Source organism: Rhinoraja longicauda, chromosome 8 (assembly GCF_053455715.1).
Source record: "Rhinoraja longicauda isolate Sanriku21f chromosome 8, sRhiLon1.1, whole genome shotgun sequence".
In the NCBI taxonomy this organism is placed as follows: Eukaryota; Metazoa; Chordata; class Chondrichthyes; order Rajiformes; family Arhynchobatidae; genus Rhinoraja; species Rhinoraja longicauda.
In genome coordinates, this window is record NC_135960.1 from 34,144,686 (window position 1) to 34,216,566 (window position 71,881).

Sequence of the window (71,881 nt, forward strand, 5' to 3'; positions counted from 1 at the left end):
TCAAAATAGGGATTTTACAACATAGAATGCCTTTCCAGTCACTGTATATGTGCCAGATCATTGGTGTTTTATCACCCAGCTGCACTTCCCTCTTTATTTTCAGTACAATCTGCAAATTGTTACTCTTTTAGTATTTATACTTTTCAAGTATTTATCAAATTCCCCTTTGGCAGTTAATGACACAGACTTTGTGGGAAAATACCAGCACTTCTCTGCATTAGACTTGGCACAGTGTGTAGAACCACTGCCTCGCAGCTCCAGAGATCCAGGTTCAATCCTGACCTCTGGCTGATTAGAATTCGCACATTCTCCCCGTGGATCTTCTCTGCTTACATTTTGTAGGGAAATTCTGGCTGTTCTAAATTGTCCTCATTGTATAGGTGGTAGAATAAAAATGGGTTAGTGCAGGGTTAGCTATTGATGGTAAATGCAGACTTGGCGAGCTGATGGTCCTGCTTCTGTGCTCTATCTCTCTATAATGCCATGTTCTGATTTCCCGTGTGGCCACAAGCTTCCTAAAGCTGCTGGTCAGGAGACCCCCACTTTATCCCATCACATGATTTCATCAAAACAACCTCATCACCAACAGCATCTTCATAGCAAACAAATGAATCTTCACTGTATCTCGGTACATGTGACAATAATAAGCAAATACCATTCAAATGAATGGAGAAAACCACCGACAGGAAATGAGTTAAGTTGTAGTTAATTTACAAATTTTGAATTGTTTTTATTTATTTAAATGTTTTAATTGTATTCAGTGGTTGAGACTTATTTAACAGTTTTGGGTTATTAAATTATTTAATTTAAAAAAATTGTCTGTATCTAATGTTTTGAATAGTTTTAACGCCTTTAGAATGTCTCTGAACAATGTTTTTGAGGAATGTGTAGTAAGGAACTGCAGATGTTGGTTTAAACCGAAGATAGACGTCAGAAAGAAAAGGTGGGTCTCGACCTGAAACGTCACCCATTCCTTCTCTCCAGAGATGCTGCCTGTCCCGCTGAGTTACTCCAGCTTTTTGTGTATATCTTCTTTTTTGAGGAAGGGTCAGGCAGGCTGGGTTTATATTCACTGAAGCACTGAGGGTGAGACAGGACTTATTTAAGACATACAATACCCTTGGATCCTGGCTAGAATGACATGGAAAAGATGCATCCTCATCGGGATGAATCACTGTTGAAAAGTAAAGGGTTTGAGGAAGATGAAACATTTTTTTTCTAAAAAGTCGGTGAAGACGAGTGTTCAAACAATTGTAAGGCAGATGTTGATAAATACTTGAATATGAATGAATAAGTCTATTGGCGAAGTATGCATATACAAGGAATGTGCCTTGGTGCTCTGCTCACAAATGACAACACGAACTTACAGTTAACAATTAAGAATAGAGCATAAACACATCAAAACAATAAGGATACACCATTACGGTCTAAACATGTGGTTGAAAATAAACCACGGCAAAGAAGAGACTACAGACTTCAAAGGGGTGTAACATTACTGAGGGCAAGCAGAATGTGTTTACTGTCAGTTCAACCTTGATCTTATTAAATGAGGGAACTTGCTTGAGAGGCCGAGGCCTGATATTGTTAAATCCTCAATCATTTTGCTGTGGGGGTGTGGCCTAGTCAGCTAGTGTTAAGAAGAAGTTTGATCTGCCTTTACCCATTCCGTGAGGTGAAATTTGAGCTGCTGAGTTTGGAGCTACTTTACCCAGCTTATCCTTCTGGAGATCTGCACAATTTCTTCTTATAGATTTGTGGTGAGTGCATTTCCCAAAATCTGTTCTACCAAAATTCTTTATTAATTGAATGAAATGAAGGGATAATTAAAGCAAGTTGGTTGGATCGATTGTCACTGCTTTCTTAGTGGTTACTGGTTCATTACATTCTCTGAGTAAGTCGAATGGTGAGGAATGTGGAATGGTTGTTATTCATACCAAAGCATAGATCAATATCACACAGAAAACAATTTCAGGATTTTAAATATAGTTTTTAAACTTGTCTCCTATCTAATGAAAACCTTGTTCCAATATTCATTGTATCAAAGTAATGTAATGTTAAACTGTATGCTTTTTCTGAACTCATATCCTTTTGAAGCAGTCTTTTTTCTTAAATAGTTTTAGACATTCTCTTCAAAGATAATAAATTAACTAGAAATACCACTCTTCTCTGTGTTTATGTATGGATTTTATTGTTCTGTTTCGGTAGATATAACAATTAAATACCCTTGACTCTTAATGTGCTAACTACTAAATTTTAATTGCTAACCGTTGCTGCTTTCAGGGTCATTTGTCTTCTTGCTCAAGCACCTTTTGTAGTTTCTTTCTCACGGCATATGCTGAGCAAAGTGAAAAACAGCTTGACAATGAACTCTGGTCCAAGATAGTTACCATGTTACTATAGCTTGTGAGATGTAACTTTGGTGCTCACAATCACGATGCCAGAGACAAAGTCGTTGAAACAAGAAATATTTATTACTTTTTAAAAAAATTTTTTTTTTAATCAAAATATACTTTATTCAAGTAATAAATATCATTTACAAAACATCTTTTTTAAACAAACCCATCCGACATTTCCGGAGGTTACATATTCAATACAGGCATTTACTTAGACATTTACATACATTTACATACATATCCCTTATTTGGAGGGGCGTCTCTCTCCACCACACCCTGCCCCCCATGTCCAGCAGCGGAAGGACCTTAGACTGTGGTCCTCCCCCACAGGGCCTTGGCGTTGGCTGCACCGAGCTTCAGAGCGTCCCTCAGCACGTACTCCTGCAGTCTGCAGTGGGCCAGTCGGCAACATTCCTTGACGGACAGCTCGCTCCGCTGGGAGGTCAACAAGGATCGGGCAGACCAAAGAGCGTCTTTCACCGAGTTGATGACCTTCCAGCAGCACTCGATGTCAGACTCGGAATGCGTCCCTGGGAACAGTCCGTAGAGCACAGAGTCCTCTGTGACGGAGCTGCTCGGAATGAATCGTGACAGGGACCCCTGCAGACCTCTCCAGACTCTCCTGGCAAATCCACACTCTTTGAAGAGGTGGGCCACCGTTTCCTCTCCGTAGCAGCCGTCCCGAGGGCAGCGTGCGCTGGTAGTGAGGTTCCGGCGGTGCAGGAAGGATCTGACTGGGAGGGCTCCCCTCACCGCCAGCCAAGCCAGGTCTGTGCTTGTTGGTGAGTACTGGCGATGAGGCATTTTGCCAGACAAGCTGGGCTGTCTGTTCTGGGAACCACGCCACAGGATCCATGGAGTCATTCCCCTGCAGTGCCTGCAGGACGTTCCGTGCTGACCACTGCCCGATGGACTTGTGGTCAAAGGTGTTGGTCCGGACGAACTTGTCCACAAACAACAGATGGTTCGGCAATGTCCAGCTGACTGGCACATTGCGTGGCATCTGCGCCAGGCCCATCCTTCGCAACACCGGGGACAGGTAGAACCTCAGCAGGTAGTGGCATTTGGTGCCCACGTGCCTTGGCTCTATGCTCCGCCTGATGCAGCCACACACGAAAGTGGCCATCAGAATGAGGGCGACGTTGGGCTTTTACCCCCGTTGTCTGCCGACTTGTGCATCGTGGCTCGTCGCACCCGGTCCATCGCCGACCCCCAGATGAAGCGGAAGACGGCCCGGGTGATCCCCGTGGCGTAGGAGGGAGGGACGGGCCACACTTGCGCCAAGTACAGCAGCCCCGAGAGCACCTCACACCTGATGACCAGGTTTTTCCCCGTGATGGAGAGGGAGCGCTGCTTCCACAGCTCCAGCCTCAGCCTTCCCGAACCAGATCCCCAGCACCTTCAGGAAGTCAGGCTTGATGGTGAAGGGGATGGAAGATCGGTCGGGCCAGTTGCCAAAGAGCATGGCCTCGCTCTTCCTGCGGTTTACCCTGGCCCCCGTGGCCAACTCAAACTGGTCGCAGACGCTGATCAGTCTGCGGACCGACCCTGGATCCGAGCAGAAGACGGCGACATCGTCCTTGTACAGGGAGGCCTTGACCTGAGTGCCCCCACTACCTGGCAGTGTCACTCCTCTTATGCTCGCATCCTTCCTGATGGATTCGGCAAAGGGTTCAATGCAACAGACGAACAAGACAGGGGAAAGAGGGCAACCCTGCCTGACTCCAGACTTGACGGGGAAGCTGTCTGATTCCCACCCATTAATTTGGACTGCACTACAGATATCGGAGTAGAGCAGTTGTATCCACTTCCTGATTCCCTCCCCAAAGCCCATTTTGGAGAGCACGTCCCTCATGTACGTGTGCGATATCCTGTCGAAGGCCTTCTCCTGGTCCAAGCTGACCAGGCAGGCATCCACCCATCTGTCCTGCACGTTGGCAATGGTATCTCTCAGCAGCACCAGGCTGTCTGAGATTTTCCTGCCAGGTACAGCACAGGTTTGGTCCGGGTGGATCACCTGTCCCAGAGCAGACTTGACCCGGTTGGCGATGGCCTTAGACAGGATCTTGTAGTCTACATTCAACAATGTGATGGGTCTCCAATTCCTTAAGTCATTCATCTCCCCCTTCTGCTTGTAGATCAGGGTGATGTTGCCCTTCCTCATAGAGTCTGACATGCTGCCGGCTAGAAGTATATCGTTGTACACTTCCAGCAGGTCCGGGCCCACCCAGTCCCACAGAGCCGAGTGCAACTCTGCCGGTAAGCCATCGCCTCCGGGAGTTTTACTCGAGTCAAAGGAACGGATGGAGCCAGTCAGCTCCTCCAGGGTCAGTGGTTGGTCCAGACTCTCCCGCTTGCTGTCGTCCAAGACTTCCGTGATGGAGGACAGGAAGTTCTGGGAGGCGGTGCTGTCTGTGGTCTTTACATCGTACAGATCCTTATAAAAGGATCTGCAGATCTTGAGCATGTCTGTCTGTGAGGATGTTACCGAGCCGTCCTCCTCCCTAAGGCTTTTGATCACAGAGCTCCCCCTGTGAACCTTATGGAAGAAGTAACGTGAGCACGTCTCATCCTGCTCAACATGGCGGACCCTGGACCGGAAGATGATCTTGGAGGATTCAGAGGTAAAGAGCCGAGCTTGCCGGCCCTTCAACTCTCTCAGTTCCTCCCTCACATCCACCCCTCTCCTCTGCAGAAGGAGTAGCTGCTGCAAATCTGTCTGGAGTTGACACAGTTCCCTCTTACCCTGTCTTGCTCTCTGAACACCTTTGGAGACGAAGAACTTCTTGATGTTCTCCTTTGTTGCCTCCCACCAGAGTGTCTGGGAGTCAAAGAGGGGCCTCACAGTTCTCCAACATGCGTAGTCCCTCTTTAGCTCCTTAACGTTCTCCGGGGTCAACAGCTCCACGTTTAGCTTCCACGTCCCTCTGCCTGCCTTCCGGTCCTCCTGTAGGTGACAGGTGGCCTGAAGGAGGCAGTGGTCAGAGAAGAACACCGGCGCGAGGTCGGTGTGTCTGACCGTGACGGCCCTCGATGTGAAGAGGAAGTCTATCCGGGACTGGGCTGAACCGTTCGGTCCTGACCAGGTGAACCGTGGCTGGACTCCGCCTGCAGGGTCACTGAAGGCGTCGCGCAGCTTTGCATCTTTGACCGTTTCCACCAGGAGTTTGGAGGTGCCGTCCAGTCTGTGGTTGGCACTGCCGGATCGTCCAGCTGCATCGATGATGCAGTTGAAGTCACCGGCCAGAACGAGCGGTCTAGACGTGGCCAGCAGCGGTGGGAGCTGCTGGAGGACGGCCACCCGCTCGCTCCACCTGGGTGAGGCATACACATTAATCAGCCGGAGCGGAGAACCACGGTACATTACATCCACCACCAAGAGACGACCCCCCACCACCTCCCTTACCTCAGTGATGGTGAAGCCCCCTCCCCGCAGCAAGATCCCCAGACCGGACGCACGACAATCATTTCCCCCCGACCATACCGACAGTCCGTAGGGCCACCATCGCGACCACCTCCGATAGCAGCGAAGGTGTGGCAGCCCGCACTCCTGTAAAAAAGTCACATCCGCCTTTACCTTGGCCAGGTACTGCAAGGCGGTTACACATCGCGCAGTGCTCTTCACACTGCGCACGTTTAAGGATGCCAGTTTCAGCTCCATTGTCCTTTAGTGTCCCAGGCGATCCTCCCGCATGCCAATCATCTGGCTGAGTTCCTGCACATTTTTGTCGCACAGGTAGTGGTACAGGTTGGTGGCTTCCTCAGCACAGGGTGTATTTTCTGGCGAGGCCACTGCGCTGCTCCCAGTTTCCTGGAGCTGGGGCCCATTGGCCACTGCACTGCTCCCGGTCTCCCAGAGCTGGGGCCCATTGGCCACTGCACTGCTCCCGGTCTCCCGGAGCTGGGGCCCATTGGCCATTGTGCCGCTCCCGGTCTCCCGGAGCAGGGGCCCATTGGCCGTTGTGCCGCTCACGGTCTCCCGGAGCAGGGGCCCATTGGCCGTTGTGCCGCTCACGGTCTCCTGGGGCTGGGGCCCATTGGCACTGCTCCCAGTCTCCTGGGGCTGGGGGGCAACAGACACGTTCTTTCTCTTACCTTCCTCCTCCCCCGTTTTCTTCCTCTGCCTCTGCCTCCGTTGCCGGCTCTTCCTGGTCGTCTCATCCTCCGATGCGGAGAGGCTGCTGGCCTCGTCTTGCTTGGCCTCGTCTGGACTTGCTTGCCCCCTCCGCCTTTTTCTCCGTGCGCACAGCCTTCAATGTTTTCCTCGATTTTACCAACTGCCATTCCTCCTCTTCCTGTTCCCCCTCTTCCATCGACTCACCCTCGTGGGCAGGGGCCTGGGGGGCTCTGTCCTGCGGTTGGGGGCTCCTGGTGGTCGCGTTGTCATCGCCCCTGCTCTCCTTTCCTTTTTGGGCTTTTGCCGTGGTAGGAGGCGTCTCGTCCACCCTGGGTGTGCTGGCAGCGGCCCCTCTTATTGCCTGTGCATAAGTGCTTGCTCTTTTAGGGCAGGCCCTGTAAAGGTGGCCTGCCTCCCCACACAGGTTGCAGCTCTTACTCTCTTTACAATCCCTTGTCTCGTGGCCTTCTAACTTGCAGTTTCTGCAGACGACTGTCCTGCATTCTGCCGCCACGTGCCCAGGTTTGTTGCATTTCCTGCACACCCTGGCTGCCCCACGTACGTCGTGTAGCCCCGGTTCCCTCCGATAGCGAACACCGAGGGAGGGTGGATGATGAATCCCTTCCCGTCCACCCTCAGCTTCACCTTCACTTGCCTCTTGCTCGTCCAGATCCCGAACAAGTCCTTTATGTCCACGCAGTTTCCGGCCCCTTCGACGTAGCGCGCAAGGAAGGGGAGGACATCCACGACGGGCACATGTGGGTTAAACATGTGCACCATGATCATTCGTTCCCTCTGGGTGGGGAGGGTGAAGAGCGGCTGCACCTTCAGGAGCGACAGCGGGGCTTCATCCCCCTTCTCACGGAAGTCCTGCAGCAACTTCTGCCATCCCGCCGGGTTCTGGAAGGTAACGTCGAAGTATCCGTTACCTGGGAAGTCCTGGAGGCAGAAGATGTCCCCGGCCTTGAATCCACAGGCCTCCAGCAGCACCTTCTTGATGAAGAGATCCCTTGAGAAAGGGTTCCCCTCCTTGAGGTCCTTCACCGATATTCCGGATACCCTGCCCTCCAGCTCCACTTGCTGCTGCCATCCCACCTGGATAAGGGTGTTAGGTTGGTTACCCAACCAGCATGGATCCACCCCTAAACCAGACACGTGCTCCTGACCTCCGCTCCTCGTCGATGATCCAATGCAAATACTGCTCTTGTACTGTTCTTATAAGAACATTAGATTGTGCCAGAACAGATACTACACTTGATCTTAGCCAAAAGGCCGAGAAATATTTATTACGAGTCTGCAGAGCCGGGTGCCTCTCCAAATCGAGACACATCGAGACAAAGACAGTGCCTTCTCTTTATACAATACAACTTCTTTGAATCTCCCTCCCCTTCGTTGGATCCCCCTCCCCTTCGGGCTCCTTCCAATCAGAGCGCTGAGGTGCACAATCTTCTGTACCGCCCAGGGTAACTCCCAGATCATACATTGTCTCGACCCGAAACGTCACCCATTCCTTCTCTCCCGAGATGCTGCCTGACCTGCTGAGTTACTCCAGCATTTTGTGAATTCCCAGATCATACATTGCAGGTAAATGGTAATTAGCAGTTTCAGGATCAGGGGCGTATTTGCAATGTTCATTTACCTCATTAAGCAAGCGCAGTAGCTATCCACATGACTCATTTTAACTCTTTCCTGCCTCGTTGACACCTTCTTAAGATTGTGGCTGGTTGTGTAGCTTATCTCTGTCCACAATCATTCTCTCAGTGTCTTAACAAAGGCAGTGTTAAACTTTTATCATCCTGTCTCCGGGTTTAATCGTCCTGTCTCTCACAAACCCTCATTCCTTCAGGTATTAATCATCGTGTCTCTGGTGGTTTAATCATTCTGTTTCTCACAGTATGTTACTCTCATTGATTGCACTTTTGATTCACTTTCTTTCTGATGTTGCAGATTATTGTGATACACTTTCCAAAGAACACGGTAAGTTTAAATGAAGCTGGTGAATGCGGCCCTGGTGAGTTGAAAGGGAGTGCTACATGCTGGGCCAATGATGAGCTATTGAGGTTTCTGAACACTCAGATAGCTGACAGTGGACTGTTTGGATTATTTCAGGACCATTTTACATTTAGGGACATCCGTCTGGTCAATAATAATAATAATAATATTCATTTATTGTCATTGCAACGAGTACAACGAAATTAAAAAATAGCCAATCCTGACGGTGCGTACAAACATATATGCAATAAATGCAAAAACAAATAAATACATAAATACAATTATATTAAGTACAAGATTTTTTAACGGTGTTGCCTAGTGCAAAGGTAGTGTTCAGTTCTCGTATGGCCCTGGGGTAAAAACTGTTCTTAAGTCTGTTTGTTCGGGATTTGATCGACCTGAAACGTCGACCAGAGGGCAGATGAACAAACAGACGGTGGCCGGGGTGGGATGGATCTTTTATTATTTTGCCTGCTCTACTGAGGCAGCGTAGGCTGAACAGGTGCTCCAGGGAGGGCAGTGAGCAGCCGATGATCTTCTGGGCCGTCGTGATGACCCTCTGAAGGGCCTTCCTGTCCTTTTCTGAGCAGCTGGCATACCATGTGGTGTACAGTATGCCAGCACACTCTCGATGGAGCAGCGATAGAAGGACAACATGAGCTTCTCCTGCAGGTTGGTTTTCCTGAGGATCCTCAGGAAGTGGAGTCTCTGCTGTGCCTTCTTTACTGTGGTGATGGTGTTGGTAGACCAGGTAAGATCCTCTGCGATGTGCGTACCCAGGAACCTGAAAGCGGGTACCCTTTCCACACAGACCCCATTGATGTAGAGTGGGTCGTAATCTACACTGGTTTTTCTAAAGTCAATTATAAGTTCCTTTGTTTTGGAGGAGTTCAGGACCAGATTGTTCACTGAACACCATGCTGCCAGCCTTTGGATTTCATCCCTATAGGCTGTCTCATCTCCTCCTGAGATGAGTCCAACCACAGTCGTGTCATCCGCGAACTTGATGATGGTGTTGGTGGGATGGGTGGGGGCGCAGTCGTGAGTGTAGAGGGAGTAAAGGATGGGGCTCAACACACAGCCCTGTGGTGAGCCGGTGCTCAGTGTAATGGTGGAGGAGAGGTGAGGGCCTATTTTGACGGTCTGGGGGCGGTTGGTCAGGAAGTCCTTGATCCATTGGCAGATGGTTTGGGAAAATCCAAGGCCGGAAAGTTTGGTGACCAGTCTGCTCGGGATGACCGTGTTAAAGGCAGAGCTGATGGTGTATCCTTATGTTTTGATGTGTTTATGCTTTATTCTTAATTGTTAACTGTATGTTTGTGTTGTCATTTGTGAGTGGAGCACCAAGGCACATTCCTTGTATATGCACATACTTGGCCAATAAACTTATTCCTTCATTCATTCATAAATAGACCGTTTATGAGGAAGGTTGAGAGGAGGCCTGATAGAAGTATATGAAATTATTAGAGACATAGATAGGGTAGGCAGTCAGAAGGGTTTGCCCGGGATGAAAATATCAAGTACTAGGAAAGTTTGGTGACCAGTCTGCTCGGGATGACCGTGTTAAAGGCAGAGCTGAAGTCGAGGAAGAGCATCCTCACATAGCTCCCCTGGTGTTCAAGGTGGGTCAGTGCAGTGTGAAGAGCAGTGTCGATGGCATCCCCTGTAGACCTATTTGCTCTGTAGGCAAACTGGTGTGGGTCGAAGGTGGGTGGGAGGCTGGCTTTGATGTGCTGCAGGACCAGTCTCTCGAAGCACTTTGTGATGACCGGTGTGAGTGCTACCGGACGGTAGTCGTTAAGGCCGCTGATGACAGACTTTTTCGGCAGTGGGATGATTGTGGCGGACTTCAGGCAGGGAGGGATGGTGGATTTTAAAAGGGACAGGTTGAAGATTTTTGTGAAGACCTCAGATAATTGGTCTGCACATTCCCTTAGCACTCTGCCCGTCACACCATCGGGGCCTGCAGCTTTCCTGGGATTCACTGCTCTGAGCACGCGCTTAACATCATACTCCTGCACAGTGAAGGTGTTGCTGTCAGGTGCTGGAGAGGGTGTTATGTCTGCCACTGTAGCTTTCACCTCGAAACGAGCAAAGAAACAGTTAAGTTCCTCTGCCAGCGAGGCGTCGCCGTCGGCAGTCGTGCGGTTGCTGGTCTTGTAGTTGGTGATGTGCTGGATGCCTTGCCATACCCGCCGTGGGTCATTGTTGGTAAAGTGGTCCTCAATCTTCCTCTTGTAGGACGCTTTGGCATCCTTGATGCCTCTCTTCAGGTTGGTTCTAGCAGCACTGTATAGAGCTCTATCACTAGACCTGAAGGCGGTGTTACGGTCCTTGAGGAGAGACCTGACATCCTTTGTCATCCAGGGTTTCTGATTGGGATACAACCGGATGCGTTTGTCGACGGTGACATTGTCAACACAGTTTTGGATGTAGCAAAGTACAGTTGATGTGTACTCCTCCAAGTCCTGATCCTCAAAAATATCCCAGTTGGTCCTTTCGAAGCAATCCTGCAGCTGCGAGGAAGCTCCTTCAGGCCATGTCTTAACAGTCTTTATGGTGACTGGAGCTTTCCTCCTGAGTGGGGTGTATGCTGGAGTTAGGAATATGGACAGGTGATCTGACTGCCCCAGGTGTGGTAGTGGTGCTGACCTGAAACCCTTCTTGATATTTGAATAAACCTTGTCTAGTGTGTTTTTCCCCCTGGTAGCACATCTTATGTGTTGTTCAAGTTTCGGGAGAACTGACTTTAGGTCTACATGGTTAAAGTCCCCGGCTATGATGTGGGCTGCTTCTGGATATGTGCTCTGTTGTGAGTTTATTGCACCGAGCAGGTAGCCTAAAGCTGTGCTAGCGTTAGCATTCGGTGGGATGTAGACTGCTGTTACTATAACCCCTGTAAATTCGCGAGGAAGGTAAAAAGGCCTGCATTTAACTGTTAGGGACTCCAGATCAGGAGAACAATGGCTACCTATGATTTGGATGTTAGTGCACCAGTTGTTGTGCACGTAAATGCATAACCACCCCCCCTTGCTCTTACCGGAGTCGATGTTTCTGTCCCAACGAAACGCTGTACGCCCGGCTAGCTCAATGGCTCCGTCTGGGATAAGTGGATGAAGCCATGTCTCTGTTACTAAGAGAATGCAACAGTCCTCCACGAGTTTGTTTGCTGATATCTGTAGTTTTAGTTCGTCCATTTTGTTGATGATGGATCTGGCGTTGGTGAGAAACATGCTGGGTAGCGGTGGTTTGTGTGGCTGTCTCTTTAGCTTGGCAAGTATACTGGACCGGCATCCTCGCTTTTGCTTCCTGTTTCTCCTCCGCCTGCGACGCCTGTTCGCGCCGACAACTATCCACGGAGCGCCCGGTGTCCTGGCTATCTCTTCCGGTATATTTCGCGGGTGTGGAAATTCGCGCACAAGGTCCCGATTGCACTGGAATCCTATGATCAGAAGATCCTTTCGGTTGTAGGTAGGATTTGCCTGATTTGCCTGGTTTGCATGACTAAAATTGACTAACAGACATAACACAGATAACACACATAAAACGCACCGAAAGGGAGAGCTGTGAGTCGCTGCGTCCGTGCGCGCTGCCATCAACCTTGCATTCCTGATATGATTTCAAATCGGGGTCCGTGCAATGATGTAATTTCATGTGCTGCGTTGCAGGTGAACTTACTTATCCTGGGGTTGCCTGTCGTTAGGCACTCCTGGATCAAATTGTCTCTAAACTGCAGTACTGAACAGGGAGACCTACCAGATAAGTACAATGGATAAGTGCAGCTTTAACAGCACCCATGAAGCTTGGCACCATACAAAACATAGCAGTCCACTTGTTAGGCATCACATCCACATTCATTCACTCAATCCACCACTACCCAAGATCCAGGAGACAGAGGGCACAGAGCTTCTGGAGGAGAGAGGATCAAGGAGGCATCTCCCTCCAGCAACACCGCCAGAGTTGCCAGAAGAGACCCCTCTTCCTGAGGAAGATGACACCCAGTACCCGAGCCCAGAAACAGTGCTACAGTTCAGCAATGTACTAGATGTGAGGGCTCAGGACAAAGGACTGAACTCCAACATTACAATGGAGGTAAAACTGGCATCACTAAACATGCGCAGTGTAAAGAGCACTTTGTAATGTGTTAACACATTGCAGGTCCTTCCCAAGGTCAAGGCAGATGTGACTTTTATCCAAGTGCGTGGGCTACTCCACCTCTGTAGCTCTCGGAGATGGTTGCTACAGTTACCCCATGGACTGTCGGCATGGTCAGTGGGCAATGACTGCCTCACTTGCAGCTTGGGGATCCTGCTACGGGGGCTGGGTAGAGAGCGAACTTCTCCATCGTTGCAGTCAGGCAGATGGTTGGGGGGCATCTCCTCATGTGGATGTAATATACCGTAACTCCCAGCTTCAGACGACCAATGTGTAGATTTTTTTTTAGATTTTAGATTTGGAGATACAGCGCGGAAACAGGCCCTTCGGCCCACCGAGTCCGCGCCACCCAGCGATCCCCGCACATTAGCACTATCCTACACACACTACGGACAATTGTTACATTTATCCAGTCAATTAACCTACATACCTGTACGTCTTTGGAGTGTGGGAGGACACCGAAGATCTCGGAGAAAACCCATGCAGGTCACGGGGAGAACGTACAAACTCCCTACAGACGGCGCCCGTAGTCAGGATCGAACCTGAGTCTCCGGCGCTGCATTCGCTGTAAGGCAGCAACTCTACCGCTGCGCCACCCTGTCGCCGATTGTACGCCTCGCCCGTGCGGAGCGAGCAGATCTGCTGTCTTCCAGCAGATCCCACTGCTGCTGGCAATGTCCCAACTGGTCGCCCTGGCCAGGGACTTCAACTGCATCATTGATGTGGCTGGACGATCTGGCGGTGCCGACACCAGACTGGACAGCAGCTCAGGTCCTGGTAGAGACGGTCAAAGACGCAAAACCCAATGAGAACGAATAAACTCCATGCAGACAGCACCTCTATTGCTGCACCACTGTGCTGCCCTCAGTGAGGCCTCTATCACTGGAGGTCTTGGTGGACAATAATTGGGAGAGTCTGGACCAACTACTAACCGTGAAAGAGCTGACCACCTTCATCCACTGGCTGAGTTGTACGCTGCTCTGTAGGACAGGGTGTGCCCATGTGGGCTATGTTTCTGCCTGGCAGCATGACAGACTCCATGAGGAAGAGTATCATCACCCTCACATACAAGCGGTTAGGAATAATATCAGGAATTGGAGACCCATCTCACTGCTAAATATCGACTATAAGCACAGAAAGGAGATTGAGCACCTTGCAACTTGGTGCTAAGTCAACATGCTCTCCCTCAATGTCAGCAAGACAAAGGAGATTGTGATTGACTTTAGGAAGCAAAGCAGTACGCACACCCCAGTCTACACTGAAAGCTTTATGTTCCGAGGAATAAATATCACCAGCAATTTGTTCTGGACCAGTCACATTGAAGCTATGACCAAGAAAGCACACCAACACCTCTACTTACTGAGGAGGCTTAGGAGGTTCAGCATGCCCTAACAACCCACTCCAACTCCTATGAGTGCTCCGTCAAAAGCATTTTATCAGGATGCATCAAAGCCTGGTTTGGGAACAGCATAATCCAAAACTGCAAGAAATTGCAGAGAGGTGGATGTAGCCCAGACCATCATGCAAACCAACCTCCCTTCCATTGACTCCATCTACACCATGCTGCCTCGGCAAGGATACTCGCATAATCAAGGACCAGCCTCGCTCTGGTCACTCCCTCTTCTCCCCTCTTCCATCAGGCAAGAGGTGCAGAAGTTTGAAAATGCATACTTCCAGATTTAGGGACAGATTCTTCCCAGCTGTAATCAGTCAACTGAATGGTTCTCTCATCAGCTGGAGTGCGGTCCTGACCTCCTAACTACCTCATTGGAAACTTTGGAATGATCTTTAATCAGACTTTATCTTGCACTAAATGTTGTGCCCTTTATTCTTTATCTGTGCACTGTGGACGGCTTGATTGCAAACATGCATCATTTTGTTTTGACTGGATAGCAGGCAAACAAAAGCTTTTCACTCTAACTCGGTAAACATGACAATAATAAATTAAACAAAACTAAGATGCTGTGCAAGGCCATCTCCAACTGGATCTAGTCTGCTCTGGGACAGGTGAACTACCCGAACCAAACCAGTACTGTACTTGGCAGGAAAATCGCAGGCAGCCTGACACTGTTCAGGGATACCATTGTCTATGTGCAAGACAGAGGGGTGGACAGTTGTTTGAACAAGGAAAAGGCATTTGACAGAATATTGAACACATATTCTGGATGTGCTCTGCAAAATGGGCTTTAAGGAGGGAATCAGGAACTGGATCCAACTGCTCTACATTGATATCTGTAGTGTAGTCAAATCAATGGATAGGAATCACATAACTTCCCCATTAAGTCTGGAGTCAGACAGGGTGTCCCACTCTCCCCTGCCTTGCTTGTGTGCTGCATTGAACCCTTTGCTAAATCCATCAGGAGGGGCAAGAGCATAAGAGGGGTGACATTGCCAGGCAGTAGAGACACTCAGATCAAAACTGCCCTGTACATGGACAACAACGCTGTCTTCTGCTCAGATCCGCGGTCGGTTGGCAGATTGATCAGCATCTGCGAGCAGCCTGAGCTGGCATCAGGAGCCAACTGCAGGAAGAGTGAGGCCATGCTCTTTGGCAACTGACTCAACTGACCTTTCCTGCTTTCCATCCTCTTCACTATCAGGTCTGACTTCCTGAAGGTGCTGGGGATCTGGTTCGGAGGGGCTGAATCATGCAACAAGAATTGGTTGGAGTGAATTGCCAAGATCAGGCAAAAATTTGGTTTGTGGAAACAGCATTCCCTCTCAATAACCAGGAAACATTTGGTCATCAGGCATGAGGGGCTCTAGTGACTGCTGTACTTGGCACAGGTGTGGCCTGCCTCTTGCTCCTTTGCCTCAGTGATCATCCAGGCCGTCTTCCAGTTCATCTGAGGATCAAAGATGTTGTGCAAGTCGACAGACAACAGGAGCAAAGGTGTGCATAGCATCATCCTCACCCTTATAGTCACCTTTGTGTGTGGCTGCATCAGGCTGTGCTTTCAGCCAAAGCAATTGTGTACTGAATATCATTACCTGCTGAGGTTGTACCTGTCCCTGGTATTGCATAAGGATGGGCCTGATACCAATGCGACGCAATGTGTCAGTCAGCTGGACTTTGCCGCACCGCCTGTTCTTTGTGGATTCTTCTGGACCACGTCCATTGGGCAGTGGTCAGCACATAACATTCTGCAGGACAAGGACTTGCTGGATCTGGTGATGCAGCTCCCTAAGCAGATTGCCCAGCATGTCTGGGGAAATACCTCATCGCCAGAACTCACCAACAAGCATCAAGACCTCGCTCGCTTGGCTGGCAGTGAGAGGGGTCCTCCCAGTCAGATCCTTCCTCACCTCTGGCATCTTACTACCAATTCATGCTGCCATGGAAACAGCTGCTCTGGAGAGGAGATGGTTATCCACCTCTTTACAAAGTGTGGATTTGTGAAGAGGGTCTGGAGAAGGATGCAAAGGTCATTGTCATAGTTTATCCTGAACAACTTTACGGAGGACTCTGGTTTACGGACTGTTCCCAGGGACACATTCGGAGATGATACCAAGTGCTGCTGAAAGATCATTAACTCGATGAAAGGCGCTCTTTGGTCTGCTCGAACCTGTTTGCCTGTCACCGGCCGAGATGTCCATCAGGGATTCTCGCCCAACTGGCAGATTGCAAGTTTATGTGCTGAGGGAAGCTTCGTGCAGCCAATGCCAAGGCTCTGTGTGGGAGGACCATAGTCTAGGATCCTTCCGCTGTGGGATATTGAGGGGCAGAGTCCTTCAAACAAGGGAAGGGATATCACCCTGGGGGGGGGGGGGGGGGGGGGGGGGCTGCATGAGTGGCATGTATGCTTGGTTTAAGTATAATTATGAACACCACTGAATATGACATGAATGGATGTATAGTCGCTGAGAATGTCTGAATAGGTTTTGCACTGTTTTTGTTATGTAAATAATTTAAAACTATGAATAAAGTTTATTTTTGGAGAAAAAAAATTCTGTTGCCTTCAGCAAGGGGCAGGGGGCAGGCTATATTTTAAAATCTCTGGAGCCTTTGGCCACATGTCTTAATTAAACATTTACATTACAACAATCATTAACAATGGGGTGCTCTAATGTCATTAAAGACATTGTGCAAATTCAAAGGACTAGAAATTGCTTAACTTTATTTCTGTATTTTAAGTAGTTCTGTGGTCTGAAAATAACTGAGATTGCGGAGCGGATCAGTCCGACTGCTAACATGACTGTTTCAACCCATATGCACTGTTTGCACAAGCCACTTTCTCACTGGCACAAAGATTAATTTTGAAATTAATACAATTTCTGAGGAGGATTGTGCTGGTGTTGGACAGGGTCCAGAGGAGGTTTACGAGAATGGTACCAAAGATGATTGGGTTAATGTATGATGAGCTTTTGAAGGCTCTGGGTCTATACTCACTGGAGTTTATAAGGATGAGAGGGGACCTCATTGAAACTTACCCAAAAATGAAAGGCCTGGATAGAGTGGAGCAGATGTTTTCACTGGTGGGAGAGTCTAGGATCGAGGACACAGCCTCAGAATATAAGGACGGCTGTGAAGGCCAAGTCATTGGGTAGAAAATAGGATTGTAACAAGGTTTGTCGGGGGTTTCACTAGGGGTTTCACTAGGCGGTATTTAAATACCGAGGCCTCATCTGACTGTCACTGCTCTCTCCACAGTGGCTTTGAGTTGCTTCCCACGATGGCTCCGGTTTATCGTTGCATTGGCCAACTCGTGTGGTTCCTGGTTTGCTTGCAGTGGTCTTGGATCCCGGCCGAGACCGGCAAGCTGCTGGTTGTCCCTGTCGACGGGAGTCATTGGCTCAGCATGAAAACCATAGTGGAGGAGCTTCACGGAAGAGGACACCAGGTTGTTGTCGTTTACCCCGAAAAATCTTTGATGATTAAGACGTCCCGTCACTACACCAGCAAGACCTATTTCATTCCCTTCAGCCAAGATGACGTGGACCAGTATTACAGAAATCTAGTGCAGATGGCTTTTTACAACGGGACTTTTTATGAAAGAGTTAGGCTTAGCTTGGAACATACAAGTGATTTCAGGCAGTTTGTCCTGTCTCATTGCGAGTATTTACTGTTTAACACGGAGCTGATGGAGGAGTTGGCTGAAGAAAGATTCGATGCCCTGCTGACTGACCCTTTCTCCCCCTGTGGGTCGATCGTTGGTGAGTCCCTCACTCTCCCCATCGTCAACTTGCTGCGAGGAATCCCTTGTGGGTTGGAATATTCAGCCACCCAGTGTCCACGGCCGCTCTCGTTTGTGCCAAGAATGTTCACAGGGTACACCGATCGAATGACCTTTCTCCAACGAGCTGCAAACACGATGGCCACTTTCTTGGAACAGTTACTGTGTTATTTTCTGTATGCACCGTTTGAAGAGCTGGCCACAAGGTTCCTGAAGAAGGACGTGACTCTGGTCCAGCTACTGAGCCAGACCTCCATCTGGCTGCTGCGATACGACTTCATCATGGAGTACCCCAAACCACTGATGCCAAACATGGTCCTTGTTGGAGGCATCAACTGCAAGGAGAGGAAACCCCTGCCCCAGGTGGGAGCATCACTGATTACTTCCGGCATTCCTGTTTTTATGTCAGATTTTCAGCGAGCCTTCCTCAATCTCCCCCCCCCCCCCTCTCTCTCACTGCCCCACATTCTCCATGTCGCCGATAAATTGTCCTTCACTCTCTCACACACTCCTCTCTTCCACTCCCAATCCCACGCCCGTTACAATCCCCACAGTCTCTACCATTTATATGGATCTCACACTCAATGATACTTTATTGCCACACGTGCCTGGGTACAGTGAAATGCTTTCTTTTGCATACAACCCGGTAAAATCATATAGCAGATCTCACCTCGGCAGTACACAAGTGTCGCCACGTTTCGGGCACTGACAAAGTTACAAAAGTTAACCGAACTTAACCTAACTCGAAAAGTTAGGCTACCTTCAGCCTACCCGCCGCACATGGCAGCAGATGCCCCCCCCCCTGTCCCCCCCCTGCCGGGCCCCACTTCCTCTCAAAGTCATGTTTGACCAACTTATTGGTGTTTTTGAACAAACTAATGTGGATAAAGAGGAACAGCCACAACCTGCTACCACAATCTTTTCCTCTCTCTCACACCCCAGTAAGTATTTATCTTCATATTTTAGCGCCCTCTCACTCTCCCCTTACTTTATCCGTCGTGTTCCTCGTCAGTCTTCCTTGTGCTATCTTCCCCCCCCAACTCTCCCCATTTGTTCTCCCTAACACCCATTCCCATCACTGTCCCCCACATTACCTATCCCTTCAATTTTCCCCATGTGGTCTCATTGACCCATTATTCCTCCCTGGATTGATTGCCTCTCACTGTCATCCTCTTTTCTCCCCCTCAGAGGTGCACATTGCCCCCCCCCCCACAAATACTCAACCCCCTCCATGAATTATCCTGCAAATGTGACTATTTTCATCAAAACAGGAGGGAGTAAGAAACTATAGCCCAGTTATCTCAACATCTGTCATAGGGAGAATGTTAAACAATATATTTTAGTAGGACAGTTAGAAAAATTCAAGGTAATCAAACAAAGTCAAAAAGGTTTTGTGAAACCAATGTCATGTTTGTGAAAAAAGTAATGTGGATAAAGAGGACCAGGCGAATGTAGAGATACTGTACGTGTTTCATGAAGGCAATTAAATAAGCTGCATCCAAAGTTATTACAGAAAATAAAGGCTCACACAGGTGGGAAAATGTGGAGTTCTCCATTTAGACATGAAAGATATAAAGCGTACTATTTAAATGACAAGAGATCAGACCTCTGAGATACCTTTGCAAAAGGCATATGAGTACCGCAAGTAATTAGGAAAGCCAGCATTTTTTATTGCTGGGGGAATTAGACTCAGAGTCATCCAGCATAGAAACAGGTCTTTTAGCCCAACTCGTCCATGCCAACAAAGATATCCTATCTAAGCTAGATCCATTTGTCAGCATTTGGCCTACACTCCTCAACATATTTTCTATCCATATACTTGTCCAAGTGTTTTTTTAAATGTTGGTTTTCTAGTACCTGCCTCAACTACCTGTTCTGGCAGCTCAATCTCAAAGCACACCACCCTCTGAATAAAAACGTTTAAAAAAATTGCTCCTCGGGTTCCTATTAAATCTTTCCCCTCTTGCCTTAAACCTATGTCCTCTGTCTTACCACAAATGTTAGGCTCACTGGTCTACAGTTCCAGAGTTTCCTTGCAGTACTTCGTAAATAGAGGCACAACATTGTGATTCATATACTTAGACATAGAACATAGAAAACATAGAAAAATAAGTGCAGGAGTAGGCCATTTGGCCCTTTGAGTCAGCATATTCAATATGATCATGGCTGAACATCAAAAATCAGTACCCTTTTCCTGTTTTTTCCCAATATCCCTTGATTCCTTTTGCCCTAAGAGCTACAGTAAATCTAACTCTCTTTTGAAAACATCCACTGAATTGTCCTCCACTGCTTTCTGTGGCAGAGAATTTCACAGAATCACAACTCTCTGGGTGAAGAAGTTTTTCCTCATCTCAATCCTAAATGGCCTACCCCTTATTCTTAAACTGTGACCCCTGGTTCTGGACTCCCCCAATATCGGGAACATTTTTTCCTGCATCTAGCCTGTCCAACCCTTTAAGAATTTTATGTTTCTATAAGATTCCCTCTCATCCTTCAAAATTCCAGTGAATACAAGCCCAGTCGCCACATTCCTTCATCATGTCAGTCCCGCCATCACGGCAATTAATCTGGTGAACCTACGCTGCACTCTCTCAATAACAATAATGTCCTTCCTCAAATTAGGAGACCAAAATTGTACACAATACTCCAGGTGCAGTCTGCAGCCCTGTACAACTGCAGTAGGACCTCCTTGCTTCTATAGTTTAGTTTAAAGATACAGTGTGGAATCAAGACCTTTGACCCAGCGGATCCGCGCCAACCAGTGATCCCCGCTTTGAGTGTGGGAGGAAACCAAAGATCTCGGCGAAAACCCTCGCAGGTCACGAGGAGAACATACAAATTCCGGAAAGACAGCACCCGTAGTCTGGATCGAACCTGGGTCTCCCGGTGCTGCATTCGCTGTAAGGCAGCAACTAGACCGCTGCGCCACCATGCTGCCCCAGATCCTCTCACAGTGAAGGCCAACATGCCATTAGCTTTCTTCACTGCCTGCTGTACCTGCATGCTTACTTGGTGTCTTGAAGAGTTTGAGAGATCTTGTTCATGAGCTGGTATCAGAAAGGGTCGGGAGCTATGAACCAGCCAGCAGCTTACAGCCCAGTGGTGTGAATATTGATTTCTCTCACTTCAGGTAGCCCCGGCATTCCCTCTCTCTCTCTATCCCTCCCCCACCCAAGTCACACTAGCTTCTCATTTTCACCCCACAAACAGCTTACAATGCCCTGTTTCTTTTATCATCGTTACCTTTTTGCATCTCTTTCATTCATTGTTCTTTATCTCTCCACATCACCATCTATATCTCTCATTTCTCTTATCCCTAACCAGTCTGAAAAAGGGTCTCGACCCAAAACGTCACCCATTCTTTCTCTCCAAAGAAGCTGGCTGACCCACTGAGTTACTCCAGCTTTTTATGTCTATCTTAAAGTAAAAGAAAGTTTGGACTCTCCACTGAATGATTTAAATTCATTAATAAGAATCTTTATTCTAGAGAGCTCTGTTACTCATTACAGAGGCCCAATTTTATGGTACTTAGAGTCATACAGCGTGGAACGGACTATTCAACCAACTTGCCCACGCTGACTGACTTGTCCCATCTACACTCGTCCAACCTGCCTGCTTTTGGCCCATATTCCTCGTGAGCTGTCCTATACATGTACCTCTCTAAATGCTTCTTAAACATTGCGATAGTACCTGCAATGTTACAATACCTGGAGGTCTACTTGCTCCTAGACCTGTGAAGCATCAGTGGTTATGCCCCAGTAACGTTTATAGTGCTAACCATGATATACTAATATTTACATTCTAACAAGTGCTAAAGACATTGGTGTAACTAGGTGTTACACCAAACAGCAGAATGGCATAAGGATGCACATAATTTCAAGGGCATCTTCTATCCAGCAAGAGATTCCACACCAATGACTGCCTCACAATAGGCTATCGGGACATCAACCAAGTTTTCTGAATCACCATAATTACTTAATATAATTGAACCTGAGTGGCAAAGTGGCAGTCTCTTGTTGTTAAATTTTTAAAATAATTTCCATTTTATTCTTTCCAGGACTTAGAGGAATTTATGAACAGTTCTGGAGAACATGGTGCAGTGATCTTCTCCTTAGGATCCATGGTTGCTGACATGCCCATCTCAACTGCCAATATGATTGCAAAAGCAATTGGTCAACTTCCTCAGAAGGTGATTACAAATGGAGGCAGGCTTTTGTCTGGTTGATACGCACAACAAATTTACACAGCCAAGTACAAGAAAGTCGTGTAAACTCATTGAGCTTTGATAAAAACTTGATTCAACTCTTTCACTTCAGTCATGGTGACTATTGCTTTCTGAAGTCTAGACACAAGGAACGGACACTCTGTCTTAGGGTTAACTTGATTCCACAACTGTCTAGACTTGAGAAATGCAACAAAAAAAAGAAGAAAGGGATTGAGAAGAGGCCCAGAGAATCAGAGAATCAGAGCACAGGAGGGGATCAATGGGATTCTTTGGCCTGTGATTTGAAAGAATTATCGAGTTATCTCAGAGCTCCCACAATCTTGCTCTTTACTCATAGACTACAGCTCTGTTCTACTCTGACCAGAACATAATGTTAGGTTACCATGCGTTGCTGCCCTTCTAAGCTTGTTGTGTGGGGTCCACCTCCAGGCTGGTTTGTTCTCAGAAGGGTGTATGTCTGCGGTCCGTTATGCTTTTAGTTTCCTCCAAGTGAAGTGGTAATTTGCACCATGGGCCTAAAGCTCAGTGAGAGCTCCTGACTGTGGTTAACACTGCTCATTCCAGTCCTGAGTTCCTTGTTTCTACATTGGGAAAGTATTTTTGATGTGTGACAAGGACCAGACAATCCATTCTTGGTGATATTACTTGAGGGGTCAATAATATCGTGGATCACTGGGAGAATTCTTCTGCACTTCTTCAGAACAATAGCTGTGGGATCATTTCCATCCACCTGAGAATGGAATATCATTTTCACATCTCACCCAAATAATTGCATCAACAGTGCTGCACTCCCTATATACAGCATCAGAGGAGTAAGGCAAGGTTTTTTGCTTGTGCCACTGATGTTAAACTTTATCCCTGGACCCAGTGGGTCAGATGTTTGAGTTCCATCTACAGAGCCACACTGAAATCTCAGGGAAAGACAAGATGAAATTGACTGTTGCTAAGGAGGTTGAAGGGTGACCTTATAGAGGTACATAAAATCATGAGGAAATAGATCGGGTAGATAGTCACAATCTTTTTCTCAAAGTAGAGGTCTAAAACTAGAGGGCATAGATTTGTGAGAAGGGAAAGATTGAAAGAGAATATGAAGGGCAAGATGGTGTCGGTAGCACCTCGACCGCAAGGCGACCTATGCCAGGATTCTGTTTGTGGACTTTAGCTCTGCATTTAACACCATTGTGCCAGAGCTATTACACTCAACTCTCCCAGCTGACTGTGCCTGAACCCCCTCTGTCGGTGGATCATCAACTTCCTGACGGACAGGAAGCAGCATGTGAGGCTGGGAAAGCACATCTCGGACCCGCAGACCCTCAGCATAGGAGCACCGCAAGGCTGCGTACTCTCCCCTCTCCTTTACTCTCTCTACACCAACGACTGCACCTCCACAGACTCCTCTGTCAAGCTCCTCAAGTGTGCAGATGACACTACCCTGATTGGACTGATCCGGGATGGGGAGGAATCTGCTGACAGATGGGAAGTGACACAGCTGGCATCCTGGTGCCATCGCAACAACCTGGAGCTCAATGATCTCAAGACAGTGGAACTAATTGTAGACTTTCAAAGAGATCCCCCTCCCCTCCCCCCCACTCATCATCAACAACACCACAGTCACATCTGTGAAGTCATTTAAGTTCCTTGGAACCATCATCTCCAGGGACCTTAAATGGGGGCCACCATCGACTCCACAGTCAAAAAGGCCCAACAGAGGATGTACTTCCTGCGGCAACTGAGGAAACACAATCTGCCACAGGCAATGATGGTCCAATTCTATACTGCTATCATTGAGTCCGTCCTCACCTTCTCCATCATGGTCTGGTTTGGCTCAGCCACCAAGCACGACATCTGGAGGCTGCAACGGATTGTTCGCACAGCTGAGAAGGTTGTTGGCTGCAACCTTCTCCCCATTGATGAACTATACACTGCAAGGGTCAGGAAGCGAGCGGGCAAGATCATCTCTGACCCCTCTCACCCTGGCCACAGACTCTTTGAAGCACTTCCCTCTGGAAGGCGACTGGACTGTCAAAGCAGCCACAGCCAGACATAAAAACAGCTTTTTTTTCCACGAGTGATAGTTTTACTCAATAACCAAAGTCTGTAGTCTCTTTTGTGCTCTGGTTTATTTTCACCCACATGTTTAGACCGTAATGGTGTATCCTTATTGTTTTGATGTGTTTATGCTTTATTCTTAATTGTTAACTGTATGTTTGTGTTGTCATTTGTGAGCGGAGCACCAAGGCACATTCCTTGTATATGCATACTTGGCCAATAATCTTATTCAACAAGCTACCAGAGCAAGTGGTAGAGGCAGGTATAATGACAAAATTTAAAGGATGGACAGGTACGGATAGGAGAAGCCGAGACGATATTGGTCAAGCACAGGAAAATGAGGATAGCTTAGATCAGTATCTTGGTCACATGGATGAATTGGGCTGAAGGGCCTGTTTCCCTGCTGTGTGACCCTATGACCCTGCATCTGACCTTTGTCTCTTTTGTGACAGGTGTTGTGGAGACACAGTGGAGAAAGGCCCTCAACACTGGCACCCAACACCAAGCTGATGGACTGGCTGCCTCAGAACGATTTGCTGGGTAAGTGTGTAGTATTGATTGTAATGTCTTCCCTCACAGTTTGTTGGGTGTGAGAACAGGCAGTTACCCCAATAGATTTACAGGAGGAAAGTAGTCTCTGTTGAATATCCTTGTAGGTTTTAGTAATCTCAGATGTAAAATTCATAATTGACCAAACATCAATTGTCATTTTTAAAACTTTCTGAATCTCAACCACTTTTTGTGTGTCCCAGTGTTTCTTATCTTCATGTCTAACTTTGAAGTATACTTCATAGTCTTAAACTCCCCAAATAGTTTCTCATTATCTGCCTCCGCAAGTAAATCGTGTCATGGCCTTTACATTACATACCGTTTTCCTGGTCTTCTAATGCTGCAGATTCTGTAAGTTATTGATTCAAGTTTCACTGGATAACAAAGGGAGTAATTTTTCATTTTCCATTTATTTGCGATCTAGCGCATCCCAAAACACGAGCTTTCCTGACCCACGGAGGGACACATGGAATCTACGAAGCGATCTGCAGTGCTGTGCCGATGGTCATGTTGCCATTATTTGGAGATCAGGCAGAAAATATGCATAAAATGATGCATCGTGGAGCTGGAGTTGGTTTGCCTTTGAAAGATATTAATACCCAAGATCTTGTGGATGCATTAACAAGTGTTATCAATGATACCAGGTCAGTGTTATTCACATAATTGTGTCCTACATTAACTCTTCAAAGTCTTTGTGGCTGCCTAAAAATTGCAAAAGAGAGCAGAGCTTAAAGGAAGCATGACATCCCCTTTTTAAAGAGTCCCCATCATTAAAATATAAATGTAACTCATTTACATAACTTGGAAAGGATTTTACATAATTTTACAATATTTTACATAAATGAAAGCATGAATTAAGAAAACGATTTTTTCTTGATACTTTCATACCCAACTCAGATGTATGGCTTCCTCTTCCTCGTCAAAGCCTATTTCTGAGTGTGGGAGGTCAGTCCAGTTTGGGCCTCAGATGTGTATTGAACTAATTAAATTGTGCAATAGTGAATGTTCATATTAGAAACATAGAAAATAGGTGCAGGAGTAGGCCATTGGGCCCTTCGAGCCAGCACCACCATTCAACATGATCATGGCTGATCATCCAGAATCAGTACACTGTTCCTGCTTTCTCCCCATCTCCCTTGATGCCGTTAGCCCCAAGAGCTATCTATATCTAACTCTCTCTTGAATACATCCAGTCAATTGGCCTCCACTGTCTTCTGTGGCAGAGAATTCCACAGATTCACAACTCTCTGGCTGAAAAAGTTTTTCCTCATCTCAGTCCTAAATGGCCGACCCCTTATTCCTAAACTGTGGCCCCTGGTTCTGGACTCCCCCAACATGGGGAACATTTTTCCTGCATCGAGCCTGTCCAATCCCTTAAGAATTTTATATGTTTCTATGATCCCCCCTTCTCCTTCTAAATTACAGTGAATAGAACCCCAGTCGATCCATTCTTCCGTATTAACACTATGCAGTACCAAATATTGTAATGTAGACTGCATGAAACAAAAGAAATCCATGAATGTAATCAAATGAATACAAAATAATTGAAATGAAAAATTATTAACCAGCATATACTTAAAGGTTGCATATAAAAAAAACAAGATTGCAGGGGTGTGTGTGTGTGTGTGTGTGTGTGTGGGGGGGGGGGGGGGGGGGGGAGGGGGCTGCTTGACCCTCTGAGTTCCTCCAGCAGTTTGCCTTTTGCAAAGGCTTAAAGGCTTCTAACTCTAAAGCCTACAGTGATTGCAAGGTCGACACCTTTTAAACATATACTTTCAAACGGGGATTACTTGAGCAACTCCTCACATGCAAACCCATGCATTGTCTTACTCACACTTCTCATTCCAGAAATGCTTAACAAGCACTAAACAGCCTGCTCACATACCCTGAAATCAAAAAGAACTGAAAAGTTGTGTAGGAAAAAAACTGCAGATGCTGGTTAAAATCGAAGGTAGACACAAAATGCTGGAGTAACTCAGCGGGTCAGGCAGCATCCTGGGAGAGAAGGAATGGGTGACGTTTCGGTTCGAGACCCTTCTTCAGACTGAGCATCAGTCTGAAGAAGGGTCTCAACCCGAAACGTCACCCATTTCTTCTCTCCCGAGATGCTGCCTGAGGAACTGAAAAGTTACTAGATTTCATGCAACGTTTTAATACTCATGAACTTTTCCATATTTTAAATCAGTTCATAATGAAAATATAACTTGCTCCCAAGTTTTAAACAAGCTGAATAGGGATGGACTGGAATTGGCATCCTAATGTGGCAGAAAGACTTTGGGCTCTTAATTCAACATTCAATTATGCTGCATTTATAACAAAGACAACAGTGTGATGAGTGTGGCACATTATTATCGTAACACTAGTAAACCTATTAATATAGGAGACAGACCGACATTTCCCTACCATTTCTAGATCTCACTGTCTCCATCGCAAGAGACAGACTATTGACCAACATCTACTACAAACCAACTGACTCCCATAGCTATCTAGACTACACATCTTCCCACCCTGCTTCCTGTAAAGACTCTATCCCCTACTCCCAATTCACATCCCAGGATGAGGATTTCCATACCAGGGCATCGGAGATGTCCTCATTCTTTAGGAAACAGGGGTTCCACTCTTCCATTATAGATGAGGCTCTCACTATGGTCTTCTCAATATCCCGCAGCTCCACTCTTGCTCCTCTTCCCCCCATTCGTACCAAGGGCAGAGTCCCCCTTGTTCTCACTAGCCGTCGCATACAGCATATAATCCTCCAACATTTTTGCCACATGCAACGTGATCCCACTACTAATCACATCTTCCCACCTCCACCCCTTTCTGCTTCCTGCAGAGACCGTTCCATCCGTAACTCCCAGATCAACTTGTCCCTTCCCACCAAAACCACCCCCTCCCCAGGTACTTTCCCCTGCAACCGCAGGAGATGCAACACCTGTCCCTCTACCTCCCCCCTCGTCTCCATCCAAGGACCCTAACAGTCTTTTCAGGTGAGGCAGAGGTTCACCTGCACCTCCTCCAACCTCATCTACTGTATCTGCTGTTCCAAGTGTCAACTCCTGTACATTGGCGAGACCAAGCGCAGGCTCGGTGATCGTTTCGCTGAACACCTCCGCTCCACTGGTTAACCTACCTGATCTACTGGTTGCTCAGCACTTTAACTCCCCCTCCCATTCCCAATCTGATCTTTCTGTCCTGGGCCTCCTCCATTGTCAGAGATAGGCCCAGCACGAGTTGGAGGAACAGCACCTCCTATTTCACTTGGGTAGCTTACACCCCAGCGGTATGAACATTGACTTCTTTAACTTCAAATAGCGCTTGCTTTCCCTCTCTCTCTCCATCCCCTCCCCCTTCCCAGTTCTCCCACCAGTCTCACTGTCTCCGACTGCATTCTATCTCTGTCCCGCCCACCCCCCTGACATCAGTCTGAATAAGGGTCTCGACCCGAATCGTCCCCCATTCCTTCTCTCCAGAGATGTTGCCTGTCCCACTGAGTTATTCCAGCATTTAGTGTCTACCTTCAACCTATTAATACTGCTGTACTAGCTAGATAGATCCTATGGGGTCAGAGAAAGTTCATATCTGGTTTTAGCAACTCTTCAATGAGGACGACTATCTTAACTGTGCAACAACTGTATGTTTCAGATACAAGGAAGCCATGATGAGGTTATCTTCACTGCACAAGGATCGGCCGGTGGAGCCCCTGGCTCTCTCTGTCTATTGGGTGGAGTTTGTGATGAAGCACAGAGGAGCCAAACATTTGCAAACTGCCGCTCACCATCTGAACTGGGTGCAGTACCACTGCTTGGATGCAATCGGCATCCTTCTTACTGTGGCCCTGCTGCTGATCTACCTGATGTTTAAGTGCGGCTCAATCTGTCTACACAGAGTGAGGGGACATAGAAAGAACAAACTTGACTGAAGCACTTTGAGATGAGGCTTCCCAGGGCACCTGATTATCTGACCTTCCCTCCACAATCAACCCCAGAGTCCAACCCACAGTGACCATTGCTCTGAATACAACCTGTTGACAGTCTCCCCAACTTTACTCTTCCATCAGTGGCCTGGATTTCTCTCTCAAAACACCTCTGTCCTTCAAAGGTTTCAAAGGTCTATTGTCACGTGTACCAATTAAGGTACAGTGATATTTGTATTACCACACAGCCATCCTAAAAGAAAAGCAACAAGGCACACATCTACATAAAAATTAACATAAACAGCCTTGCCAACAGTCTGTCTGTCCTTCTTTTTTTAATTTTTAGTATGTGTTAAAAAGTATGTTTTTGTGTTCCTTGGTTTGTTTTATGTGGGGGGTGGGGGCAGGGGGGTTGGGGGAAACTATTTTTCAATCTCTTACCTCGAGGGAGATGCGTTTTTTTTTTCCGTACCGTATCTCTGAACCCACTGCGGCCTAACATCGTGGAGTTGGCGGCATTTCCTGGAGACCGACAGGCGCTCCAAGCCGCGGGAGTGTGTGGGACATCAACATCGCGGAGCTTGCGAGCCCTTTGCCAGGGATCAAAGCTCCAACTGCGGGGCCTGTGGACTTTAACATCGTGAAGCCAACTTGGGTGCTCCATGCCGCGGAGACAGTTTCAATCGCCTTGACAAGGGAGTTTCGATCACCCCGACGGAGGCTTCGATCGTCGGCTGACTGCGGATGGTTTGACTGCCCCGACCACGAGAGAACATGAGGAAGAAGATTGAACTTTATTGCCTTCCATTACAGTGAGGAATGTGGAATCCACTGTGATGGATGTTAATGTTGACTTTTATGTGGTTGTGGGTCGTTGCTTTTCACTTAGTATGGCTGAATGGTAACTCATATTTCACTGTACCTTAATTGGTACATGTGACAATAAACTGACCTTGAAACCACAGTGGATTTCCCACATTCCTCACTGTGATGGAAGGCAATAAAGTCTTGCCTTCTTCCCTCATTTTTTCTCGTGGCCGGGGCAGTTGAACCATCTGTTGGGTTCATCGAAGCTCCCACAACCGGCGGTCCAAGTCCCCTGTGTCAGGGCGATCGAAGCTCCCGCGTCGGGGCGATCAAAGCTCCCGTGTCGGGGCGGTCCAAGTCCCCTGTGTCGGTGTGATCAAAGCTCCCGTGTCGGGGCGGTCCAAGTCCCCTGTGTCGGGGCAATCGAGGCTCCCACGTCGGGGTGATCGAAGCTCCCGTGTCGGGTCGATCAAAGCTCCCGCGTCGGGGCGATCGAAGCTCCCGTGTCGGGGCGGCCGAAGCTCCTGCAGCCTGGTGCTCCCAAAGTCGGTCTCTAGCCAGGGACTGCGAGCTCCACAATGTTAAAGTCCGCAGGCTCCCGCGGTTGGCGCTCAGAGGTCGATCCCCGGCAAAAGGCAATGTTAAAGTCCGCAGGCTCCCACGGTTGGAGTTCCCGAAGTCGGCCTCCAGTAGAGGCCACCAACTCCACGATGTTAGGCCGCGGTGTGGACGGAGATACGATACGGAAAAAAATCGCATCTTCGTCGAGGTAAGAGATTTTAAAAAAGGAGCCTTTCCCTCCTCCTCTAAAGTTTCCTTAAAACCTCCCTCTTTCACCAATTTATGATGACTTTCCAAAATATCTACAAATGTACTTCAGCCTCGAATGTTGTTGGAAACTGCTGCTGTGAAGATCCTTTGGACATTTCACAATGATCAAGATACCATCTAGATGCAGGATGCTGCTGGAGTAGAGAACACCCAGATTATTGAAGGTAGATACAAAATGCTGGAGTATCTCAGTGGGACTGGCAGCATCTCTGGAGAGAAGGAATGGGTGACGTTTCAGGTCGAGACCCTTCAGACTGAAGAAGTGTGTCGCCAGAGATGCTGCCTGTCCTGCTGAGTTACTACCTTCAATTTAAACCAGCATCTGCATTTCATTCCTCCCCAGATTATTGAGGTCTGTTCACGCTGGAGGTTTTTATTTTAAAGTACAGAGAGCTGGTATCACAAAATCCCTCCATGGGGTGATTCACCTTCTGCTCTGGCACAATACCATCTTTCGTAAACCTACACCCGGATGAGTCAGCAATGTTCTCCATTTCCCAGCCCCAACATTTTAACCAACTCACTAGATTATCGATCAGAACCTTTTAGATCTTGGATTGTCGGATGCAGCTGAATGCTCATTCTGTTTCACCATGTGCTCCATTGTGTGATTTTAAATAACAGAGTAAATTTATGTGGAAGCCCATATAGTGAGAACAGTTTGGGGTGAATGTTTGGTGTGAATTTTTTGGTGTGAATTTTGTAACCTTTCAGAGACAGTGAGTCATTTAACCAGGCCACCTTAGGCTTGTCAGGTTTCCGAGTACAATTATGTGGATAGCTGCCTATTTATGAGCAAAGAAAATAACCTTTCAGTAGCTTTGTTAAAAGTGCTACTTTGAAAGATTATTATCTTTATCATAAATAGGCGGCTATCCATATACAATTTTGGTTTGTTTTTCCATCTGTCAAACCCACTGAAAATGGCACTAAAGAGTTTAATAATTTCAAAATGTAAACATGCAGACAAACATACGAATGAGCTAGAGTGCTAGGCCACTTAGCCCCTCTAATCTGCTCCAATATTCAGTAAGATCATGGGGATCTGATTATAACCTCAACCATAAATTCCCACCAGGTTCCAGTACACTCTGTTCCCCTGATACCTCTGCCATAAAAACATTCAAGGATTCTGCATCCACAGTCTGTTATGTAAGATAACCCCAGTGACTAATGACCCTTGTGCAGAAATATTTTTTGCCTTCTATCCATCCTAGATGGCCAACCCCTTATTTTTAAACAATAATTCCTGGTTCTACATAAGCACGCAAGTGGAAGCATCCTCTCCACACCCAACTTTTGAAGGCCCCTCAGTATTTTATGTGCTTCAATCGAATCACCACTCACTCTTCCCAATTCCAGTCGACATGAGCCTAACCTGTCCAGCTTTTCCGGTTGCCCCAACCCATCCATTCTAGGTATTAGTCTAGTAAAAAAGACACAATTGCTGGAATAGCTCAGCGGGTTAGGCAGCGTCTCTGGAGGACATGGATACCTGACTTTTCGAGTCAGGACCCTTCTTCAGACTGATTATGGTAGGGGGGGGAGAAAGCTGCAAAAAGTGGGGGTGGGACAAAGCCTGTCAAGTAGGTGGATATAGGTGAGGGGTGGTGGGTGTTGATCTGCAGATGGGCAGACAGACGCTAGAAATAAAAAGGAGACAAAAAGGTGTAAGATATGAGGAGTGAAATATGAAGCCATAGGAAGGGATATAGGTGGAAGAGGACAAAGGGAGGAGGAGAAGGGGGGAGTGATAGTGAGAGAAATCAGTATGCACCTGGGTGGGACATCAGGAAGAGCGGAGGAAAAGAAGGGAATGGGAATATTACCTAAAATTGAGAATCCGAATTGGAAGAACGGCACTTTTTCGCACATTGACTTGATCATTGAATTCTACAATTTCATGTAAAACCAACTTCTAATCTTCTCATCTACCCTGCTCCCCCCAATCCCTTGTGTGCACCTTCCTTTCCCCTGCCCTCCCTCTATCTGCTCGTTACACATCCTTCCCGACTCTAAGTCCCCCATTTTTCTTCCTTCCCCTTCGTTCATTTCTACCCACAATTCTTCCCTCTGATTCTACATTGCACTCCAACCTTCTCATCAAATTTCAACATTGGAACCCACTTATTTATCTCCAGCCTTGGTTACTGTCTCCACCCATCTCTCCCACACCTGACTCATCTGCAAATCAACCCCTCCTTTCCTGGATCCATCCATCACTTGCCAGCTCAGACCCCACCCCTTCCTCTCACCACTTTCCACCAGCTTGCTCCCCTCTATTCCATCACCTTGAACAAAGATCCCAACCTGAAACCTCAGGTAGACACAAAATGCTGGAGTAACCCAACGGAACAGGCAGCATCTCTGGAGAGAAGGAATGGGTGACGTTTTGGGTCGAGACCGTTCTTCAGACTGATGTCAGGGGAGCGGGCGGGACAGAGATAGAATGTAGTTGGAGACAATAGACAATAGGTGCAGGAGGAGGCCATTCAGCCCTTTGAGCCAGCACCGCCATTCAATGTGATCATGGCTGATCATTCACAATCAGTACCCCATTCCTGCCTTCTCCCCATACCTCCTGACTCCGCTATCCTTAAGAGCTCTATCTAGCTCTCTCTTGAATGCATTCAGAGAATGGGCCTCCACTGCCTTCTGAGGCAGAGAATTCCACAGATTCACAACTCTGACTGAAAAGGTTTTTCCTCATTTCAGTTCTAAATGGCCTACCCCTTATTCTTAAACTGTGGCCCCTTGTTCTGGACTCCCCCAACATTGGGAACATGTTTCCTGCCTCTAACGTGTCCAACCCCTTAATAATACGTTTCGATAAGATCTCTCATCCTTCTAAATTCCAGTGTATACAAGTCTAGTCGCTCCAGTCTTTCAACATATGACAGTCCCGCCATTCCGGGAATTAACCTAGTAAACCTACGCTGCACGCCCTCAATAGCAAGAATATCCTTCCTCAAATTTGGAGACCAAAACTGCACACAGTACTCCAGGTGCGGTCTCACTAGGGCCCTGTATAACTGCAGAAGGACCTCTTTACTCCTAATCTCAACTCCTCTTGTTATGAAGGCCAACATTCCATTGGCTTTCTTCACTGCCTGCTGTACCTGCATGCTTCCTTTCAGTGACTGATGCACTAGGACACCCAGATCTTGTTGTACGTCCCCTTTTCTTAACTTGACACCATTCAGATAATACTCTGCCTCCCTATTCTTACCACCAAAGTGGATAACCTCACATTTATCCACATTAAACTGCATCTGCCATGCATCCGCCCACTCACACAATCTATCCAAGTCACCCTGAAACCTCATAGCATCTTCCTCACAGTTCACACTACCACCCAGCTTTGTATCATCTGCAAATTTGCTAATGGTGCTTTTAATCCCTTCATCCAAGTCATTAATGTATATTGTAAATAGCTGCGGTTCCAGCACCGAGCCTTGCGGTACCCCACTAGTTACTGCCTGCCATTCTGAAAGGGACCCATTTATCCCCACTCTTTGCTTTCTGTCTGTCAACCAATTTTTGTATCCATGTCAGTACCCTACCTCCAATACCATGTGCTCTAATTTTGCCCACCAATCTCCTATGTGGAACCTTGTCAAAGGCTTTCTGAAAGTCAAGGTACACCACATCCACCGGCTCTCCCCTGTCAATTTTCCTAGTTACATCCTCAAAGAATTCCAGAAGATTAGTCAAGCATGATTTCCCCTTCGTAAATCCATACTGACTCGGAATGATCCTGTTACTACTATCCAAATGCTCCGCAATTTCGTCTTTTATAATTGACTCCAGCATCTTCCCCACCACTGATGTCAGGTCTATAATTTCCCGTTTTCTCTCTCCCTCCTTTCTTAAAAGGTGGGACAACATTAGCTACCCTCCAATCCAACGGAAATGATCCTGAATCTACAGAACATTGGAAAATGATCACCAATGCGTCCACAATTTCTAGCCCCACCTCCTTAAGTTCTCTGGGATGCAGACCATCAGGCCCTGGGGATTTATCAGCTTTCAGTCCCATCAGTCTACCCAACACCATTTCCTGCCTAATGTGTATTTCCTTCAGTTCCTCCGTCACCCTAGGATCTCTGGCCACTAGAACATCTGGGCGATTGCTTGTATCTTCCTTAGTGAAGACAGATCCAAAGTACCGGTTCAACTCGTCTGCCATTTCCTTGTTCCCCATAATAAATTCCCCCGCTTCTGTCTTCAAGGGACCCACATTTGCCTTGAATATTTTTTTCCTCTTTACATACCTAAAAACTCTTTTACTATCCTCCTTTATATTATTGGCTAGTTTACCCTCGTACCTCATCTTTTCTCCCACTTGGTGAGCTAGTGACCTTCTCCAGCACAGGCACAAATGACTGGTCTTCCTCCGCATCAGAGGATATCAAAGTATTGTAACTATGATTTTCATCCCTCAATAACTTCAAATATGTGTGGAGTTTCCCCGTGTGGAGTTTGCACGTTCTCTTTGTGACAATGTGGCTTTCGTCCAGGTGCTCCAATTTCTTCCTACATCCCAAAGATGTGTGGTTTGATAGGTTAATCAGTCACTGTAAATTGCTGCTATATGTACAGATAAGAATTTGAGAGGAAAGAATAAAATGGGTTAGTGAAGAATTAGAGTAAGTATGGAGGCTTGATGGTTGGCAGGACCATCTGAAGGACCTGCTTGTATGCTGTACCGTTCTATTTTTCCATCTGATTTGATGTGCTTTCAGCAATTTGAGTTTGTGAGTAGAAATAGGAGAGTGAAAGGTGAGGTTGGCCCGCACTGCACAGGATCATATATTATCATGTATTGTCTTTCTGCTAACTGGTTAGCACGCAACAAAACTGTACCTTGGTACATGTGACAATAAACTAAACTTAAACGGAGGAACACCGGCATAATATTGGGCTTCCAGAAGGCAAGTTCCAAGCAGATGCACTAAATAGCGGGTGAATAGTTACCATCCCTCCATTCCATTGCCAGCTTTCTGGTGGGCATCTATATTAGAAGAACAAGTCACTGTACTGCTGTGACTTTCTCAATGCTCCATGGTCCCTGCATCTAATCCAAGATCTCACTGTAGCAAGGACATGTGCGATGCTTGATGGGAGCAGAGTGTTAACTGTGTCAGGATGTGATGGGGCTTATGAGATTCATACTTGATGGGTTTGTTGATGGAGGCTCTCTTGCAGTATGTCAGGTTAGGGATGTGTTTGAGGGTAAAGGAGATGGCAATGTCTTCACGAGGGCAAGGTCGTTCACCTTCTTTCTGCACAGGTCTTTGAGCTTGATTCAAAATTTTGATTTACTCTACAGATGTATCCCCTTCCATTGAAGAAACAGAAGACATTGTCAAGTCAAGTCAAGTCAATTTTATTTGTATAGCACATTTAAAAGCAACCCACGTTGACCAAAGTGCTGCACATCTGATTAGGAAAAAAAAGAAACATACAGTGGCAGGCAGCCAAACACAACGGCGCGGCCATCTTGAACCCACCATCACCAACCCCACTCCCCACTCATCCAGCCCCACTGTAGATTGACCCCACTCCCCTCCAGCTTTTGCACATGCCTCTGGAGAGACCTTTACAAATTTGGAAGCTGCTCAGTCCCTGTTGTGATTGGACTTTCTCAACGGTGTTGTATTCTGTGATTTCCAGCACATCTACAACCCCAAAGCACCTCCCATTAGGCCTGGGTTTAATTACTGTTGCCTGGGGTGAATTATTGCTGGCCTGCAATAAACTGAGGAGTGCTAAACTCACCAAGAACGCGATTGCTCAGCTTGTCCAATCACAGCAACGAGATCTAAACACCAATTTCCTGTTAAATTTCCACCAGTACAAATAGCTCCAGTCTGCAAGCACCCCGTGAGTTTTGATCCCATATTCCAATATCTCTATTAAATGTTCTCACATTACTGATACTGAATAGAATCTTCAACAACCCACTACCGGAAATATCGGACCAGACTTTTCCTGAGCACTGATGGCACTGCCCTAGCAGCTGCGGCTCACCTACAGTCCGTTTGTCTTTTGTGTTTGTTGTTGTTTTTTGTCTTGATTGTAGTGTGTAGATGTGATGTAGTGTTTTTTGTGGTTGTGTACTGTGTGGGGGGGGGGGGGGGGACTGTAAAATTGTCTCTTCCGAACGGAGACCCGACCTTTTTTCTTGGTGGTGTCTCTGTTCCCGCTGTGGCCTACCATCGGCCAAACACCTGGAGCTGGCGGCCTCCAGCTGGGACCACCTGGGGCTCTGGTTCGCAGAGCCCTCGGACCGGACTTACCATCTGTGGAGCTGGCTGCCTTCGGAGGCTCCGGAAGCTTCGGCCGCGGGCCGCGTGGATATCGGATGCTCACAGCCCTCTGGGTGGGGGCCGACATCGGGAGCTCCGGCAGCGGCAGCGTCTTCGTCCGCCCCGGATCGCGGGGCTTGGGTCGGCCCGCTGCGGACCTTTCACCGTCCGGCACGGCCTGGAATGTGGCAACTTCAACAGCCTGACCGCGGGAGAAGACGGCAGGGGAAGAGAAAAGACATTCTGGCCTTCCATCACAATGAGAGCCACAGTGAGGACTGGAGGAGACTCGCTGTGATGGATGTTTTTTTTTGTTTTGTGTTGGTTTGTGATTGTGTGTGAAATTGTTTATTTTTATTGCTGGACTGTGGGTGACCTTTCATTTCACTGCACATCTCGTATGTGTATGTGACAAATAAACTTGACTTGACTTGACTTGGATTACATCTTTACTTCTAGAAAACACCTTCAAGGACCCGGTGAGCTTGTTCCAATTTGTTATTCAGTCATCTTGTAGGTCTACAGCAATGGAAGGGAAGATTCTGATTAAAATTAATTTAAGACCAATCACATACTTTCTTAATTATCGTACTTCCTGGAGATGTAGCATTGAACCAACCCAAATACCCGTGCATGGTGTGTAACAGGGCAGCAAAGTATGGTCAACAGGCAATAGAATATGAGGGATGTGACTCATGGTTTCACAGAAACTGTATGGGCATGAATGAACGCATTTATGACGTGCTTGTCGAGCATCCATCGTACTCATGGGTGTGCTGCAACTGTGGACTCCCCAATTTTGATTCTTCATTTTTTTAGCTATGCAAGCATTAATTTGGCAAACAGCTTTGAAAATCTCAACATATCTGCAGACTCTGACATCATACCTGGTCTTAGCTCAGCTTCACCTAGCCCTAGGACATCTAGTCCGATAGTAGACCGTGATCAGCACAAGTCTGAAAACAAAAATGGTGGTAATAGAAACTCCGGGGCCAAGTCAAAGCCTAAGAGGATGAAGTTTGGTCATAGTAAACAAAAAACTTTTAAAATTCTAAATCTCAATTGCCAGAGCATTAGAGCAAAGAAAGCAGGATTCCAGGCTCTTATAGACCAAGAAAACCCAGACATAATAATCGGTACAGAATCTTGGTTGAACAAAGACATTGACGCAGGTGAAAAATTTCCAACATTCCACGAGGTGTTTAGAAAAGAGAGGGAAGGGGACTCTCATGGGGGTGTATTCATCGCTATTAGGAACTTGTATATTGTTACTGAAGAAAAAGATCTTGATACAAACTGCGAGGTGCTGTGGGTTAGCATTCATATAAAGGGGCTAAAGCCTACATACATCGGGGCATTTTACCGCCCTCTATCATCAGGACAGGAATATTTAAGAGAACTTGAAGCTTTTTCATCCAAGATTCCAAAGTCTGCTTCTGTATGGTTACTGCGGGATTTTAATCTCCCTGATATAGACCGGTCCCGCAATTCTCTTCGTACTGGGCGAAGAAATACTGCATGTAGCAAGATTATGTTGGATTTGGCCAATGATTTCAACCTCACTCAAATGGTTGATAAGCCCACGAGAGGCAGAAATATACTTTACTTGTGTTTTGTCAGCCGTCCCTCCTTTGTAGAAAGTTGTGATGTGACATTAGGCATAAGCGACCATGATGCTGTTATTGTCCAAGCCAAGATGACAGCCAAAGCAGTTAGACCACCAAGGAAAAATTTCCTCTACAAAAAGGCAGATTTGTCTTCCATAGATGAACTCATATCAGAATTTAATGAGAAATTAGCAGAAGATTATGTGGCAGTAACAGACATAAACATGCTGTGGTTAGATTTTAAACAAGTTCGTGTCAGGGCCATGGACTGTTTTATTCCATGGGTACCGTGGGTAAATTCATCAATTAGGCATGCAATTAGGAAAAAACAAAGGCTTTATAACAGAGCAAGAAAATCTGGGTCAACTTCCGCATGGACAGATTTCAAGAAATGTTGGCGTTCAATTGACAGACATATCAGGAAAGCACATCAAGAATACATCCATGTTGTGATAGGGGAAAGTTTAAAATCAGAAGACACAAAGCCCTTCTGGAATTACATCAAGAAAATGAGCCAGGAAGTATTTGGAATCTCAAGCCTCACATCGATGGGGCGACCAGTATCTTTGGCAGCAGACAAGGCCGAAGTGTTAAATCAGCAGTTTTGTTCGGTTTTTACTGAAGAAAACCTAGATGAATTCCCATCATTGAACTCACAACAAACTCCAAAAATTGCAGATCTTAAGGTAACAAAGAACGGGGTGCAGAAATTATTGGAAGAAATAAAACCAAAGAAGGCATCAGGCCAGACCAGATACCAGTCAGAGTTTTAAAGAATTGTGCAGCAAGCTTAGCTCCAGTCTTTCAAAAGATTTTTCAGAAGTCTGTGGATAGTGGAGAACTCCCAGAAGATTGGCAGAATGCTAACATTGTCCCCATCTATAAAAAGGGAGATAGAATAAATCCTGCAAATTATCGCCTAGTTTCACTGACCTCCATACCATGCAAGATTCTCGAACACATAATCCATTGACATATTATGGACCATATTGACTTCCACAAAGAACTAACAAACCACCAACATGGCTTTAGACAGGGTTGATTATGTGAAACCCAACTGGCGGGACTCATCGATGATCTAGCCTGGTCACTCGATAACAAGGGTCAGACTGACCTGATTATATTAGACTTCCGTAAGGCTTTTGATAAGGTTCCCCACAAGCGGCTCCTGTACAAACTCAACCATGTAGGAATAGATGGCAACCTCTTAAAATGGATTGAGATCTTTTTGACAAGGAGACATCAGCGCGTTCTCTTGGAGGGAGAGATGTCTATTGAAACTCCTGTGACATCAGGTGTGCCACAGGGGACTGTCATGGGTCCATTGCTCTTCCTACTGTATATCAATGACATTCCACATGCAGTTTCATCCAGAGTTTGACTCTTTGCAGATGATGCCATAATTTATAGAGAGATTAAAACACCAGAAGATAGCTTGTCCTTACAGAAGGATCTGGATGCTCTCTGTGAGTGGGGAAAAACCTGGCAGATGTTATTCAATACAACCAAATGCCATACCATGCATGTCTCACAAAAGACTAAACCACTTTTATTGGAATACAACATGGGTAGCCATACATTGCTTGCTGTCGACCATTACCCATATCTAGGAGTTGAATTAAGCAAAGATTTAAGTTGGGTGACGGATATCAGTCAAGTGTCTAACAAAGCAAATAGAGCTGTCGGCCTTAAAATAAATTTTCACGCATGTAGTACATTTGTCAAAGAGAACGCCTACAAGTCCTTGGTCAGGCCTACATTGGAGTATTGTGGAGCCGTATGGGATCCTTTCAACAACAACAACAAGATCACCCTGGAGAAAGTACAACACCGAGCAGCCCGCTTTGAATGTAATGACTAAAAGCGCAAATCAAGCTTGAATAAAATGCCGACTTCTCTCGGATGAGATACCCTAGAGCTCCGCAGAATCAGGCTAAGACTTATTGCAATTTCCAAGGAGATTAACAAAATCACTCCATCAAATCTTCCGTCATCCCTGAGCATCAACTGTCATGAAACAAGACAAAATACCAAAATTCCCTTTACCCAAGGACGGTAAGGGAATGGAATATGTTACCACTCAACACACGTGCTGCTCTCGATGTTGTCATTTAAAAAGGGGATTGTGCAACTAGATCACAACTTGGTCAAAAAGGACCACTTCAAAATTTAATCACTACACTACTCACTCCGACCTGCGCAAGATATCCACTTATGAGGTGTTTGCACAGTAATCAACCAGAACCAGAACCAGTTCTTTGATCCAACATTCCCGAGAGTGGAAAACCTTATCTGAGAAGATATTATCTAGAGTAAATTATTGCAGGCAGTTAAACATTAATAATCCAGCTTTCACAGACACTGTCAACAATAGTGTCTGAAATGAAGCTTTACTGGGCGGTATTTAAATACCGAGGCCTCATCTGACTGTCACTGCTCTCTCCACAGTGGCTTTGAGTTGCTTCCCACGATGGCTCCGGTTTATCGTTGCATTGGCCAACTCGTGTGGTTCCTGGTTTGCTTGCAGTGGTCTTGGATCCCGATCGAGACCGGCAAGCTGCTGGTTGTCCCTGTCGACGGGAGTCATTGGCTCAGCATGAAAACCATAGTGGAGGAGCTTCACGGAAGAGGACACCAGGTTGTTGTCGTTTACCCCGAAAACTCTTTGACAATTAAGGCCTCCAGTAACTACACCAGCAAGACCTATTTCATTCCCTTCAGCCAAGATGATGTGGAGCAGATACACAGAGATATGATAGAGATAGCGTTTTACAATGGGACTGTTTTTGAACAAATTTGGAGGACCATGGAGCATATGAATGGGTACAGGCAGTTTGTCCTGTCTCATTGCGAGTATTTACTGTTTAACACTGAGCTGATGGAGGAACTGGCTGAAGAAAGATTCGATGCCCTGCTGACTGACCCTTTAAATGCCTGTGGCGCGATTGTTGGTAAGTCCCTCACTCTCCCCATCGTCAACTTGCTGCGAGGAATCCCTTGTGGGTTGGAATATTCAGCCACCCAGTGTCCACGGCCGCTCTCGTTTGTGCCAAGAATGTTCACAGGGTACACCGATCGAATGACCTTTCTCCAACGAGCTGGGAATATGCTGATTAGTTTTCTGGATCCATTACTATGTCAGTTTGTGTATTCGCCATTTGAAGAGCTGGCCACCAGGTTCCTGAAGAAGGACGTGACTCTGGTCCAGCTACTGAGCCGGTCTTCCATCTGGCTGCTGCGATACGACTTCATCCTGGAGTATCCTAGACCCCTGATGCCAAACATGGTCCTTGTTGGAGGCATCAACTGCAAGGAGAGGAAACCCCTGCCCCAGGTGGGAGCATCACTGATGTGAATACAATATGAGGGCACGTGTTTCAATGGCAAATGCAAGTACCTGGGCCATGCCATCCAAGTGGGCATATTGGTCTCGTCCTATTTGCCTTTGTGGCCCATATACCTTAAAACCCTTCCAATCCAAATATCTGTCCAAATGTGTTTTTAAAATTGTAATTATATCAGCTTCCATAGCTTCCTCTAGCTAGCTCATTCCAGATATGATCTACCCCTTGAGTGAAAATGTTGCCCTGAGAACCTTTTTACATCTCTCCCTTCTCACCTTAAACCTATGCCCACTTGTTTTTTTAATCCTTCTACCTTGCGAAAAGGGCTCTGAATGTTCACCTTATTCACAACCCTCATGATCTCGTATACTTCAATATGATAATCTCTCAGCCTCCTATGCTCCGATTTGTCCTGGCCCTTAGGCTCCTATAGCGCCTGCCAGAGGGCAGGAGAACAAACAATTCGTGTCCCGGGTGAGTGCTGTCCTTGATTATGACTCTGGCCCTGTTCAGACAGCGCGAGCTGGTGATGTTCTTCAGAGAGGGTAGTGGACAGCCGATGATTTTCTCTGCTGTCCTGATGACCTTTTGGAGGGCCTTCTGGTCTGCAGCCGAGCAGCCAGCATACCACACAGTGGTGCAGTATGCCAGTACGCTCTCGATGGTGGAGTGGTAGAAGGTCACCAGCAGATTCTCCTTCAGTCTGTTTTTCCGAAGTAATCTTAGGAAATGCAGTCTCTGCTGTGACTTTTTCACTACTGCCTTGGTATTTGCAGTCCAGGTGAGGTCCTGGGAGATCAGCCATGATTGAATGGCAGAGTAGACTTGATGGGCTGAATGGCATAATTCTGGTCCTAGAACTTATGAACTTATGAAAGACATTCCACTTGATTTCATCTGGTTCATTTACCTTAAATCCTTTCCTGTCCTCCATCCTCAATTAGCCAGAGTCCTTAAACATTAATCAAATTAAATGTTCAAGAAATAAATTAGGCTCCTCCTTTCTGGGGATTTTGCTCAAGTTCACGGTTGGGAGTGTGGAGCCCAGAGTGAGCAAGGAGTGAGCGTGTTATGAGTCGGATCCCCCTTCACTATATCTTACTTTCAATTTTTCTTTCCAGGACTTGGAAGAATTTATGAACAGTTCTGGAGAACATGGAGCTGTGATCTTCTCCTTAGGATCAATGGTTTCTGACATACCCATCTCTACTGCCAATCGGATTGCAGAAGCATTTGGTCAAATTCCTCAGAAGGTGATTACAAACGGAGGCAGATTTTTGTTTGGTCAACACTTGCACAACAAATTTACACAACCGACTACAGTATAATCACGCAAAGTCTATGATTATTGTAATTTCAGTCACTGAAAGGAAGCATGCAGGTACAGCAGGCAGTGAAGAAAGCCAATGGAATGTTGGCCTTCATAACAAGAAGAGTTGAGTATAGGAGCAAAGAGGTCCTTCTGCAGTTGTACAGGGCCCTAGTGAGACTGCACCTGGAGTACTGTGTGCAGTTTTGGTCTCCAAATTTGAGGAAGGATATTCTTGCTATTGAGGGCGTGCAGCGTAGGTTTACTAGGTTAATTCCCGGAATGGCGGGACAATCATATGTTGAAAGTGGAGCGGCTAGGCTTGTATACACTGGAATTTAGAAAGATGAGAGGAGATCTTATCGAAACGTATAAGATTATCAAGGAGTTGGACACGTTAGAGGCAGGAAACATGTTCCCAATGTTGGGGGAGTCCAGAACAAGGGGCCACAGTTTAAGAATAAGGGGTAGGCCATTTAGAACTGAGATGAGGAAAACTTTTTCAGTCAGAGAGTTGTGAATCTGTGGAATTCTCTGCCTTAGAAGACAGTGGAGGCCAATTCTCTGAATGCATTCAAGAGAGAGCTAGATAGAGCTCTTAAGGATAGCAGAGTCAGGGGGGTATGGGGAGAAGGCAGGAACGGGGTACTGATTGAGAATGATCAGCCATGATCACATTGAATGGCGGTGCTGGCTCGAAGGGCCGAATGGCCTCCTCCTGCACCTATTGTCTATTGTCTATTGTAATTTGATAGAAACTTGATTCAGCTCTCTTAATTCAGTCATTGTTACCATTGCTTTTGATCTCTGGACTCAAGGAATGGAGACTCTGTCTTGGAGTTAATTTCTTTAGGTAACTGCCTAAACTTGGGAGAAGTCAGAAAGAAATTTAACTTGAAGAGAGGGATTGAGAACAGACCCAGAGAGTCAGAGAATGTTCGAGCACAGGAGGAGGTCAATGGGATTTTCTGGTCTGTGACTGAGATTTACCTCAGTCCCATGGCCTGTTCTTTCCCCATAGATTACAGCCCTGTTTTACTCGGACCAGAACACAGAGTGAATTCTGTCTTGTGTTGCTGTCCTTTCAGGCTTGTTGTGTGGATTGCATCCCCAGGCTGGTTGTTCTCAGAGGGTGTATGTCCGTAGTTCTTTATGCTTTTAGTCCTCTCCACTGTGAGGCATACCTTGGGCGTAAAGACCTTTGATCAGAGCAGATCCTGATTAACTCTCCTCATTCCAGGACTGACTTTGGTTTGAGATCCAAGGTCCATATTTCATCTCGTGTTCATCCAAGAGACATCTCTTGGAAAACCAAACACTGTAGGAAATCCTAAGTAAAATCAGAAAATGCTGGCAATACTCCCAGGTTGATCAGCAGGAGAGAGAAACAGAATCAATGATGCATGTCAGCGAACTTAGGAGCATTTGGAACAGAGGGAAGGCATAACAAGGCATGTTTTTAAAATGTATTTTTGTATGTGACAATGATCAGACAGTTCTTCGTGATGTTACATGAGGGATGAATAACATCCTGGACTACTGGGAGAATTCCCCTGCACTTTTCTAAAGTGGTAGTTGTGGGACCATGCACATCCACCTGAGGATGGGATGTCACCTTGATATCTCATCCAAATAATTGCAGGTTCAAGTGCTGCACCACCTCAGTACTGGATCAGGGGAGGAAGACAAGATTTTCCACGTGTCTCTAGAGTTAAGCGTGATCCTGGGACCCAATGGGTCAAATGCTTGAGTTCCACCCACTGAACCACACTGAAACCTCGAGGAAAGGCAAAATAAGATTGATGGTGCGGAGAGGCTGAGGGGTGACCGTATCCTGAGGGGTGACTATATACTAAAACTCTCGTTTGTTTGTTTGTTCCTGAACTACAGCCAAAACAGCACACGGTAGAGCGACAATTTTAGGCCCACCTTACTCACCGTCGTCCCTTTGGTGCTAATGGTAGAAGTTTCATTGAAATCGGTGTTATATTTTTAATGTTACTCCCATTTTAAAGTTTAAATCTACCAGGGCGGGAAGGAGGGAAGGGGGAGGGGGGAGGATAAGAGGCGTTGAGGGGGATGGAGTGGGGGGGAAGGGAAGGGAGGGTGGGGAAAGGGGAGTGGAGGGGGGAATGGAGGGAGGGAGGGGAAAGGGGAGTGGAGGGAGGGGAGGAGGGAGGGGGGAGGGGGAGGAGGAGGGAGGGGAGGGGGGAGGAGGAGGGAGGGGAGGGGGGAGGAGGGGAGGGGGAGTGGGGAGAGGGGAGGGGGGAGTGGGGGAGGAGAAGGTGCTGCACCAATGCAGGAGAGGTTTGGGCCCAACGGGTCCACTTGGTCTAGTAGGTATATAAAATCTTGAGGAAATAGCTTGGGTAGATTTTTCTTGGGATGGAGGAATCTAAAACCAGACGAGCTAGATTTAAGATGAGAGGGAAAAGAGTTAAATGGAATCTGAGGGGCAAGAGAGTGTTGGATTTATGAAATGAGCTGCCAGGAGAGGTGGTAAAGCCAGGTACAATTATAATGTTTAAAAGACATTTGAACAGATAAGTGGGTGGGAAAGGTTTGGAGGGATGAAGGGCAAATCAGGCGACCATTGATAGGCAGTTTAGTCAAGGTGTATAGGTTGGGCTGAAGGGCATTTTTCCGTGCTATACAATCCAATGATGCTGCATTTGACCTTTGTCTCTTTTGTGACAGGTGTTGTGGAGACACAGTGGAGAAAGGCCGTCAACACTGGCACCCAACACCAAGCTGATGGACTGGCTGCCCCAGAATGATTTGCTGGGTAAGAGAGCAACATGGTTTGATAATGTCTCCCCCCACCCCTCCTCCCCCACCTCCCAAGTGATAGCCAAGTGTGAGAAGAGGCACCAGCCCCTACGAACTCACCGGAGAAACGTAAGCCTTCACTGAAATACCTGATACACCAAATTGAGATTTGCAGAGAAGCGTCCCTACCCAAAACATCACCTATCCATGATCTCCAGAGATGCTGCCTGACCCGTTGAGTTATTCCAGCACTTTGTGTCTATCTTTGCAGAGTTGTTGTTAAAGTGACTGTTTCCCTGTTTCCACATCAGTCTTAGCTGCCACTGAATGATGGGCAAGTTTCTTTGCTGGCTTTCCTGGAGCTCATGAAAGAGGTATATTTGATGAGGAGGTGCTCTGTAAAGAGCTTCTCCTCCATGGTCTGTCCATAACCAATGCATCCACTGCATCTTCAATAAACTTAATTGCAATGAATGATTCATGGAGTTACCCAGCACATGAACAGGGCCTTCCATCCGTTGTATCCATGCCGGTCATGAAGTATCTATTCATACTGATCCTATTTACCACCACTTGTTCCATAGCTGTTTACATCTTGACAATTCAAGTGCTTGTCTTGATACGTGTGTTTTGACAGTCTCTGCCTCCACCTCAGAAGGTTTTAGATTTCAGGCATCCTCTCAGTGAAGAGATTCTTCCTCAGATTCTCTCTGACCCTCTCAGCCCGTACCATAAACCTATACCGTACAGATTTAGACACCTCTGCTGTGGAGAAATGATGCTGGCTATTTAGCCTGTCTCTGCCTCTTGTCATTTTTTTTACAACTCTTTAATCTCTCCACTCAGCTTCCCCCATTTCAAGGAGAATAAACCATCCTAACCTATCTCTCTTCATGGCTAGACAATTCCATCCCAGGCAATGTCCTGGTGAATCACCTCTGCATCCTCTCCAGTGCGATCACATCATTCCTATAGTAAGGCAAACAGAACTGTTCACAATATTCCAGCTCTAGCCTATCTTATGCTTTTTAAAGGTGTACCGTGAGCTCCCTGCTCTTGTATTCTCTGCCCTGGCTAATGAAGGCAGGCATCCTATATGCCTTCTTCATCACCTGTGCTGCCACACTCCGGAATCCTTGGACATATACACCAACTCACAGTGTTTCTCAGTGCTCCTACTGTTCCTACCATTTATTGTGTATGTTTCCCCTCATTAGTCTTTCTAAAACGTATCACTTCACACTTATCAGATTAAACTCCATTTGCCACTATCTGCCTATTTTACCGTCCGTATCAGTATCATCCTGCAGCCTCTGATTATCCTCCTCGCTAGCAACAACAATGGTAGCAGCTGTGAGCTTCGTGCTTCCAGTTTGTTTCTGGGGGAGTAAAGCTGACCCATCTCTGAGCCAGATCAGAAGTGGAAGTGAGTTCGCAAGGAAGATGTAAAGTCTTGGTTCTCCCGTATCTTGTCCCCATATTATCATCACCCCACTTTTCGCGTATCCACCCCCCTTGCCAAACTTTGGGAACTGACATGGATGAGAGAGAACAGAAACTTTGCTTCCATGGAAATGAAGGTGTCAAGTAGGATGATGCCAGTGAAGGGAGAGATGTCAAACTTAATCCCCGCGAGCAAGCTCCCTCCCCCCCATTAATTTACTGCAACCCAGTGTGTCTCCTGCATTGTTGTTTCTTGTGGTCAGGATGGGGGAACACACATCCAGCTCCCTCACCCTGAACATAGGATCCCCCCAGAGCTGCGTCCTTAGTCCCCTACTGTACTCCCTGTACACACATGACTGTGGGGCCAGGTTCAGCTCAAACTCCATCATCAAGTTTGCTGATGACACTGTGGTGGTGGGCCGGATCGCCAACAACGATGAGAAGGCCTACAGGGAGGAGGTGGCTGATCTGGCACTCTGGTGTCAGGACAATAGCCTCCTCTTGAATATCACTAAAACGAAGGAGCTGATTGTGGACTTCAGAAGGGCTAAACATCCAAGGACCTACACGCCACTGGAGATAAATGGGTCTACTGTGGATAGGGTGAGCAGCTTTAAATACTTGGGAGTCCGCATCACAGAGGATCTGACGTGGGCAACGCACATCGCCGCACTGGTGGGTAAGGCAAAGCAGCGCCTTTACCACCTTAGACAACTGAGGAAATTCAGAGTGTCTCTGAGGATCCTTCATTGCTTCTACTCTGGGGCTGTAGAGAGCATCCTGTCCGGCAACATTACAGTCTGGTTTGGGAACAGCTCTGCCCAGGACAGGATGGCCCTGTAGAGAGTAGTGCGTTCGGCAGAACGCACCATGGGAACTACACTCGTCCCCCTGCAGGACCTATACATCAGGAGGTGCAGATCCAGAGCAAGCAAGATCATGAGGGACCCCTGCCACCCCAGTAACGGACTGTTCCAGATGCTACGGTCAGGCAAACGCCTCCGCTGTCACGCTGTAAAATCGGAGAGGATGAGACGGAGTTTCTTCCCACAGGCCATCAGGACTGTCAACTTTTATAACCCCAGAGACTAAATTTTTGTCTACACTATAGTAACTTATTAACTTTATTTATATGCTGTAACTGTAATTCTTTTTTGTGCACAATCCGCAGGCATTGCCACTTTCATTTCACTGCACATCGTGTATGTGTATGTGACAAATAAATTTGACTTGACTTGACTTGACTCAGTAGTAGCTGAATTAGCAGAGACAGGGTGGGGGAGCAATCGAAGTATTAAATAGTGAAGGCATATGAATAATAGAGGTGAAATGCTGAGAACCTGTGGATATTGTGCCCTCAAGTTCACTTACACTAGGCTGCATTATGTAAAGAAAAAACAACCGTCAACAAGGGTCTGGGGCCTGCCCTGTTGAAATTGCGATCATTAACCTCCTCCCTCCGCAACTTTGTAGAAAGCAAAATTGGAAATTGACAGCAAACATTCAAAATTTCTTGCAATAGGGAGCACTAATCCTAGGTGCCCTTTGTGTAAACATGGGCCCTCTGATCTTCTAACACAACTCATTGCTGAAAATGATCGATTCAAGGGTTATTGGTTAACAAATGGATTAATTTATTGTTTTCCATTGATTTGCGATCTAGCGCATCCCAAAACACGAGCTTTCCTGACCCACGGAGGGACACATGGAATCTATGAGGCGATCTGCAGTGCTGTGCCGATGGTCATGTTGCCATTATTTGGAGATCAGATGGACAACACACTGCGTATGATGCGTCATGGGGCAGGCATTATATTGAATTTGAAGGACATCACTTCCCAGGACCTCGTGGATGCATTAAACAAGGTTATCAATGATACCGGGTCAGTGATCTTCATGTAACTTGGAGACACATTAAAACTTCAAAGTCAAAGGATTTTAAAAAGAGCAAAAACAAATCTGATCAGGTTTTAGACCTCAGAGAGCTTTCTAACCAAGTGAGTACTTTGTGAAACATAGTTATGCTTTGTGTGCGGCAAATTCCCACAAACTGGAGTATCGGAGGGTGAGGTGTTACTTGCTAGAAGTACATAATATTATGTGAGGCGTAGATAGGGTAGATCAGCAGTTTTTTTCCAGGGTGGAAATGCCAAATACTAGAGGACATAGATTTAAGTTGAGAAGGGTTAAGTTTGGTGGAGATTTGAGGCAGGCTTTTATACGGAGGAAATTAGTAGGTGTCTCGAACACACTGCAAAGGGTGGCAGTGGAAACACACACAATAATAATATTTATGAGGCATATTGACCGTACACGTGGACAGGCAGAAAAGGAGGTATATAAGACCATGGAGAGAGATAGACCATGTGCAGTATAAATTGGCATCATGGTCGGCATAGTCATCACTAGTTCCTGCACTGAACTGTTCTATATTCTATGTTCTAAACTGCACAGTGATAAAGAACAGATAATCCACATCAGTAGTGCTGGTCGAGGGTTTGTCCAGGACATCAAGAAGAACTTTCTGACTCTTGACAATAGTGCCATGGGATCTTTAATAGACATCCTGGGATAGAGTGGCTGAATGTCTTCCGCAAAGATAGCAATCCCTCCAGTGCAGCCGTTTCTCGGTAGTGCATTGGAACATAAGCATAGGTTGCTAGAAAGAGACTTCAACTCATGACTCAAAGGGAAGAATGATACCTTCAAGGAATCATTGTATAAAGCAAAATCCATCTCAGAGGCAAGAGGGAGTCATTGCTTCCATATTGCAGCAGATTGACTAATCATCTCCATGATAAAATGTGATTATTTAGGTTACCGTGATTCATTCCAAACTTTCTACTGCACTGAATGATTGGTAGTCACAAAATGCTGGAGCAACTCAGCGGATCAGGCAGCATCTCTAGAGAAAAGGAATAGGTGATGTATCAGGTCCAGACCCTTCAGACCTTTCTGCCTCATCTCCAGAAAGAATGCACAAACATGAAAGGATTATCATGGAGACACAAGGAAATCCAGATGCTGGTTTACAAAAAAAGACACAAAATTCCAGAGTAATACTCAGCGGGTCAGGCAACATCTTTGGAGAAGATCCTATTAGATTGCTTCACCTCAGTGAGAAGCTTGTTAGGGGTGAGGCTCAACACTGTAATGAGAAAGGATGAAAGATTGTTTGATGAAAGAAGGTTTGCTTGACACTAGTTTGCACAGAATGATGTTCAGCTGATTAAGATGGCAGCTGTCAGGGCATAGATTTAAAGTGAGAGGAAGGAATTTTAAGGGGGATCTGAGGGATATTTTTTTACATAAATGGTTAACATCTGGAATTCAGTGCCTGGGGATGTGGTGAATCAGGTACAATCACTACATTTCAGAGGCATTTCGACAGACATTTAAATAGGCACAACAAAGAAGGATACTAAGACATATGTGATGGTCTTGGCATCTTTTTCAGCACAGACATTGTAGGGCAAGGATCCTGTTCTTGTGCTGTACTGTTCTATGTTCTATGACTTATTTCTAGGAAATACACCAGAAATGTTGAACTGGTGGAAGACACTGGAAGCGATGTAGGGATAGACTGGAATGGGTGCCATCTTGTGGCAGAAAATCATCAGTTTCCAAATTCCACTTTCACTAAGTAAAATAATTTTAAAAACAGACTGGTGTTGAAGTCATTAGTGCTGTTGCCTTACAGCTCCCTGGACATGGTTACAAGCCTGACCTTGGGTGCTGTCTCTGTGCTACCCATTTTTCAAATCAACATGTGGGTTAACACTAGTTGTTTGTATTTCCCCCTCATGTTCCAAAGATTAATTGACCACTTTAAATTACTCCTAATCTAGGCAAGTTGCAAAAGTATAAACAGGGAGTTTTATGGGCAAGTGAGAGAGGATGTTACACAGATCTAGAGAGCTCCAAGGGGGAATAGGATTGACTAGTTAGGAGCCAGTGTAAACCTGATGGGCCAAATGGCCTGCTTCTATGCCATAACAAGAAAGCTGAACAGGTCAAGCAGAGTGAGTTGCGGCAAAGTGTTTTCAACATGAATTATGATTTCTGCTCTTTTATCCACAGATGTTGCCTGGCCTGCTGAATGTTTTCTGCATATCCTGCTTATATTTCTCTTTCATTCCAGCATTTTTCAATGATTCAATCAAACTTTATTGTCACATGTACCTAGGTTTGGGTGAAATGTTTTGTTTTGCATACAATCCAGTTTTATAGCAGACCTCCTAGGCAGCACACAAGCGTCGCCATGTTTTGGCACTGACAAAGTTGCAAAGGTTCACCAAACAATCGAATCTACTGCCTGCCTGCAGGTGGCAGCAGGTCCTCCCTTTGTTCTCAGCGGCCCTCCTCTCTCTCCGACGGGAACACTCCCAGCTTACTGCCCAGCAGGTACCTATATCTACACCTGTGGCATCAGTGTGATGAGAGCAGCACATAAACTGCACAGTAACCCCAGCTTTAAATCTGGAAAGCATATCAATAATACTGCACCAGCTGGATAGATTGGATAGATCCAATATCCTATGTATTGGTTTCAATGAGGACGACTATCTTAACTGCAACAACTGTATGTTTCAGATACAAGGAAGCCATGACGAGGATATCTTCACTGCACAAGGATCGGCCAGTGAAGCCCCTGGCCCTCTCGGTCTATTGGGTGGAGTTTGTGATGAAGCACAGGGGAGCCAAACATTTGCAAACTGCCGCTCACCATCTGAACTGGGTGCAGTACCACTGCTTGGATGCCATCGGCATCCTTCTCGCTGTGGCCCTGCTGCTGATCTACCTGATGTTCAAGTGCTGCTCAATCTGTCTACACAGAGTGAGGGGACATAGAAAGAACAAACTTGACTGAAGCACTTTGAGATGAGGCTTCCCAGGGTACCTGATTATCTGACCTTCCTTCCACAATCATGCACCAGAGTCAACCCATGGACACCACTTGCTCTGAGTACAACCTCTTGACAGTCTCCACAACTTTCCTCTTCCATCCGTGGTTGTACCAGCATCTAAGTTCTGCTCTGGATTTTTCACTCAAAACACCTCTGCCACTCTCAGAGTTTCCTTGAAACCTCCCTCGTTCATCAATATTTGGAGATCTTCCCAAATATTTACTTTTGTACTTAACCCTAGAATGTTAGACCAAGACATAGGTGCAGAATTAGGCCATACAGCCCATCAAGTCCACTCCGCCATTCAATCATGGCTGATCTATTTTTCCCTTAAGATGCCATTCTCCTGTCTTCTCCTTGTAACCTTTGACATCCTTACTAATCCAGAGTCTATCAATTCAATGCCTGCTTTAAAAATACCCATGATTTGGCCTCTGCAGCCACTCTGAGGCAATGAATTCCACAGATTCACCACACTCTGGCTGAAGAGTTGCTTTTAGTTGTTTGTAACTGGTGCTGTGCAAATCCTTTGGATGTTTCACAATGTTCGATATACCATTTAAGTGCAAGATGTTACTCTAGTGAATTCCCCAGATTAATGAGGTCCGTTCACACTGGAGATTCTCATTTAAGGTACAGAGTGTTAGTATCAACATAATCCTACCATGGAGTCAGCAGGAAAGCGTATCACCTTCTGCTCCAGCACAATAACTTATCTTTCACAAACCTACACCTGGAGGAGTAAGCAATGTCCTCCATTTCCCAGCCCCAACATTTTAACCACCTCACCAGAATGTCAACTACTACCCTTTAAGTCTAGATAGATTAAGATTTATTATTCTATTATGACCAAGGCCTCTATTAGTTGGTATATACATAATTCCAAAATGGTTTCAATAACATAGTGAATCATCTCCTACTCCAATCCTATAACTGGACAACCAATTATATTTATCAGTTAAAAAAGAAAAAAATCAAAACTAATATATACATGGCAAAGATGGTGTGCCGTTTTGGCTGTAGTTCAGGAACAAAGAAACAAACAAGAGTTTTAGTATATAGATGTCCCAAAACTGAACGATGAAATTCTTACTTGCAGCAACACAACAGATATGTAAACATAGTATTCTGTAAACACCATAATAAACAACAATAAAAAGTTATCAGGCTCCAATGCCTTCTTCCTGATGGCAAGAGTGAAAGGGGAGTGTGGCCAGATTAATGTGAGTCTTTGATGATGTTAGCTTCCTGCTTGAGGCAGCGACTCCTGTAGATCCCTTTGAAGGTGGGGAGGTTTACACCCATGATGGACTGGGCAGTGTTCACCACTTTTTGAAATCTTTGTTCCTGGGTGTTTGAGTTGCCGAACCAAGCCGTAATGTGACCAGTCAACATATTCTCTACAGTACACCTGTAGAAGTTTAAGATAATAATCGATGACGAACCGAATCTCCTCAAATTTCTAAGGAAGTAGTGGCATTGATGGGCTTTCTTTATGATTGGGACCTGTTGGGACCAGGATAGATCTTCAGAGATATGCACGCTCAGGAATGTGATGTTTTTTATTCTTTCCACCTCCATCCTGTCGATGAACACAGGTTTATGGATCCTCGGCCTTCCTCTTCTACTGACGTTGAGAGCAAAGTTGTTGTTCTGGCACTATTCAGTCAGACCATTCAGTATACTCTGAATTGTCATCATCCACAATATGTTCAATAATGGTGGTGTTGTTGGCAAATTTAAAGATGGAGTTGGAACTGTGTCCAGCTACACAGTCATAGGTGCAGAGTGAGTTAAGCATGGGGGGTGAACACATAGACTTGAGGTGCTCCTATGCTGAAGGTTATCGAAGAGAAAGTGTTGCAGCTAATTTGTACTGATTGTGTTTTGTTAATGATCCAGTTGCAGAGGGATGCATGGACACCCAGTTCCCTGAGCTTGGTAACCGGTTTGGGAGGGGTATGGTGGTGTTGAACCCTGAGCATAGTCGATGAACAACAGCCAAATGTCACCATTTCAACTTAATTTTGAAATCTTGATTAAAAACTCATGGGATTGATTGAAATATTAAAGTTGAGATAGTAAATTAACATTTGCTATGATTTTTATTAGTTTGAAAATCTAGATGGTAGGTCCAATTTAATTTCAGGTCAACAGATGTCTCCCAGGATATTCTGACTGTGGATGTGGGGGGCAGTGTTAAACCAGCTGCTCTTTACCTACTGGTCAACTTTGTCCATTGTTGTTCTCTGCACTGGCTTTCGTCAACCTACTTCAGTAGTTCCTGATGGGTTGTGTGCAGATGTGTGGCCACATCCAGGATACAAACGGGGCTGAAACACCAATACCCACTCAAGTAGAAAACCAGCAACTCCCTGCAGCATCTGCGGCCCCACATAATTCATCTCTTGCTAACTTTGCCTAGCTAATCCATATGAAAATTTACAGCTTAAGAAAAGGCCATTTCACCCACCACGTCTGTGTTGGCCCTTCAAAAGAGCAGTCTGATTGACTTCATCCGACTTCATTGGCTCTGTTGCCCTGCAGAAAGTATGTGATACCTTTCAAAGGCAATGAAACAGTGGTTGCCATATAACCAAACTGAGCATTGGGGTATATACTGTAGGTGAATAAATGCTGCTTTAGGCATTGCTTAGAACACCTCCCATCACTGCTGATGATTGATAGTGGACATATTGAAGAAACATTAGCCTCCTTTGATTAATCCCGCTTATAATGGATTGACATACCTGGGCAATGTTCCATATTGTCACTAGATGGCAGTGGTGTGACTGTACTGGAGCACGTCGGACAGATGCACAGTCTTCACCAATGCAGCCAGGATGTTACTGATCCCTTTGCTGTATCCAGAGTGATTTGAATTGGCTGGAGCCTGGCTTCTCTGATGTGGGGATGAAGCTACTTTTGAGTTCAAAACCAGAAGGAACACAAGATGGATCATTTACTCAGAACTGAACAGGATTGTGAATGTCATGGAGCCATCGAGCATTGGAGCCACAGGACGATAGTAATACAGCACAGACACAGGCCCTTCGGCCACTATGTCCTGTTTCACCCACTTTCACTGATCCTACACTAATCCCATTTAATTTTCCCCACACTCCCATCAATATCCCCCAGACTGTACCACTCACCTGCACACACGAAGCAATTTAGGATATGGGAGGAAACTGGAGCATCTGTGGGAAATGGAACCCCACATTATCATATCATATCATATATCTACAGCCGGAAACAGGCCTTTTCGGCCCTCCAAGTCCGTGCCGCCCAGCGATCCCCGTACATTAACACTATCCTGCACCCACTAGGGACAATTTTTACATTTACCCAGCCAATTAACCTACATACCTGTACATCTTTGGAGTGTGGGAGGAAACCGAAGATCTCGGAGAAAACCCACGCAGGTCACGGGGAGAACGTACAAACTCCTTACAGTGCAGCACCCGTAGTCAGGATCGAACCTGAGTCTCCGGCGCTGCATTCGCTGTAAAGCAGCAACTCTACCGCTGCGCTACCGTGCCGTCATAGAGAGAATGTGCAAATTCCACCCAAGATGGGGATTGAACCCCTGTCTTTGGTGCTGTGAGGTAGCTGCTTTACCCGCTGCACCCCTGTGTCAGACTGAGCGTATGCTGGGCACCAGCACCAATGAGGATTGGACTGTGCTTGGATTCTTCTCCTCCTGGTTTACTCATCCACCATCATTCAGGATGAGATATGGCAGGAGGGCCGAGCTTCGGTCTGTCCTACTGGTTGTGAGATCATTTAGCTTCTTCTGCTGTGTCTGTGTTTTGCTGTTTAACGTACAACTTTCCCAGGTTGACAAATCACTTTTAGCTATGCTTGCTGATGTTCCCAATGAACCAGGATTGATCCTCTAGTTTGATCGTATTGGTAGAATCGGGGAAATGTTAGGCTCTGGACGTGAACTCTAAGGCAGCTCTTTGTGCCAGGCCAGCTTGCATTTGACACTTCACATTTGACACCTCACATCCTGAAGTCAGTGTCAAATCCACCACAAGCACAACATTGTCATTGCATGGCTGCCCCAGTCAAACTTTAGATTTATGATCAATTAAAATGTTGTCACCAATTTCAAGACTTCCATAAACCTGAACTACTGATAGTAAGGGCTCAATTTGCCAACTGGTCTAAACCAGGCATACACTTGTTCTTCCTGATTAGTGTCACAGTGTTTCTTTGCCCCAGTTCTGTTTAGCTCCAGAAGTCAAGTTTTAGTGGAAGAGGGATTGAGTACCTTCTATGTCTTTGCAGGCGTGAGCCGGCCATGGAGTGTAGAGTTGTTCTGTACTTCAGCTTGAAATTGGCTGAGGGATACTTGAATATCCATGCAACACTTGAGAGCTCCCTTCCTTACCCAGACTGACATGTGATCCCACTAACACCACATACAAGTCTTGTGAAAGGAATGCAGGTTGAAACTTGCATTCCATGGTCAGGCATGTATTGGATCTGTACAGATTAATTAATTTTAATATAGATCAAAATTTAACAATTATATAATTGTTTCGCCCACTAGTTTGATCTGCACCATTTTAGGAGGCAGTGATGTTCTATTGTATTTAGACAAGAACAGGAGTTGAAGTAAGGCAGCATTCCAATCTGTCAGCAAATTCATTTAACACTAAAAGTGACCGCATTGGTATGCAGAAGGAAAGGGCAGAGAGGAGTACAGTAAACCCCTCGTTTTTACGAACTTCTTTACAATGGATTTTGTTTATAGTGGATGGACCTACCATCCTTCAATGCCAGGCTGGGATGCCAACCGCAGCCTAGGCCCACACCGCCTTGCCAGCCGCTTTCAGGTTGAATTGCCAACACCACCACTGGTGTGCACTGTCTCCCCGGCTGCTTCCTGGCTGGGCTGATGATGCCACACCTGGCCTGCATCGCTCCTGGCTGAGAGCTTTGGACTTAATGTGTAGGAAAGAACTGCAGATGCTGGTCTAAATCGAAGATAGACACAAAATGCTGGAGTAAATCAGCGGGACAGGCAGCATCTCTGGAGAGAATGAATGGATGTCGTTCCGGGTCGAGATCCTTCTTCGGACTGAAGAAATGTCACCCATTCCTTCTCTCCAGAGATGCTTCCTACCCACTGAGTTACTCCAGCATTTTGTGTCTAGCATTTGATTTAAATTGAACTTTTGTGCAGTTCAAGGAAGTAACAGCACAACTTGGTAGACAGGTATAACTGGTGTTCGTCCCAACCACTGCTGGCTCCCGTACAATACTTTATCAATTAAAGTTTGGTTCAGGGGGATTCCATTCTCCTTAATATAGAAGTTTGAAACTCTGCATTTATTTTATTTTAAAATATGATCTGGTACGTGCTTCCCACTGAAAGGACAGAAAGAGCAGATTCCTGGGCAAGATTGAAAAGGGAACTAATAGTTACTTGTAAAGAGGATATTTTGGGAAAAGGACAGGGAAGTGGGACTTGAATCAGACAACAGGAAACCAAAGATAGGCACAAAGTGCTGTAGTATCTCAGTGGGTCAGGCAGCATTTCTGGAGAAAACAGATGTGTGACGTTTCTGGTCGGGATCCTTCTTCAAACTCTTTAAAAACGTGTGGGGTCGTCAGTGGTAGAAGCTCCAGTGGCCCTGCCACTGACTGACCGCAGAGGTGGTGGAGGTCGGGGAGGCGGTGGACCTTGGTGCTGCTTCACCTGGCACCGATGGCGTTCCATGTCATGGCCTCGTGGTGGTCATGTGGGCAGCCCGATTCAGCAGTGAGGCCCAGCCCTGCAGGTGTTTGAGTCGAGGAGTGTCGGTGGAGGGCCTGGTCTGGAGGTGAGCAAGTTTATGATCCTCCGTAGATTCCAGGCTGGAAATGAAGCGTTTATTGAAGGCATGGATCTAGTGTAGAATGTAGTAAAGTTGGGGTCCATTGCAGGTCTGGGTGAATGATGCGTGGAGCTGCGGGAGAGTCAGGACCTGCTGGTGCTAGTGCTTGGTGGCCAGTGTAGAGCGCAGGGTACGATTGTTGTGCCTGTGGAGCTCAACAAGGAAACCAGTTTGTGCAGCCCACTAAATTTGTCTGATCGTCAAGCACCCATGTGCACTACTTCCATTTTATTCTTCATAACGCCTCTACTTCCTGAAAAGGCTTAGGAAGTTTGGCATGTCTCCTACAACTCTCACCAACTTCTACAGATGCACCATTGAAAGCATTTTATCAGGATGCATCACAGCTTGGTTTGGGAACAGCTCCATCCAAGACCCCAAGAAACTGCAGTGAATTGTGGACGCAGCCCAAACCATCACACAAACAACCTCCGTTCTATTAACTCCATTTATACCACACGCTGCCTCGGCAAGGCCAGCAGCATAATCAAGGACAAGTCGCACCCTGGCCACTCCCTCTTCTCCCCTCTCCCATCGGCAAAAGGCATAGAACTGTGACAACGTACACCACTAGATTCAGGAACTGTTTCTTCCCAGCTGTTGTCAATTAACTGAATCATCCTATCACAACCATAGAGCAGTGCTGAACTACTATCTACGTCTTTGGTGACCTTCGGACTATCCTTGATCAGACTTTGCTAGCTTTACCTTACACTAAACGTTATTCCCTTATCATATTATCTATGCACTGTAAATGGATTTATTGTAATCATGTATTATCTCCCTGTTGACTGGTTAGCATGTAACAAAAGCTTTTCACTGTACCTCAGTACACGTGACAATAAACTAAACTGAAACTGAACTGAACTGAACTGATATTCTAGTGACCGCTCCCAGGTTCTACCACTCATTCAGGGTCAATTTACACAAACCAATTACCTTACTAAGTGAGGAGTTTGGAATGTGGGAAGAGTGATCTGGCCTTGTATTCATCGTATATTTCTGCTATACCGTTGCCATACATGATCTCAGTCTCCTGGGCCCTGAGTTGGAATTCTGCCCATAAACCTTTCCATGTTATCCTCCTCTTTCCATCCTTAAAATGTAAACCTTTTGATTAAGCTCTTGGTAACTTGGTGTTACATTTCATTACGTGAGTGGATATCAATTTCTGTCCAGTAACCACACCTTTGAAACTAGTTCTATCTCACCTTTCTTCTGAGAGTGGCGTTTCAATACTGGTTACATACTGCGATTAAATTAGTAGGTCGCTCACTCCAGAGAGAACATTCTTTGCATTGCTGATGCAGATCGGACAACAATGATTAGTCAGCACATTTCATCATTTTAATTGGGAATTGAGGAAACCAAAACGCTGAATATTCACAACCAACATGTACAAGTAGGACATTGATGGATAACCAATTACTGTAAGAAAGTAGAAAAGGGGAGGAGGAAGAAATACTGAGTCATTATATCTCCAAGTATTAAAATTGTGGGAGTGCTTTTATGGACTCACTCCTCCTTTTCCACCTGATATTTATGTGCTAATTACCTTTTACAAAATATTTAGAGGTTTTTATATCAGCTCTTGTTGCAATAATGTAGGGTTTAAAAAACAGAGGCAATTGGGTCGCTGCTCCTCCGTAAGCAACTGGATCCTCATCAGCAGACCTCAATCAGCATGACTTGGCAACAACACCTCCTTGCTGACCATCAGCACAGGGGCACTTCAGGGCAAAGTGCTTAGTCCCTCACTCTACTCTCTCTGCACCCATGTCTGTGTATCCAGACACAGCTCCAATACCACCTTTAACTTTGCAGATTATAATAATAATAATAATAATGCATTTTATTTATATAGCGCTTTTCATATACTCAAAGACGCTTTACCATTGTCTTTGCGTTGGGGTGAGATCAAGGGAGAGAGAGTGTTTTATTGTCATATGTCCCAGATAGAACAATGAAATTCTTACTTGAACAACAAGTCGGAGTACAGGAGGGAGATCAATAATCTGATTGAGTGCTCCCTTGACATCAGTCTGAAGAAGGGTCTCGACCCGAAACATCGCCCATTCCTTCTCTCCAGAGATGCTGCCTGACCCGCTGAGTTTCTCCAGCATTTTGTATCAATCTTACTCTCAACATTAGCAAGCTGAGGAACTGATTTTGTTTTCAGGAAGGGAAAGCAGAGAGATCATGCATCTGTCTTCGTCGGCAGGAGAGCTGTGCGAGAGTCAACAGCTTCAGGTTCCTCGGCATAACATCTATAACGACCAACCCTGGGCTCTTGATGCAATCACAAACAAAGCTCACGGCCTAATGCTCTATCAATTTTCTACGAGCATATAGCGAAGAACATATGACTGGTTGTTTCACATCCTGGTTCATAATGCTGAATATTCAAGAATGGAGGAGGCTGCTCAGTATATCACGGATGCGAGCCTCCTCAGCATTGAAGGGATCTACAGGAAATGCTACCTCAGGAAGACAGCCAAAATACCCTGTCCACACTCTCTTCTCACTGCCACCATTGGGAAGAAGCCATTGGAATCTGAGAACCGTTATCTCCAGGTTCAAGAACAGATTCGTCCCTCAACCACCCAGGCTTTGAACCACCCTGCACAATCCTAACCACAACCCTACCACAGCACTGAGCCACTGCAGACTTTGCACTGCGAAAATTGCTCTACATACTTTGTTTTTTACATGACCATTGTCTAGTTAACCTAGAATAACCTGATAATTTACTGGATTTTTTTTTTTTGCATCCAATGTACCTGTAAAATTACAGCAAGATGTGCTTAAGGTCCTAACATGTATGAAGAAAAACAAATTTCCCAGGCCTGATCAGATATATCTGAGGACAATGTGGGAAGCTACAAAGGAAATTGCAGGAGACCTCGCTGAGATTTATAAGTCATCATTAAATACAGGTGAGGTGCTGGAAGACTGGAGGAGGGCAAATGTTGTGCCTTTATTCAAGAAGGGCTGCAGGGAAAAGGCTGGAAATTAGAGGCTAATGAGTTTAACATCTGTGGTCAGAAAGTTACCGCAGAGTATTCTGAGGGGTAGGATATACACGCACTTAGATGGACAAGGGCTGATTAAGGTTTTGAACATGGTTTTGTACACGGGAGGTCGTGTCTCACAAATCTGATTTTTTTTGTTCAGATATGACCAAAACAGTCGATGAAGCCAGAGCTGTAGACGTTGTATACATGGATTTTAGTAAGGCATTTAACAAGGTTCCGCATGGTAGGCTGCTCTGGAAGGTTAGATCCCATGGGATTCAAGGACAGCTGAATGGATAGAAAATGTGCTTAATGGAAGGAAGCAGAGGGTGATGCTAGAAGGTTGCTTTTCAGACCGGAGGTCAGTGACCAGTGGTGAGCCTCAGGGTTCGGTTCGGTGCTGGGCCTATTGCTGTTTGTCATCCATATCAATGATTTGGATGAGAACGTACATAGCATGGTTAGCAAGTTTGCAGATGACACAAAAGTGGATGGTATTGGAGATAGTGAGGATGGGTGTCAAAAATTGCAGCAGGATCTTGATCGGTTGGGCAGGTGGGCTGAGGAATGGTTGATGGAATTTAATACAGAGAAATGTGAGGTGTTGCATTTTAGGAGCACTAACATGGGCAGAACCTACACAGTGAACGGTAGGGCTGGGGAGTGTTGTAGAGCAGAGAGATCTAGGAGCACAGGTACACAGTTCCTTGAAAGTGGCATCACAGGTAGATAGGATGGTCAAATAGGCTTTTGGCACATTTGCCTTCATCAGTCAGAGCATTGAGTAAAGAAGTTAGGAGGTCATGTAGCAGTTGCATGGTGGTCAGTGCATCGCATTTAGAGTATTGTGTTCAGTTTTGAACATCATGTTATAGGAAAAATGTTATAAATTTGGAAAGGGTGCTGTCGGAGCCATTTTGCAGTTATTAGTTCTTTTTGCTTAAGAAGATTGGCGAGGATGTTGCCAGGACTCATGGGCCTGAGCTATGGGGAGAGGTTGAGCAAGCTAGCACTCTATTCCTTGGAGTGCAGGAGGATGAGGGGTGATCTTATAGAGGTATATAAAATAATGAGAGGAATAGATTGGGTAGATGCACAGTCTCTTCCCCAGAGTAGGGTAATCGAGAACCAGAGGTTTAAGGTGAGGGGGGAAAGATTTAATAAGAACCTGAGGGGTAACTTTTTCACACAAAGGATGATAGGTGTATGGAATGAGCTGCCAGAGGATGTAGTTGAGGCAGATACAATCGCAACGTTTAAGAAACATTTAGATAGGTACATGGATAGGACACTGGTTTAGGGGGATATGGGCCAAACGCTAGTAGGTGGGATTAGTGTGGATGGGATATGTTGGGCATGTGTGCCCATGTTTGGACAAATTGGGCAGGAGCTTGTTTCCATGCTGTATGACTGTGACTCCAAGTAAGAATTTCATTGTTCCGGTTCATATCTGCTGCATATGATAAATGCTGCATTGACTTGACTTTGGCCGATTTATGCCTGATTTTTGCATATATATTGCTTAAGAGAGCAATTTGCTCAGATTTTGACATATTTGTGATATTTCCTGTTGTGTCAATGGGAAGATTGTATTAGAAACCATGTTGTCACTGTGAACTGCAGATATCTGAGATAGCTACATACACTTCTAACTTGTGGTACTTGTAATTGTAATAAATTGGCACGGTGGCGCAGCGGTAGAGTTGCTGCCTTACAGCGAATGCAGCGCCGTCGACTCAGGTTCGATCCTGACTACGGGCGCCGTCTGTACGGAGTTTGTACGTTCTCTCCGTGACCTGCGTGGGTTTTCTCCGAGATCTTCGGTTTCCTCCCACACTTCAAAGACGTACAGGTATGTAGGTTAATTGACTGGGTAAATGTAAAAATTGTCCCTAGTGTGTGTAGGATAGTGTTAATGTGCGGGGATCGCTGGGCGGCACGGACTTGGTGGCCGAAGGGCCTGTTTCCGCGCTGTATCTCTAAATCTAAAAATCTAAAATCAATGTCATTTCCTGAAAGCCAGCCTGTAAAAAGTTATTTTTGAAAGAAATATGCAATACCACATATTAAAAAAATGCCTTGCTTATTATCTTAGAGCCTTGTATTTGACTCTTGAGTGTCCTATTGTACCATTAGAGCAAGATTCAGAGTGAGGAGGGATAAGGAAACTGCATGGACCACCTGGGATAAAACTAGGCACCATATTCATACATGCCAATGTTATTGCCGACCTAGTCAAAGTCTTCACAAAATCAGAGGGCTGATTTATAAATTATAAGTTACAGATCTATAAATGAGGCTGTTGCATTTACTGGAGGAGCAACAGACTGATATAGTCCCACTCAGAGTCATACCTAATAGGTGGTGTACTGACGCCCCATCACAGTCCACGTGTATGTCTTTCCTATCAATAGAACAGACACACCAGAGGTGTTGTTACAGTGGAGTCCAGGCTGAAAGGAGTGGCCGTTGGTGTCCTCAATCTTGACTCCATACTCCATGAAGTCTTGGAAATCAGGTCGAACTCGGGCAAGGAAATCTCCTCTTGGCTACAAACCCACCATCTTCCCTCAGCCAATGAATCAGTGCTCCTCCACATTGGACAACACTTGGAGGCAGCGCTGAAAGTAGCTAGGACAGTGGATGTACTCTGGGAAATACGTAATGTAATATGGGTTAGCTTGGAGATAGTGTAAAAACAGGTGGTTGATGGTCAGTGTAGACTCAGCGAGTTGCAGCATCTGCTCCTATGCTATATCTCTCTATGATTCTGTGACTCAAAAAATGCAGGCCTTTCTTCATTTCCATCATGTATTGCAAAGGGCCCCATACAGTCATTAAGCGGAGCACAAATGTCGAACAGACAAAGTGAATGGAACCACTTCCATAAAGTTCATCCTCAAAATAATTATGAATAAAAGTAATAAATGTGATTGGATTGAATTAAACTGGAAGTTTCACAGTAAACAAGAGATCTAAAGAAGGGTCCCGACTCGAAACGTCACATATCCATTTTGTCCAGAGATGCTGTCTGATCTGCTGAATTACTCCAGCACTTTGTGTCCTTTTGTTTAAACCAGCAACTGCATTTCTTTGTTTCAACTGTCATTTCAACTGCCAATTAGTACTCCTGAGTCAAAATAGGTACCAATTGAGCACACAGCATAATTCCTGATAATCTGTCTATTAAAACAAATAATCAAACAATATTAAATGCACACTAATTCTGGAAAGATCTGATGCCATTACCCATTCCAAAACGGTAACATTTTTTGAAACTTTATTCTGTGAATTTTCCAGCATATAGCAATTTACAATTAAGCCAGGCAATGCATTTCTTTCATCAAAAAGGAATATTTACACGAAAAATTGACAAATATGCCTGTTACACTTTGGGAATAAATAACTTCCTTTATTTTTAAAATCTTCTAATGTAATAACAATAATGATTGGGAAAAATTAAACCATGCATTTCTTCACAAATTGTAACAGTAAGCTAGCGATTTGAAGAGTTTTCCGTTTGATCAGAAGGTCATTCTGTTCAAAGCTCAGCACTAAATTTGGAAGTTCATTCCTCAGAAAATATGAGGCATTCTTCTTCTCACAGGTTTCATTTTTAATTAAAATGATGCAGTTTGGTTAATTTCAAATAATTCTAAACAATCGGTAAACAGGGACTAACATGTGATGACACAGTTTCCACACCCAGAGTTGTAATCTGTAGCACTTCCCTTCCACAGCCACACGGGCTGGTACGTTGCAGAAGGTCAACTTGCCAGTGGATGGGTGGGGGTGAGGTTGGTAGTAGTGAGGGTGGGGGTGGTAATAGTGAGAGTGGGGTGGAGGTACTTGAGGTCTGTACAAACAAAACCCTGTTCTTGAAACTACTTGACAGCTGGTAAATCTGTGTCCTCGTTTTTACCAGCTGTAAAAGCTGCAAGGATTTTTATTTATTTTTAAAAACCATTCAAATTGGAAAGATTTTTAATGTTAAAAATAAAATAAGCTGAAACATTAAACTAAAATTAATCATTTAAAAAAATATATAACTTACCTTCTCTTTCACTTCCTAATTTGTGGCCCTATAATTCCCATTGAAATCCATGAGTTTTTGGATTCACTGATCAGGCTCTGGATCTATAGGGTAGATGGTGGCGAATCTCTGCCAGGGTCGGATCCACAAGCAGCAGCAGAGCGAACTGACGGATTCTGTCTCCAGAAGCTGTCAGCCTGTTTGATGCTCGTGCATAAAACACTGCAAGAGTCCTGGATATGGTGCTGCTTAAAAGGATAAAGGCCAGCTGACACATCTGACCCCAGATTCCTTTGGGATCTGAACAAATATTTTGGCACAGCTTTTTCAATAGTCCAACCCAGTCGGTAGGTGGATTCAAATCCATCTGCTTCCAGGTCAATGTCACCCCGTCCAACCCTTCTTAGTGGAAGGGACTTTCTCCCTCTGTCCAACCTTTTCCTCTCCTTGTTCCTGCTGACATTGCCCATCTTCTGGAAAAGCCTAGCATTTCCAAGCATTGAACACTGGGGCAAACAACTCCAGAGAAAATTACACAGCCCTCTAAGACAAACTGTGCTTTCTTAATTTTGTGAACAATTTTACTTTTTTTGTGAATGGGAGATAAAATCAAGTATTGTCCAAACTGCTGCAAAAAGTCTGTTTTGATGTTGGCTAACGTTGGGAGAAACACAGCCAACAGCCAGTATTGGGGATGTGGCATTTAGTGGAGTAAGGCTGTGGGATTGGTGATGGTGGGAAGAGCAGCTGCTATGCAGGACTACATTAAACCAGACAATCTCCATCATCCTTCCTCCTCCCTATTTACTCCACTGTCTATTCCATCAACCCCTTCAATCCAACATCTATCTCTTTCCTTCTGTGCACAACACCATTCAGTCATTAATCAGATTGCATTTACCCTTGTTCATGTTGGCACTCTCTTTTTTTTAAAGCACCCTCTCACCACTGCAGTAGTTCCTGCAATGAATGACAAGGTGCATATTATAATACAGGCCTCAGGAATTAGGGGGTAATCCTCAAAATCATCATTTACAGCTCAGGAATGTTTATACATCCCTGGCTTTTGGCATTGGTGAAAGAAAAGGATGGCAATGAAAACTGGCAATATGCAATGTAACTGCCAGCAGAATAATCTGACTGCTTACCAGCTCTTCAGCTCTGCAACAATGGATATTCATAATCACAAGCCCAATTCAACAGATTCCCCCTATTCCTCCAGACCAGCTGATGCCTCAATGCTGCTATGAGTTAGCATGGGGGACATTCAAACATTTGAATCTCATGCTGCCAGGAAGTATACCTTGACCATGACTAATCAAGTTAGCAGGGGTACCAGTTAACAGGTTGTGGGTTCAAATCTGACCCTGACTCTCAACCACTGATTCTTCAGCACAATCCCACTGGCGTACTCCATTATTACAGGCTCTTCTTTCCAAATGGGACCAAACTCTCATACCCTTGCCCAGCTGAACATAAAAAACTCTGTACATAATTTCACAAAGGAGTTGGCGGTTCACCCTATGCCCCAGTTTCCATCCTAGCCATGAGGATCAAGTAATTAACTGACCATTCTTTCATTTGTGTGAAAACTCAACCGCTCAGTTGGTCAGCCAAACAAACCACAAATACGTTTCAAAAGTAATTTGTGTGACACAGATGACAGGGTCCTAAGAGCTGAGTGATGTACATACAAGTACAGCATGGGAATTAAACACCGGAAATTGAACATTGCCTTAAATGGAGCATGTGTCCAAGAGTCACATTGGCCATAGAATTCCCCTGTGGAATATACCGTGCAATGTCCTGACATTGGCTTTTTCAGTTCCAACAGTATCCCCTGGATATGGGAGCACTGGCACCATGAAACTATTTTGTGCAATGACTGGTTCAATCTCTGTAGCTTCCTTATGTAATGAACAATCCAACTGCAACTCCCCTGTGAAGTCATTTCTTCACTCGTTCACCTTTCCCACATAATCTACAATGAAGGTGGTGCAGAACTGGAGCACTAATTTTCCTGGAATAACCAGCAATTGCAGATTAATCTATGGAGAATTGCTTCTCTTGCGGCCCAAGAAATTTTTTTTTTTTTAAAACAAGCTTCAATTGTTCAGTAATTACTTAAAGATTGGAGATGGGGATGAGTAGTGTTTAGAAGTGGTAAAACTCCAAGAATACAACCAACATGACTTGCTAAAGCTACAGAGCTTTTGGACAGTACTGACCCTTTGTGTAACATGGTCTTCAGCCGAGTTAAAATTACTGTATACATGGCAGACAATTACTATGGGATTAAACACATATAAGTTCAAAGTTTGGAACATATTGGACTACATTTAGCATCCACAATATACAGTTCGTGAAATTCGTGCCTTCAAATGTCAGTTCAGCATTGCTCCACCAGCTCAACAAATCATTCTTGCTCTGTCCCAGTCACTTAGGATTCGAGATCCAGAAATTGCCTTTTCCTTTTCCTGTTGGTTACACTGTCCGCCTTTGGCAGTGTTTCCACGCCGGCTGAACTGTCCTGCTCTGCTGCTTCACTTTTGCATCCTAGTGACTCCCAGCAGCTTTCGTCGTCCGAGGCATCCTCGAGTTCCAGCAGAGTCTGCAGGTTGACCTGTTCAGGCTTCAGATCATAAAAGGAGTCATCATTAGTGAATCTGTGAGGGATACAGGGAGCTTCAGCACAGAACGAGGACAGTGACTTCCTCGTCAGTGTCAGTTTAATGCTCGGGCAATGTTCTGCTTCTAATTCCAAGGATCCAGACTTTCTTTCCTTGGACAGGTGACCCTCAAGGATTCGTTTACTTTGATTGTTTTCATTTCTCATTTTGTTTTGCATTTGAAGGTATTGATCCTGTTCAGTAATCTGACCAGTTAACTTTGGGTTGTCAAAGAGTTCAAAGTCAAACATCATCACTGCATCTTCAAACGTTAGCATCATTAACCTCTTCTCATATTCCTCATTTTGGTCAATGGAATGGACGCTGTCACTTTTTAAACAGCTTGACTTAAGTTCTTGGCTCGAGCTTTGAGCCAGGCTAAGACTGACGCAATGTCGCTTACAGTTCCCTTGATTACCATTACACAGCGTAGAATTCAGATCTGGGTCAGTATTACTATTGGAACCTGGTGTCTTGGATTCAGAATTTATATCAGGATCATGATTCATTGGAAGGGAATTGTGGTGCTGCTGTTTGCTGAGTGCTTGCATGACTTCAGGTTGAAATCCTTGCATGACCTGAACTTCTTGACCCTGCCATTGTTGCTTCTGCTTACAGTCGCACTGTTGCACTTGATGCAAAGATGCACAATGTGCATTTGCACTGCCTTGAGATGGCGTAGATGTCTGCGGTTGAATGGGTTGGCTGCCAGAGGATGTGCTGGGCCTTGGAGTGTAAGATGCATTCCGCACTTGAATTGGTAGGGTGGTGTAAAATGTTTGACTTCCTTCATAGAGAGTGACGGGGGACTGCTGGAAATGAATGCCATGCTCGTGAGGTGATAGGAGGACGTAGAGGGAAAAATGAAAATCAGGTGTTTGAGGCACCTGTGTAGTAATATTCTGAAGAGTGAATGGCATCGGGTTTGAATACTGGGGCACTTCCATTCTAGAACTGGGCTGATCTAAACTATTCACTTGCCCCAGATCATAGAAATAATCAACTGCTTGCATAAGCGATCCTGTGGAGGTAAAGAAACAGGTACTTTACCATTACAATGAGCGGATAAATGATCTTACCTAAAGACAGATGGGTATATGAATAAACTGCTAATGTCGTTACTTCATTTAGGAATTGAGAGTTCTACCAGTCTCCCAAACTATAAACAAATGGTTCTGGAGAAATATTGATGGCTTGGAAAAATCCTGGAGAAGATTCATTAGAGTAGTACCAGGGACGACAATAAATAAAGCTGCCATTGTCTTCTGAAGGGAGGAGAAAGCAAAGGAGAGATTTGACAGGGGGTATTGAAAACTATAAAAGATTTTTGATAAAGTAGTCAGGGAGAAACTGTCAGGAATCTCAATACCCAGAGAGAAGAGAAAGGATAATTAATAAAACCAAAATTAGTTCTTATTTTTATGCAGCGGATTGTGATTTGGAATGCAGTGCGGCAGATTCAATAGTAATGTTCAAAGGGGAAATATGTGAACCATTTGAAAAGGGATAAAGTTTTGGGCTCGAGGGGAAGGACCAGAGTGGAGTGGGACTAATTGGTTCCCTCTTTCAAAAAGTTGACAAAGGTACAATTTAAAGAATGCACTTCTGCACTGTAAGAAACAACGATTTCATGGGAGGAATTGTAATGCAACAGAGACATTGTCCCATTGCAAAATACAGGATCAGCCAGTTTTGATGTATCAAATTCAGACGTGATCTGAACTGAGAAGATTAAATTAACATTGCCAAAGTAGCAGGTATAAATATCTGATTTTATAGATGCTTTCAAATTCTCAGAAAGTCCTGAATTTTGAGCATATCATGTTATGGAGTCTGAAGAAGGGTCTCGACTCGAAACGTCACCCATTCCTTCTCTCCTGAGATACTGCCTGACCTGCTGAGTTACTCCAGGATTTTATGAAATAAATACCTTCGATTTGTACCAGCATCTGCAGTTATTTTCTTACACTACATGTTATGGAGAGTGATCAACTACAAAGGAATATTATAGCATGACAGGAAATTTGGAAGATAGCCACTTTAATTATATTGAAAACTATTTAGGATATTGAAGAAACCAATTAAAATGATAAAGAATTGTTAAATCACAAAGAAAATAAATGAAGGATAAACATAAGGTGTGAACAAAATCAAATAAATGGGTAAAATTACAGAGATATAATAACTCGAATGAAGGAACACTAAGAATAAACTAAGCTTGCAACAAGAGCTCATTAAACCAACCCACCAATTCTGGCTGCTTAACATTCTTGTCAGGGAACTCCCTTTTTAACAGCACTGTGGATAATTTCCTCACCAGGCAGCAGTGGTTTCTAGAAGCAGCTCACCGCCCGCCATCTTATTAAGAGGGTAGGGCATTTAAATTGTGCCCTTCCCATTGAAACCCCATATTTCACGAAGGAATTAAAAAAAATCCACTGGGACAAATACATCCCTTGCATAATCTTGCAAAACATTCTACTAACCCAATGACATTAACATCAGCTTTGACCATTCAACATGTTATATCCCTTTCCCCAGTTTTGAAAATGTTTCTGTAATTTGAGAAAACACACACTGCAATAAAAATTAAATAAAGCACAGGTGATTGTTGTGTCAGAGGTTTTGCAGGTTCAATGGATTAAGACCAACTTACTGAACAGCAGCAACAGCCCTTTCAGCCTCTCAAATATCCCTCTTATTAGTTACATCATGGCTGATCTGCAGCTTAACTCCATTGACTTTCCATTTGTACCTCAACGAAAACATCAATTCAACATTAAAAGTTTCATGTGAACTTGAAAGATCGAAGCAGGGGGAGCTCATTCAGATCCTTACACCTACTCCCCTATTTAATAAGAACATGGTGATTTATTTTTAATTCAGAATCTTTTTGTACTAATCATATATTTCATATCAAAAGGGCCACCATTCTTGACCCTGAATAAACTCAGTGAGATGTAAGAGAATTCCAAAGGTTCACCAACCTCTGGCTGGAGGCATTCCATCTTACCTCTCTCATGAATAGCCAACACTATTATATTGAGTCCATAACTCTTGGTCCTGAATACCCGTGCTGGGGTAACATCAACCTCAGGTCTATTTGATCAAATCTTGCAAGAACTTTAATGAGATCACCTCATTCTTTTAAATTCTAGAGAATGTGGACGCAGTCTGCCAAATCCCTCCTCATGTGGCAAAGTTTTTCCCTTTGCTATGTGGAGAACCTTTGCTGCCCTCCCTCGTCTTTGGGAAGGGAAACCAGACCTGTGAACAACATTACAGGAGGGGGTATCACTCTATGACTATGACCAGGGCCTGATATAACTCCAGGAATGTTAATTTAGCTCCAGGATTAACAGCATCTTGATTATACAGGCCTCCACCCACCTGAAACGTAGCTTGGTTTCCCTCCCCGAGGAAGAGGAAAGCCAGCGGTTCTCCAGTGTGATTCCTTGTATGGAGGGGAGAGTTTCTCACATGAGGATAGAATACGCAGGTTGGTTCTATGTTCAGATCAGCCATCAAAAGTGCTTTTAATTTTCTTCCAACTTGTGTAATTTGAATTTTATAAATATACCCTCATTAAGCATTTCTCTACTTTTTCTGATGCACCCAATCCACAGAATCTCCAAAGCATCTTACATATCCTGACTACATCACTCCTTGGCTTTCTAAACCAATTTCCAGATAATGTAACCCCATTATTTATCCCTTTGATCCCTGGGATGATTCCACTGAACCAATGCTGCACTCTTTGGCTGCATCTCTAAAGCTGAGGCCAATTTTGCAAACACTCCAAAGGAAATTACTTCCTCACCAATTAATTCCAATCCTCTTGTACCAAAGGCCAGCATTCCATTATCCTTTTGATACTGATATACCAGCTGTTAGTGGAGTTTCTTATGTTTCCCGTTTGCATGCCTGAGTTCTCTTCCATTGTATCTTTCTCCCCCTTAGTCGCCTTTAAGCGGCATTTGCTGAGGAGGGAGTTTGCTTCCTCAAATGATTCCCAACCTTTATCCAAATCCCCACTGGCCCCGAGGCTTCGCGGGGAAGAGTGGGAAATGGGAGGAAGAGAGAAAGTAAACTGATAACCTTGAGCTGTTGAAGGGAGAGGGTGGTGGTGCAGGACTGACGTGGCCATAGGCCGATTTGACTGGCGAATTGGGAGAGACCGCCTCACTTGTTGGCTTTGCTCCTGGTGAAGAAGGGTTGTTCTTATTCCCGGATCTGGGTGCTGGTGTGAACTGGATGCCCCAACTGGTGCAGGGTGGTGCTGGTGCGCGCCGGCTCTGCCCGGCGCCTGGTTTACTTGACAGCCGGGGAGTTGGGACAACCCGTTTGGGTTCACAATGATGATGTTGTGGGTGTGA

General features: G+C 45.5%; 2 protein-coding genes and 1 pseudogene across 5 annotated transcripts; 2 read left to right on the top strand and 1 right to left on the bottom strand.

Annotated features, from left to right (window-relative positions):
* The first annotated feature begins 1,661 nt into the window (after window positions 1-1,661).
* Window positions 1,662-28,864, top strand: LOC144595839 (UDP-glucuronosyltransferase 1A1-like). Of its 2 annotated transcripts, none has more exons than XM_078403590.1 (6): window positions 1,662-1,757; window positions 17,309-18,194; window positions 21,889-22,020; window positions 24,558-24,645; window positions 25,079-25,298; window positions 28,297-28,864. In XM_078403590.1, the coding sequence occupies exons 2-6, from the start codon at window positions 17,331-17,333 to the stop codon at window positions 28,571-28,573; spliced, it is 1,581 nt and encodes a 526-aa protein (XP_078259716.1). In that variant the 5' UTR covers window positions 1,662-1,757; window positions 17,309-17,330; the 3' UTR covers window positions 28,574-28,864. The 2 variants fall into 2 exon arrangements, with proteins under 2 accessions (XP_078259716.1, XP_078259715.1); XM_078403589.1 differs by lacking the exon at window positions 1,662-1,757 and adding an exon at window positions 2,920-3,041.
* On the bottom strand, window positions 7,704-7,794 carry LOC144596399 (U2 spliceosomal RNA; annotated as a pseudogene).
* An 11,722-nt stretch (window positions 28,865-40,586) lies between the features above and the next one.
* Window positions 40,587-54,446, top strand: LOC144595841 (UDP-glucuronosyltransferase 1A1-like). Of its 3 annotated transcripts, none has more exons than XM_078403591.1 (5): window positions 40,587-41,457; window positions 42,589-42,720; window positions 45,474-45,561; window positions 48,655-48,874; window positions 51,585-54,446. In XM_078403591.1, exons 1-5 carry the CDS (start codon window positions 40,594-40,596, stop codon window positions 51,859-51,861), a joined length of 1,581 nt encoding a protein of 526 aa, XP_078259717.1. In that variant the 5' UTR covers window positions 40,587-40,593; the 3' UTR covers window positions 51,862-54,446. The 3 variants fall into 3 exon arrangements, with proteins under 3 accessions (XP_078259717.1, XP_078259718.1, XP_078259719.1); XM_078403592.1 differs by having other exon boundaries at window positions 48,655-48,857; XM_078403593.1 differs by lacking the exon at window positions 51,585-54,446 and adding an exon at window positions 51,072-51,544.
* The last annotated feature ends 17,435 nt before the right edge of the window (window positions 54,447-71,881 follow it).

Excerpts from the sequence above, each read along its gene's own strand:
- LOC144595841 (XM_078403591.1), top strand. The coding sequence starts at position 40,594 with ATGGCTCCGGTTTATCGTTGCATTGGCCAACTCGTGTGGTTCCTGGTT. Across the intron at positions 41,458-42,588 it reads AGAGGAAACCCCTGCCCCAG|GACTTGGAAGAATTTATGAA; the intron begins GTGGGAGCATCA and ends TTTTCTTTCCAG. Across the intron at positions 45,562-48,654 it reads GCCCCAGAATGATTTGCTGG|CGCATCCCAAAACACGAGCT; the intron begins GTAAGAGAGCAA and ends TTTGCGATCTAG.
- LOC144595839 (XM_078403589.1), top strand. The coding sequence starts at position 2,974 with ATGAATCGTGACAGGGACCCCTGCAGACCTCTCCAGACTCTCCTGGCA. Across the intron at positions 3,042-17,308 it reads AATCCACACTCTTTGAAGAG|TGGCTTTGAGTTGCTTCCCA; the intron begins GTGGGCCACCGT and ends CTCTCTCCACAG. Across the intron at positions 22,021-24,557 it reads TTGGTCAACTTCCTCAGAAG|GTGTTGTGGAGACACAGTGG; the intron begins GTGATTACAAAT and ends CTTTTGTGACAG.